Raw genomic sequence first — 72,089 nt, 5'->3', positions numbered from 1 at the left:
TGGAGGAAAGCCCACATTTGCCGACTGGCTACATACCAGCTGCTCTGAACACCTTCCCACATGAAGACAATCCAAGACCATCCCACATATCAGGGTAGTTTCAGGTAGTTGCCAAAGAGTCTCAAAATTTTGTTCCTCTTAAGCTATTTTTATTTTATTTTTTAAAATTCTATTTTTATTTATTTATTTTTAAAAGATTTTTACTTATTTGACAGAGAAAGACACAGCGAGAGAAGGAACACAAGCAGGGGGAGTGGGAAAGGGACAAGCAGGCTTCTCACTGAGCAGAGAGCCCGATGCGGGGCTCCATCCCAGGACCCTGGGATCATGACCGGAGCCAAAGGCAGAGACTTAATGACTGAGCCCCCAAGGGGCCCCAAGCTATTTTTATTTTTAAAAGCACATGATTTTTCAGCCTTTTGGTCAAAACACCTAAAAAGATGTTTTATGCTCAAAGGAATTTCATGCTCTTGCAGAATGACAGAAAACCATGTGAGCTCCAGCTGGACCACAGTAAGACACGCTGCTCAAGTGGGATGAAACAGGGCCACTTGGGAAAACCTAAGTGCTACCAGCATGGAGAGTAATGGAGAGCAACCCTCAGAACTCAATTTATCTCTGTATGCAACTCAAATCCACCAACAAAACTGCTTATTGAGATGCAGAAAAAAAATCTCTTCTATCAGAAACAGTCCTATTTTTTTTTCTCCTTGGTGATCAGAAACATGAAGGTGGAGGGACTGAACGGTTAGTGGATAATAGGTTCAGAGAGATTAATTGGATAGTCACAGTTCAGCCTGATATCTCAGTCTCTCCGAGGTCTGGGAGGTCACCTGAAGGCCCAGGATGGACTGCCTCACGTTTCCAGGTATCAGCCCCTGTTCTTCCTTTGTTCTTAGTTTTGTACCAGATGTTAATAAAATACATTTTCAAGACTGCAAGATAATAGTTTGAAGAGTTTTGTAGGAAATTATTTAGGATTTTTGCATGGAGTGGAACAAGGGAAGTCTCGGTGGCATTGCCTGGGAAGCAGATAAATGACAGGGGTATGAGTCACTTTCTCATGAACTGATCTTGCTGAGGAGAAAGAGAAGATGGTTCATTGACAAACACTTTGGACAAGCGTCTATGGGATGGAAGTCAGTTTCTGGTAAGCAGAACTGTTGATTCAAACTCACTAAGAAGTTTCCATAATGGTCTTTGTTTCCAGGTTTTCCTTTTCTCTTTTTCCAAAACCACTTCCACATCTTTTTCACTATCTGATATTTTCTATATTTAAGTCAGGATTATTCAACCATTTAGAAACAGTTGTGTCAGGAACAACGTGTCAGGGGACAGTTTTCAGGGGATGGCAGGAAAATCCTAGCGTGTGAACTCTCTTGTGGTAAGGATGAAATTGTTTCATACTTTGGCTTGTAAATTAAAGATGGTTACAATTAGTCAAATACTAAATTGTACAACTTAAAAAACAGCCAATATTTATCCAAGATTTCGTGGTTGTCTGAGAAACTATGTGTAGGGGCCTGGTTAGCCAGAGGGAGCTGTTTGGTTGTAAACCTAGAAAGACCCCACCCCTCCCAGAGGAACTTACTTGCAGGCCCCGGATATAGGGGTGGGCCATCCGGATGGAGACATCCATTCAGTGGGGCGTGCATATATTACTGTGGTGAATTGAAATTCAATTGGTCACCCATATTGCCAACCAATCATGACTGTGCAGTTTTCCCTGTGTGTTGCAATCTCATTGGCCACCTGTGTGTGGGCTGGGCTCAACCACCTCTATAAAGGTTAGTCTGTGAGGCTGGGTGAGGGGAGTAGTAGTCGGAGTAATAGTCGTCAGGGAACATCATTGTCTAGGGAGCAGCCTCCTTGGGGGAGTGGCATTGTCGGGAGCGGTGTCCTCATCATCGTCGTCGCCTCTTCATAAGAGACAGCCCCGACCGGTCGGTTTGATTTTCGATGCTTGGTGCGAAATAAAGCTTTGCTTGACTTTTGCTTTGCATCAGTCTCGTTCCTTTGATCACGGACCCTAACATATGTATCACATTCGAGGCATATTTTATCACATTCTCCCACTTTTATGCTCCAGGGAAATGGAGAGAAACACAGGACAGGCATGGGGTGACTGCAGCTGGTGGGTGCTGGAGGTAGATGGGCTGGTCACTGCTTCAGGAGCAACCCACACCAGGCACTGACCACTCTAACCCCCTCCCGGGCTTGTCATGTGCCCCACACAGAGAAGGGGCTGAGGAAATAAACACATATTCAGGTCTAAAACTCCCACCTTTTCAGGTACATCTTCCTTATTTAACTTAATGCAGATAGTTCAGGAGAGCATAAATTACACATTCTCTAGGTTCTAGAATAATATAAGATTCCAAAACGTTATTTAGAATTTTATTTTCCAGAAACATCGGTGACCCTCCCATTTATTTACTCCAATGACTGAGCGCTGTTCCCACCAAGACGGAGGAAGTGCCTGACTTCCCATCAGGGTGTGGCCCTCCGGGCGGTCTCTTTCTATTCTCCTCTTTGTCACAAACTAGAGATTTCTGACTCTGATATCTGAAAACCTGTGATGTTCAACTCCACCATCTTTCCAACCTATGCCGCTGTTCTCCAGCATCCCCTTGCTAGGTTAGTCCTTATCTTTCCCAAGCACTATGCCCTCATCTGAAATACCCTGGCTCCTCTCCTTTACCTGGCCCCATCCCTCCTCCTGGACCACAAGGTCCCCTGCAAGCCCTCCCCCACCACCCGTGTCCCACTGGTTCCCCACGATATGCCCACTGCACCTGTTGTTTGTCTTGCTTATTTTTGCTATTAGTCAGGTGTCACTTTGCTTATCCTAATGCTTTTGAAAAACAGCTTTACTGAAGTGTAATTGACACATATTTTAAGTGTACAATCTGATACACATTGACACATGTGTGCACCTGTGAAAGCATCACCAGAGTCAAGACCGTAAACATATCCATCAACCCCCAGAGCTCCCCCGTTCCTCTTTGTCTTCTCCTGTCACTCCCTCCATCCCCAGGCAATCACAGATGTTTTCTATCAAAGATGAGTTTGAATTTTCTAGAATTTTGTATAAATGGCAATATCCATCATAGATCCCATTTTCTCTGGTCTGTTTGACTCAGTAAAATTATTCAGATTCGTGTTACTGTTACTTTGACTGCAGAGAAGTGCTGTATGGCTATCTACTACTTGTTTGTCCTGGCTCACGTTTGCAGTCACTACTCCAGAGAGGAGGACGCTTGTCAGCATGGTTCACAGGAGGGGTGTTAGCTGGCCTTCGGCCCAATGGCACTTAACAGTGGGATGAGCTGTTTTAATGACACAAACCAAAAACCCAAGCCAAAAACTGAAAATTCTCTTAATTCTAGGCTGCATTAATGGATCCACAGACAGGTGTCCTAGTCTGCACACCACGTTTTAATGTCTCCATATCCGTGAGGTGGAATGACTGATGAGAGGCCCAGGGGGCTGCCACCTGTGGACACATTAGTAGAATCGGTGTCACAGCCACATCCAGTGGGGAAAGACACAGGAATGCCCAGCTCAGCTGCCCATGTGGCCCAGAAGCAGGTGAGGAATGTTCAAGCTTATTCCTTACTGCTCCAGTCATGGAAATAGGACTATGAATGGCATGGAGGGCAGGCAATGTTGGTTCAGTTCAAGGAGTATGCGTGGTGTTTCTGGTCTGTGGTCATTTTGAGGATGGTTCTCACCTGAAGCAACCAGCAGTCCATTGACCTCCTATCAGTCTCGGACATTCCTTGACCTGTGACCTGTTGCTCCTGATGAATACTGCCTGAGAAGTGGTCATTTATTGAAGAGATGTGGGTCAAGTTATTTACCAAGAAATAACATCTTTGCCTTTGCTGGTTTCCTTCTTTCCAGTTTTATGCACTCTTCATTCTCTGTGCCACATCTGTCTTTGGCCAAGATTTTGCCTGAAGCTTTGGGCCAATTCTGTCTTGAGCTAGCAAGAGACAAGCAAGTAAGCGAGTCTGGGAGGGCATTAAACCCATAGTAGGATTTGCTGAGGGAAAACAAACAGCCACCAACAGAAAAAGAAAATACAGGCTACTGGGATGAATGTCTTGCCATGGCATGAGACGGTTTGTGTATCTGAGCCAGGACCCAGCAGGGCCCAGCGCTGGGCAGGAAGGTGACTGAGTGCACATGTGTTTGCACAACAGGTGATCAGTGAGTTCCACAGCCCCTCATATGTACAGTTACAAACTAATTAGAAAATCGCATTGGTGAGTGCTGACTGAGCCTAAGATACGTCCAAGTCTGGGGTCGGGAGTTTCAGAGGGAACTCCTGAAGGGACCGGGAGAAGTAAGACTGGGCGGGGAGCCATCGGACCCTATTGCGCCCCTGACGAACTGTCTGCCTGGCTCAGGGTCAGCCCTGGAGCACTGTTCTCCAATTTGTGAAGTTCCCAGGAGTGTGGAAATGGCTAGGTCTTGGTACCCCTGCTTTGCTGTCAAAGAGCACACCTGACTCCCAGCCCTTCACTGAGTCAAGAAGAGCATGACCCCAGCTCAAAAGTTGAGGGGGACCCTCCAGAAGCCATCACAGTCCTCGGGAGAATATTTCCGGGGACAAGTTCTCAGCAGGACACTTGCACCATCCTCCTTGGTGATCAATGGTCCTGGTCTGCCAAGGACAGCCCCAGCCCAACACCAAAATTCCTGTGTCCTGGGAAGACCCAAGCCAGGCAATGAGGCTGTTGGTCAGCCTGCAGTCATGGTTAAGAAGCAAATTTACTGGGAGGCTGGGAGGCTCAGTTGGTTATGCAACTGTCTTCAGCCCAGGTCATGTTCTTGGGGTTCTGAGATCAAGCCCCAGTTTGGGTTCCCTGCTCAGCGGGAAGTCTGCTTCTCCCTCTCCCTCTGCTTCTTCCCCTGCTTGTGATCTCTTTCTCGCTCTTTCTCAAATAAATAAATAAAATCTTAAAAAAAACCACAAAACAAGAACCAGCTGATGCTTTACATTTATTGTCTCACTTATCTTGAGAGCTGCTCTTGACATAGTGGTGCACTTTGTTTTATGAACGGTGAGACTGGGCCTCAGAGCAGAGGGTGCCTTGCCTGAGTGATCTGGGGTACACACCGATGAGATCCAAGGTGATCAGACCTAGTTGCAGGCATGATTCAAACCTTTCTCAGGCAAATTTGACAATGTGCCGTGTAATTTGTCAGGTGCCTGGCACCTAAAGCCCTTTGACTATCATAAATTATTTTCATTTCAGGGCTCCTTAAATTTGCAAGGATGAGGAAAGCCAAGTAAGAGTGGAGCGCTGGCAGGGCAGCTAAGATGAGCATCTCATGTACTGTTGGTGGGAACGTAGACTGTTGCAATTCTGGAAAGCCATCTGAGATTAAGTTGCATGTGCCTGCTGGCCCGGAAATGCTGTTTCTGAGGGTATATTCTAGAAAATGGTTTTCTGAGCAGGTCCACAGGGGACATGGGCAGGTACAAGTATGGTGTGCATGGTTGTAGGGAAGCGAGTGTCCCCTGTTGCTCTCACCCACAGTTTAGGAAAATACAACATGAAGGCCGGACACTCCAGAATGCCCTATAGCAGTTAAAGCCATCATTAGAAATGTAGCAACAGGATGGAGCTTAAAGACACAGTGTTGGAAAAGGCTGTGTGCAAAGAAGGGAGAGGGAGAAGAACACAAAACAGGCAGGTGATATTTATGCAAATTCCTAATCCTACACATGAGACACGTTATATATTTAATGGCAGTTGGTTTGCATTCAAGAATATCTATCAAACTTCTATCAAGTGTTTGCTGTGGGTGGGACGGAGGGGAATGGAGATAAGCAACTGGATAGACTGGCAGACAGAAGACAGACAGACGCCAAGGCAGGTGATAGCAGTGGGCTCTTAAAGTCATGCCTGATAACCTAAGATTGCACCTGGGTCAGAGAAAGGAAAGAGCCCAGGAGAGATGTACTATTTGGATGAAAATTAGTCTTTATGAGTAAAATGAATTCCATTGTCATCATTCGCCTGCAGCTGAGAGGTGAGTGGGCTGCTGTGCTTGTTGTGAAGAGGGACTGACAGGCAACAAGGCTCGTACAGGAAAGGGAACTTTGAGACTCTGAGTTTGTCGAGGGGGAATATGAGCAGATCACATGGGGCAAAAACTACCCTTGTCATGGGTAGTTTGCCCAGTTTTCCCGAAGAAGTGAGGGGCTCCCTGAGGATAGAGGAATAAAGCGTAAGAGCAGGACATTTAGATTTTAGCTTACTACATCTACAAGGAACAAGTAGGAGTTCATATATTTCTATTTTGTGTAAATGCCATGTAGAAGGTGGAAATTTGTGAGGCTTCGCTCTTCTTCCCCCTGAGAATGTTGCTGTATATTCTGTAAGTGCATCTTACCGGAGTCAGCGATCATGGGGACCATAACTTCAAATGCCTGATGTCCTAAACATTCCAAGGGGGACATTCGTGAATGTAATACATTTCTTGTAGTCTCCAAATTTATTTTTACATCATCTTCACATTTTTATGTTTCCATATGGCCAATAATTTTTCAGGTGTTTCTGCTTTCCTATTACATGCTAAATTAACAATTATAAAAATTTGACCCTTAAAATTGTGCTTTATAACTCAATGCTTTCAGTTATTTTGTATTCAAGGTTAAAAAAATAGTAAATGTTGTACAAAAATTTAACTGGGACCAGAAAGATTGTTAATTTCTTCCCTAAGTGATCAATTGATCGAGCAATACCAGCAATTTAAAACTCCAGCCTTGTAGGGAAAGTGCAAAATTATTTTCGGTCCTTAAAATGGAAAACATTTAAAGAGAACCAATCTGACTAATGGCAGATAGACCTGCTTCCTGAGTGGGTGTGCAGCCCCAAGATGGAAAACTTCCTCTGGAACCACAGGGAAGCAGGTACCATTGGGGCCGTCCACGCAGTGGAGAAGAGAAGAGAGCATGCAGAATGGCCTGGTGAAAATTCCATTGTTCTTGAAAGTGTAAGAAAGGGGTGCTAAAGAGCTATTCTGGTAAGTTTAGCTTAAAACAGCATTTTAAAATTTCCTACCAAAGAATTTGTGACTATGTCACAGTCGTGTAGAAGAAAGCGCAGCTCGGGGTTAGAAGACCAGCTCACAGGGTTAGAAGACCAGCTCACGGCAGAGCTGAGCCAGCAGATGGATCTGAGCCCTTGGCAAGTCAAGCTGTCTTGCCAGCCTCGTCCTCAGCTGTCAAACGAGAGGGTTGACCACATGCTCTGACGTACCCTCCACTCCTAATAAGGTGGGGCTAGTTTAGGGCTGATGTCACCTTTATATTATATTTTTAAAAAATATGGAGTGGTCCAACCAAGGGTGATGGTGAGGGAAGGTCCTGGAAGAAAAGTCCCCGAAGCTCCTTTCTGAAGTGCTGAGTGAGGAGGACGGCACAGAGGAGAGAGGGAGGCCACCCTGGGAAGCCTGGCTTTGTCAGGAGGAGTTGTGGAAGGCTTCCTGAGATGTTGGTTTGGAACAGAAGCAAGTATGTTCTCTTCCTTTCTGTGGGTCCAGAATCTGTGAGGGAATGGGATGAGCTCCATGCTTCTGGCGAGGGTCTCTCTGGTGGCTTCAGTAGGAAGCCTGCTGGGCTGGAACTGCACAATCTCTGGCGGGCTGGCGGGGCACTAGCTCTCTCTCCACAAGCAGCCCCAGAGTGTCCTCTTGGAACACTCTCTATGGGGTCCCATGCTGGCTCCCTCACTGCATGGTGGCCATGGGGTGGTTGGATGGCTTATATGGGAGCTCCGGCCCCCGACATGAGTGTTGTGATGAGTAAGTCAAAACTTGCCTGAGACGTTCTATCTTTGAGAACCAGAACTCTATCCAGAGTCACCCCCTGAAATTACAACGAAGAAAGACGAACTTCCAGATTCAAGGGGGAGAGTTAAGCCAGGGGCACATGGGCAGCTCAGCTGGTTAAGCAACCAACTCTTGGTTTTGGCTCAGTTCACGATCTCCAGGTCTTGGCATTGAGCTCTACATTGGGCTCCCCCTCAGTGGGGAGTCTGTCTGAGAATTCTCTCTCCCCTCCTCCACCCTACCGCCTGCTCATGCATGAGTGAATAAATAAGTAACTCTTGTTAATAAATGGGGAATAGATAGAAGACATACAGCAGCCACTGGGTAGTCCTGAAACCCATCTGAGAACATCTTGCCAGCTCTTTGATAGAGCCTTAATTCTTACTCCCTGGGAGATATTATTTTTAAGATTTTATTTATTTGAGAGAAAAATAGAGTGAGCACAAGCAGGGGGAGTGGCAAAGGTAGAGGGAAAACCTCCCTACTGAGCAGGAAGCCAGATGTGGAGCTCTATCCTGGGACACCAGGATCATGACCTGAGCCAAAGGCAGATGCTTAACAGACTGAGCCCTCCATTGCTCCCCCAAGAGTCATTTTAATGGCTCTCTGCTCTCTGGGCACTAGGTGTTACTAGGTGAGTCATCCCTCCTTTTCTAAGAAAAGGGTTCATGTTTGCAACTGAGTAGGTTTCTCAGGGTATTTTCTGGCTCTAAAAGTTTAAGTCCAGAGACTTTTTCCAGTTTTATTGTCTCTGTCCCTTGGAGAGCAAGTTTGTAATGCTTTCCCAAAAACAAATTTCTTAGAACTTTGTGGGTTACCTATGAACCACACTTAGGTTCACTTCATTAGACAAGTACAGCATCAGTCTCTTTGAGACAAGCTCTTCCCTGACTGAGCTCTCCACTGAGGAAACATGTCTGTAAGACGTCTAGAAGCTCTCATGGCCAGTGGATTGAATCTGTGTGGTTTATCCTCAAAAGTCTTAGGGGAATCTTTTGTTTGTCTGAAAGCATCTGTGAGTCACTGTCTTCAGTTTCTGAGACCTCAGTGTTTTAACTTCCCACCCCGATTTGAGCATGGGTTTGAGGTCCTCTTCTATTTTGAAATCTTTCTGATTTCCAAGAAGGAAAAAAATGTGCTGAGCCCTTTATAGTTCCTCTAAATTCCACTCAAAGTTAAATAATTGTTTTTTTAGCATACATCCGTCTTGTTTGATTTATCCTCAGCAGAAACAGAAACAAAAGATGATGAACTTTCACATACGGGGATAGTGGAAGAGACCTCGAGAGAGAAGGGAATCATTATGCTTTGGGCTAATCAGGACTCAGCTACTGGGCGTGAAATTACAAAAGGGAAATGATGTGTGTGTGTGTGTGTGTGTGTGTGTGTGTGTGTGTGTGTGTGTGCGCGCGCGCGCGCGCGCACGCATGCTATAAGTTAATTTAGACCTTTTTTTATTCCTATAAAGTTTCTGTGCTTGTCTGAAGTAGAAATGTCTTTACAGGCAAGAATTTGGAATAATGTAGGGAACGATTAAGATACCCTGATTACTGAGGCGGCTGGCGGCTCCGTTGCTTAAGTGTCCTCTAAATTTCAGCTCGGGTCATGATCTCAGGGTTGTGAGATCAAGCCCATATGGGCTGGGAACAGAGCAAGGAGCCTGCTTACCATCCCCTCTCTCCTTCTGCTGCTCCACCGCACTTGCTCTCTCTCTCTAAAATAAATAAATGAATCTTAAAAAAAGATACCATGATTATTGTTGATTACAGTTAATTCATAACCACATAAATTGTTTCTCCTTATTCTTTACGTATTTTCTGGTTCTGTGTTGACATTAGTGTATGTCAACCACAGAGCCCTGACCAACTGTGTTTTTCTTAGGAAACGTAGGTCCATGGGAGAGTTACTCTGTCAGTGAAGGGGTAAGTGCCAGCTGCCCCCTTCTTTTCCCTCCTCTGATGGTTACAGCCGGAGCAGCCTTGCTGTAATCTCGTCTTTGACTTCTACTCCCGGCTTGTGCTGTGAGGACGTGAGGTCATGCCTTGGTGTCCCAGAGGCTGCTGCTCTTTACAACCAGAGAAAGCTATAACCTGAATTCTGATAATGCTGATGAATACACAACCCCAAATGGGCTGGTTCATGGAATGGGACATCTCACTTTGATTTAACCGTGTGCTGTTTCAGAGTGTGTTGTTTTTAACTCTCCTGCTAGTTTGAAAGGAAGACGTTGTAGAACATGAGGAAATAGGAAAGTTACGGATCACTATGAGTAAATGTAAATGTCTTAATGAATAGTCACATGCTATAAATAGATGAACCATAGAATGGCTTCTGCTTAAAGTCATTTCCCCGTATTTGGCCCATTTAAAAAACAGGCCAGTATTCTACATAAAATCTTTATAATTAACATCTTTTTAAAGCGAAGAAAATTCTTTGACTCAAAACACTGGAGCCTGGTACAGAGGGTAGAGTTTTAATCGTCTCTACAAATCAAAATCATTTATTTTTACTGTTGCAATTTTGGGAGAAGACAGTTCTGAGCCAATGTAGACTGCGCCACAGAATTTTCTTTCCTCGGTTGTATAAATCTATTCAGAAGATCAAAAGGCTGGTATTATCTTTTATGCTTCTCTGTATTCCAAATGGAAAGTTAGAGTAAAAGTTCAGAATTTGTTTTGCAACCATGTTACTCAAAAAGTAGAATATGCTTTGGGCCGCCATGGAGACACAGACCAATTTTTTTTTCATTTTTTTAAATTTAATTTCTTTTCAGTGTAACAGAATTCATTGTTTATGCACCACACCCAGTGCTCCATGCAATACGTGTCCTCCTTAATACCCACCACCTGGCTCCCCCAACCTCCCACCCCCGCCCCTTCAAAATCCTGTTTGTTTCTCAGAGTCCATAGTCTCTCATGGTTCGTCTCCCCCACCAATTTCCCTCAACTCCCTTCTCCTCTCCATCTCCCCATGTCTTCCGTGTTATTTCTTATGCTCCACAAGTAAGTGAAACCATATGATAATTGACTCTCTCTGCTTGACTTATTTCACTCAGCATAATCTCCCCCAGTCCCATCCATGTTGCTACAAAAGTTGGGGATTCATCCTTTCTGATGGAGGCATCATACTCCATAGTGTATACGGACCACATCTTCCTTATCCATTTGTCCATTGAAGGGCATCTTGGTTCTTTCCACAGTTTGGTGAACGTGGCCATTGCTGCTATAAACATTGGGGTACAGATGGCCCTTCTTTTCACTACATCTGTATCTTTGGGGTCAATACCCAGTAGTGCAATTGCAGGGTCATAGGGAAGCTCTATTTTTAATTTCTTGAGGAATCTCCACACTGTTCTCCAAAGTGGCTGCACCAACTTGCATTCCCACCAACAGTGTAAGAGGGTTCCCCTTTCTCCACATCCTCTCCAACACACGTTGTTTCCTGTCTTGCTAATTTTGGCCATTCTAACTGGTGTAAGGTGGTATCTCAATGTGATTTTGATTTGAGTCTCCCTGATGGCTAGTGATGATGAACATTTTTTCATGTGAGACACAGACCAAATATTAATAAAAATAAATAAATGCATGCTTTTGTTGCCTGCCTTTGGTCTGTTCCTTTCAAAATAAATGAAGTAAGACTCTCTTTAAACATTTCGAGTTTCCATCAGAGCTCAGGATTGAACGTTGAAAATGAATATGCATTTGCCTCACACGGGAGTAGTTTTAGCTCCCAAACTTTGGAGTAATCATCCTAATCTTGCAAGATGATGATAAAATATGCCACTGACTGTTGTTTGTGAAACAAGGTCATCAAATGTGCTGTTCGCTCTGCTCCAAGCAACAGAGCATTTCTGAGCAAATGAACAGGCGATGGCACATATGCAAAGCCATAACTTGGATTGTTTTCTGTTCCGGCACATTAAAGATAAAATATTGGCTCAATAACCATGTTCAGCTACTCAAATGCTAGCCAGTGTTAAGCTTAGTGTGGCGGTTAAAATACAGTGAATAAAGCAGGGATCCTAGGACAAGTCGGTATAGGCCACGGCATGACCATATTCAAACACCGAGTCTCTAGGACATAAAGAATGAGCTTCAGTCCTTACCAGGCTAAGATCCAGGATGCTCGCAGAGCCAGTAGCCCCCACACCTTCTATCTTTGGGCTCACTGACTCCCATCTGGAAGCCCCTTCCCTTCCTGCCCTGTGGACCCGAAGACTAAACACTGTCTAAGCCCAAGAAATGAGGGTTTCTGCCCTCTCCCAATGCAGTTTCCAACCCCTCAGCTCCCTTCCCTTCAGGATTCACCCCTCCATCCACTCATCACAATGCGGCATCTCCAAGAGTCAGCTCTGCCAGGACAAGCCTTGCTCCACTTGCTGTAAACTGTCCTAGGGATTCTTTTCATTTTCCTTTCTTTTTTCTTCTTTTTTTTTTTTTTTTCACCTTTCTGTTCCATAACCAGTTAACACTGCCTGGAACATAGTAAGTCTCCAAAACATTTCCTTTCCAGTTGAAGGAAATTTTAAAAAAATGCATGGAGATGGCACAGATGTATACTTAGAATCATAGCTTTAGAAATGATCCATGTTAATCAAGGAAGATAGAGTGAGGGCTGAGTCCCCAGGGAGAGGCAGCTCACCCTGGGAAGGGACATGGGGGCATTCCAAACCCCACATGTCCGCAAGCCAGGCTGGAGCCTATCTAGAATTTTTCTTTTTCTTTTTTTTTTAAAAGATTTTATTTATTTATTTGACAGAAAGAGAGATCACAAGTAGGCAGAGAGGAAGGCAGAGAGAGAGAGGGAGAAGCAGGCTTCCCGCTGAGCAGAGAGCCCTATGTGGGGCTCAATCCCAGGACCCTGAGACCATGACCTGAGCCGAAGGCAGAGGCTTAACCCACTGAGCCACCCAGGTGCTCCTAGAATTTTTAAGCTAATTTTTCAAAGCTATTCAAATTTCCTTCTAATCTCAATTTTTTTGTGTGTTTTGTGAAATTCGGGGGGAAATGTATATTTAAAAAGTTTAACAACAAAGGGCAATTCACACTTAATAATAAGTAAAAGTACTATTTTGTAGATTATATGATCTAAAGAAAGAAAAACAAAATTAAAAACCTAACCCCATACCTGTGTCTACACAAAAGCAAACACATGTTTTAGCAGAGGGGAAGTCAGTTTATGTGACATTTCTGAAGAGTGGAGTTAAATTTGGATAACAACAATACTCATGTACATTCTAAGGTCCTAAAGTAGGCTAGACATTCAAAGAAATAATTGAATACGTTGGTTAAACCAAGAGGCTTTTTTAGAATTATCGTGATGCTTATGTGTAAAGTTAAAAAAAAAAAGGGTGAACCTATGGCAGGGAAACCAAAGGGACCACCCAGAAAAAGCTGGTTTGTTGTTGTTGTTTTAACTTTGCTTCATTTCGGCTTCTGTTCTTGCTAGGATCTGCACCCCTCACCCTACACATGCCTTCATGTATGTCACCTTTGTAAGGGACAAAGAATGAATGGTATCTTTGGAGTCTTCCAACACAGTAGATATCTCAACACCAAGTGTCCTGGCTTCAAGGAGTGAGTGACTTACGATGGACACCTGGACCCTGTCCTTGTTCTAACTGGTGCTTGGATGCCTGAAAATACACAGGTGCCAGGCTACAGCCATCCGTAAAAACCCCCAGACCCATGGGCATCTGGGTGGCTCAGTCAGCTAAGCGTCCTCCTTCAGCTCAGGTCGTGATGTCAGGGTCCTGGGATCAAGTCCCGCATGGGGCTCCCTGCTCAGCAGGGAGTCTGCTTCCCCCCTCCACCAGCTGCTCCCCCTACTAGTGCTCTCTCTCTGTTTCAAAAATAAATAGATAAAAACCTTTTAAAAATAAAAATAAAATAATTGAAAAAAAAAAAAAAGACCACCAGCCAAGATCAGGCCCTCTCTTTCCCTTTCTGAGTCTCCCGGATGCACCATCTGCATCTCTCCTGTATTTTCTATAAACTCTGTTTTCACCTCCTGCCATCGCCTGCTGACTTCCATCCTGGCTGAAGCCAAGGACCCTCTTGGCTGGTCCTGTGGGAAACCCTCTGGGTCCTCGGACATGGCCTCCTTGCATCAGGCTTCACCAAATAAAAACTAGGGCTGAATAGGAAACTGATAAAAACAGAGTTTATTCAGGATTATTGTGATAGGGAAAAAGAAACTTCTATGTAGAACTGGGCTCAGCTCAGAATGTAGAAGGGGCAAGTGGGAATTTACAGGCAAGGAGTGGGGTGGGGATCGGTGTATGGGAAATCACTAAGAGTGAATTCAGGTTGGGGTGGGGGTCACGGCTAAACAGACCTAACGGGATTCTGGCAGGCAGGCCAGGCGGGGGGCACCTGAAGGAGGATGGCTGATGAGGAATCTGGTACTAAGGGTCATCACATATGGTGGATGGGAGACTCCTCCTAAACTGACTCAGCAAGGTTCTTGCTGAAACTGGGTTGTACAAGGCTGTGTAAGATGGAGCAAGAGAAGTTTCGGGAGCCTGGTCAAAGTTTGGTCAAGCAAAGAATCTTTGATAGCCTCAGCCTGCCTCATCCAATTGAGAGGGAATTGTTGGAATCCAGCGCTATATTCTTTCTTGTACTGACAGCCACCGCCTTGCTGCCCACCTGGATTGCAGTGGGCTGCAACCTCACATGCTGGGGAAGCTTTGGGGTGTGCAAGGGGACAGCTGATTGGAAGTCAGAGATAAGAAGGGTATGGCATTTCATCGGGCAGCACCAAACAAAAAGGGATGTGCCCGGCCCCGAGGCCAGAACCATGCCGGTGGGTCCAAGCCGTCAGGAATGCTGCCCAAAAAGTTCCCAGGGGAGGGCTATGATCTTTGTAGATGCAAGCAAAGAGTGTCATTTTCAAAGTATGCTGGGTATAGGAAATGCATGAGCACCATCTGTCCAGTTGGGAAAATGTATTGACAGCTGACACTACTGTCTTCACACAATGGATTTATCTCTCTACTAATCTATCTTGCTGCTGAGCTGTGACCTTTTCCTATCTTTTCAGTGAATGTCAGGGATCAGTTAGCAATCAAACAACCAAAGTGATAGTGTGGTCTGGAAAGTAGCCATTGAAAGCAAGGTGCCTGGGATCAGTGAGTGGAACTTCCTTCATCATACTTGTGCTGGTGTTGGGAGGAAATTTTTTCCTCCACTCCATTATGGTTTCTTGATCATGAGCTTGTGTGTTAACTGACAGCAGAGAGCATCGGGGAGAAAATGCAAAGTTTCTTCCTCAGTGAAAGGAGGAGTGGCTAAGTAATGAGAGCCTTTTCAACTACCCAGAAGCAAAGATTTATATACCAATTTCACAAGAAGGGAGGGATTTTAGGGCTTCAGTGGGAAAGCTCAGAAGGCTCTGTGAGCTTTTTGATGCTAATAGCAATAAGCAATCTGTCTCTATGACAACTGAGTTCACAGAAAACACCCTGGAGGCAAGTTAATGGCAGCTGTATTTTCAGAAGGCTCTACTTTAGTAGATAGGGAAAGTCCAGACAAGATTTCTTTCTGCAGAAATGTTTTCACTTTAAAATAATTTTAGTGTCCATATGTGATCCCTTACATTGTTAAATGGCACATATCCATCCAGTGCTTACTGTGTGCACACCGCCCTGCTGGTCCAGGGAGGGTTTAGAGTTGAATAAACATAGTGCTGGCCTTCCCAGCATTTCTGCTCCAATTAGAGTCAGACAAACAGTCCAAGCAGGCTGGGAAGAGCCCTGTCCAATCTTTACTCAGAAGTATCTGCTGTGTTGCCTGGATGGCTCAGTTGGTTAAGCAGCTGATTCTTGATTTTGGCTCAGTCATGATTTCAGGGTCATGGGATCAAGCCCCACGTTGGGCTCCATGCTCAGCACTTTTTTTTTTTTAATTTATTTTCTGCATAACAGTATTCATTGTTTTTGCACCACACCCAGTGCTCCATGCAATCCGTGCCCTCCCTAATACCCACCACCTGGTTCCCCCAACCTCCCACCCCCCACCACTTCAAACCCCTCAGATTGTTTTTCAGAGTCCACAGTCTCCCATGGTTCACCTCCCCCTCCAATTTCCCCCAACTACCTTCTCCTCTCTAACTCCCCTTGTCCTCCATGCTATTTGTTATGCTCCACAAATAAGTGAAACCATATGATAATTGACTCTCTCTGCTTGACTTATTTCACTCAGCATAATTTCTTCCAGCCCCATCCATGTTGCTACAAAAGTTGGGTATTCATCCTTTCTGATGGACGCATAATACTCCATAGTGTATATGGACCACATCTTCCTTATCCATTCGTCCACTGAAGCACTGAGTTTGCTTGAGATTCTCTCTCTCCCTCCCCCAGCTCATGCTTGCTCCCTCACTCTCTCTCAAATACATAAATAAATAAATATAATCTTTAAGAAAAAAGAAAGAAATATCTGCTGAGGACTTCCTAAGTGCTAGGCACTGCTGGAGGCAACAAGGAAGGAGCCAGGAACAGGTCAGATGAAAACCTTCAGCCCATGGGTTTTGCAGAAATCCAGTACTAGGGGTACTGAGACAAAGAAGGGGCAGGGACTGTGAAGACCAGGGATAAACCATCTAAGACAGGGGACCTCTACACTGAAGTCTAGGTAGACTTAAGGAAACATTGAGGAGGAAGAGAGGCTATACACAGAACTTGGAAAACTTTAACTTGGTGCTTCCATATCAGCTCTAAAATTTGTACGATCTTTCTTTACCTTGGACACAAGATGGTAGGATGTATTTTCCTGCGTTTACAACCTCTAGTTTTATGGCATCTACATGGCACTTCCTTGAGAAATGAGGTAACACATTTGAATGTTTTGACATAATGTTTGACACATAGTGGAATCTCAATGATTTCTTTTTTGAATCTGATTTTTAAAAATGCTACTTGCATGTTTGGCCTGGGTTTTATCAAACAAGGATGGATAACCTATAGAATAGCAGATTTGTTTTTACTAAATATGGTTTAAAAGCTGGATCCAAAAGATTTTGCCCAATTATTTGATTTGCCTGAGATGAATGTATTGTCAGATGTTCTAGAGTTCCATGGGCACACATGGGACCGGCTTATACCCTCAGGCTCACTGAGGCTCCAGGAGGGGACAGCCACGTCTAGCTGCTTGTCCTGGAACCCTTCTTAGAATGACTTGCAGTCACAGCAGCAACAAGGTCTAGTGCTCACATGCCCCAATATTGGCTGATTTTCTCCCACTTTAAACATTCAGCTTTAACTTAGGATAGTGAGTGTTCATCTGCTGGGAATGGAGCCAGACTCTGTCCGGAGCTGATTCCTGAACACCAGGAACCTAGGACGTCTCTTGGGGATGCACAGGGGAGACCCACTCTTTCAACAGTCAGGACTCTTTTCTGAATTCTCCAATAGGGTGAAGATAGCACATATATGTGGACATGTCCAGGCCTCCACACACTCCCTGTTGAACTATGGGCAGGCCCTTTGGTACCCTGGGGGTTTTTCTTTCTTTCTTTGTTTTTATTTATTTATTTATTTATTTATTTATTTATTTATTTATTTATTTTTAAGGCAAAAGAGAACACACATATTTAAATGCAAGATGTTTGGTGTTCCTCTTTTTGCATGGAATTGAATTGAGCTGAATTCAATTGTATATGATAATCAGGACGTTTTACAAAATCATGCAAATATTGTTCCATTTAGAAACGAAAGAATTCCAAGCTTGCCAGCACTAATGAGAATTTTAATTTTAAATACTGTCAGAAATGGGGCCCAGATGCATAAACTCCATCTCGTCAATCACATCTCATCTAGAATTACTTGTCTTAGTGGAGGGAGAAGCATCTAAAATCCTTTGTCCTCTGGGGTGGGGAGTTGGGGGTGGTTTATCAATGTGAATCCCTTGATCCTTCCATGATGGTAAATTTACTGTAAGTAAAAACTATAAAATGATCTCTGTTCTAATCAGAAACATTTAGGAATATTTGCAGTTATCTGTAAACATTAGCTAAGATTTTGTGTGACCCCCAACTCAACTTGAACACTAAAAAAAGCACCAGAAACTGGTGGGACTGGACAAAGGAGCTGTCCTTTTCAGAAGTGTTGTTTCTTTAACAGGTTCCTTTTGAGTTCCTATGCTTCACGATCATTTGAACTTTATTTTCAGTTTCCCAAAGTGTAAACCAGACTAAGTGAAGTGGTTCCTAGGAGAGGAGGTATTTAGTGAACCTAAGAATTTAGCTGAGTGAAGAACAGAAATTTTTCCTTACTGAAAGTTAACATAATGATATAAAGTACAGTAAGTTAGCCTTTCTCTGTGCTGGTTTGACAAAGTCTTAGGTTTCCAAAATAATCCAAGTAGGGCAGGAATACACTATTATTTTCTTCATAGTGTATATTGTAGACAGAATAATGGTCCCCTAAATATGTCCACGCCCTACTCCCTGTAACCTGTAAATGTTACCTATGGGGACTTAAAGATCTTGACATGGGGGAGTTACCCTTGATTATTTGGATTTGCTCAATGTCATCAAAAGGGTCCAAGTGGAAGGAAGGCAGGAGGATTAGGTCAGAGAGACATTTGAAGGGGCTGCACTGCTGCCTTTGAAGATGGAGGAAGGGGTTTGGGCCAATGACGACAGATGACCCGTAGAAGCTGGAAAAGGCAAAAAAAAAAAAGGCATTCTCCCTCTCGAGCCTCCAGAAAGAATGTAATCCTGTAGAGACACCTTGGCTTGAACCCATTGGGAACCATTTTATATTTCTCACCTTCAGAACTAGAAGATAGTTCATTTGTGTGGTTTTAAGCCAACAAGTTTGTGGTCACTGATTACAACAGCAAAAGGAAACTTGTCTAGCTTGTATCTGATTATCCTATGACCTTTGGTAACATGAGGTACACAGTCCCCACCCATCAGCACTGCCTTCTCTGTTGTATCCATGCAGAGGAAGTGTTTGTCTTCGGTAGCAAAAACAAATTTCCAAGACTTCCGAATCATTAACGACTTAGAATTCAGTGCAGGGCAGAATCTGAGTGAATACTTAATGAAATACTGAATACTTAATGAAAATACTTAATGATTACAGAGTTTCTGATTAGGAGGGTGGCCTATTTGTTAGGTGTCAACTGTGACACCACCGTCTGTCCAATCCCTTTCTCCAAGTGACATTGTCTGCTAAACATCCACACTGTGCTGTCATGTATGAAGTCCTAATGAGATGGTGTGTTTCCAAATGACTATGAAAATGTCACAGGTTTATCCTCTGTGGCCAAGCTTCTAGTCTTATCTCATATGAATAATTGGGAAAACATTCTTAGTGCTACATGAAGTGAACATCAGGGTTTGAAGAGTGAATTTCATTAATTACTATAAATGGATATGTTTATTTGAAGTTTTTGAAATCAAAATAAAAATCAATGCAGATTAAGTCAATATACAAAATAATTATGTGAGTTAAGGCATAGCTAGCAGAGATGGAAATTTCTACCAGCATCACATCCGTTTGTAAAGTGAAGTTCAATTCCTCTGTAGTCTTTAATTTTTGTTTCCAAAGCAAAGTAAGTCAGCTGCTTATTCTTGTTTCATTTTTAAAGACTTATTTTTATCATTAAAAAAATATTCACTGTCTCTATTCAAAGGACAAATGATCATTTGATAAGTTATCAAGCAGTACTCTTTCAGGGTTTATATTCTAAAATACTTTTATACCAAAAAAAGAAAAAAAGTAAAACACATCCTTTCATAGTGCTGTTTTATGGAAATGGAGAGACCCTTCTGGGTATTATTATCAAGTATGCCAAAGAGTAGCAGATTACTGAGTCTTTAACAGCATTGTGGAGTTACAAGAGCAAAATGCCCAGGCGCTGGCTGGATCTCATACAGCTTAGCCACCTGTGGTACTGTGAATTATAATAAGAAATTTGTGTTTGGTCTTCTCCTGTTTCTGGCACAGTCCTAAAACTCTTAGAATGTCCTAAGCAATAACAACATAAGGGTGCCTTTTGTTCTGCTAACTAGGGGACTTTTGGAAAACACCTGAAGATGGGGACCAGTTGCCATTGGAGCCAACCATGACCTTAGAGGGTTGGAACTTTCCATCCCACCTCTGATCTCCGGAGAAAGGAAAAGAGCTGGAGGTTGGATCATTTGCCAGTAGCCAGTTGTCTATGTGATGAAGACTCCATAAAAACCTAAAAGAAGAGGATTGGATCTGAAGAGCTTTAAGGTTGATGAACCCATGGAGATTCAGGGAGAGTGGTGTGCACAGAGAAGGCAGGGAAGCTACACCCCCTCTTCTCATACTTACCCTTGGACATCTCTTCCATCTGGCCCTTACTGAGTTCTGTTCTTTTGTAAATAAAAATAAACAGGTGACCCAGTAAGTACAACGTTTCTCTGAGCTCTGCAAGCAGCTCTAGCAAATTAATCAAACCTAAAGAAAGGTTCAAGGTAACCTCTGATTTATAGCCAGTCTGTCAGAAGCACATTAACAACTGGGATTTTGACTGGTGTCTGAAGGATGGCGGGCATCTGGTAAGACAGAGCCCTTAACATGTAGAATCTGATGCCATCTCTGGGTAGATAGTGTCACAATTGTGTTTAATTGAGTTGACTTATAGAACACCCAGCTGGTGTTGGAGCATCACTCTTATGCGGTGTGGGGAACCCCATTTCCCCCACACACTTACCCTTTAAAATTGGGTCTAGGAACCTAATTAATTACCCCAAATCATTTTTAAATGTTGCTAGAGCTTAATGTGCTTGCTGCTGTGAAGGGCACAGGAAACCCAGCAGAGCAGATCACATAGCCCAGGATTAAGGCAGACTTGCTGCTCCCCAGAAGTATGTTGCTGGCAATTCCAGGGCTGGAGCCTTACCTAATTATAACTGCATCTCCAACACCATCATGCTGCCCAGCACACACACATGCACACACATGCATATACATGTACACAGACATATGCACACACTAGATACACAGAGCAAAGGTTGTGCCACAATAGCTAGCAATATGAGTGAACATAATATCTTGAAATTATTTTTAGCATATATTGAAATTCTATTTACCTTACATAATAATCAAAACTTTGGCCATATTATATAAGAAGAAATAAAACTCAAGAGAAAGAAAAGACAAGTCACAGGCTGGGAGGAAATATTTATAAAAGATACATCAGATCAAGGACTGCTATCCAAAATACACAAAAAGCCCTTACAAATCAACAATAAGTAAACAGACATCCTGATTGAAAAATGGGCCAATGACCTTAACAAATACCTCACTAGGCAAGGTATAGAGATGGCAAATAAGCATATGAAAGGATGCTTCATACCATAAGTCATCGAGAAATGCAAATTAAAACAAGATACCAACACCCACCTACAAGAATGGCCCAAGTCTAGAACACAAATCTCACAAATGCTGACAGGACTGTGGAGCAAGAGCAACTCTCATTCATTGCTGACGAGAATACAAAAGGACACAGCCACTTCCAAGGACACTTTGTCTCTTATAAAATTAAACATACTCTTACCGTACAACCTAGCAACTGTGCTTCTTAATATTTACCCAAAGGAGTTAAGAGCTCCTTCAAAAAGCCTTCATGAGGAGGTTTAAAGCAGCTTTACTCATAATTATCCAAACTTGAAAGCAACCAGGATGCTCTTCAGTAAGTGAATAGGCAAATTGTAGAACATGAAGACAATGGAATATTACTCAGCACGGAAAATAAATGAGCTGTCAAGTCAGAACAAGATGTGGGGGAACCTTAAATGCGTATCACTAAGTGAAAGAAGCCAGTCTGCAAAGGCTATGTACTGTGTGACTCCAGCTCTGTGACGTTCTGGAAAAAGCAAGACTATGGAGATAGTAAAGAGATCTGTGGCTGCCAGGAGTTCTGGGGGAGGGAAGGAAGAACAGGTGGAGCCCAGAGGATTTTTAGGACAGTGAAAGTACTCTGTATATTACATAATGGGGTATATTACATTATGTATATTACATAGTATACTCTGTATATTACATAATGTAATTACATAATTACAGTGCCTAGATGGCTCAGTTGGTTAAGTGTCTGACTGCTGATCTCAGCTCACATCTTGATCTCAGGGTCATGGGTTCAAGCTCTACACTGGGCTCCATGCTGAGCATGGATCCTACTTAAAAAGAAAAAAATAGGGACACCTGGGTGGCTCAGTTGGTTAAGCAACTGCCTTCGGCTCAGATCATGATCCTGGAGTCCTGGGATCGAGTCCCACATCCGACTCCCTGCTCGGCAGGGAGTCTGCTTTGCCCACTGACCTCTCCTCTCATGCTTGCTCTCTCTCTCTCAAATAAATAAATAAAATCATTAAAAAAATTAAAAAAAAAGAAAAATAATTATAATGACGAATATGTGTCCTTACACATTCATCCAAGCCCACAGAACATACAAGAATGAACTCTAATGTAAACCATGGATCTGGGGTGATTATCATGTGTCAGTGTAGGCCCATCAATTACAACAAAGACACCACTCTGGTGGGGCATCTGATAACCAGGGGAGACTGTGCATGTGGGTGGGGGGATCGCTCCACTGTCCCCTCAATTTTGATGTGAACCTAAAACTACTCTAAAAAAAATAAAGTATGATTTGGAAAAGAGAAAGAAATGTGTTCCTGACATGAAGCAAATAAATGGCCTTTCTGGAAAAAAGACTACTGAGATCATATTTCCCATCCCAACTGAGGCAAGAGGACAACCATGTTGGCAGCGAGTACTGGGGCTCTGTGCTACCTGAACTCTGCCCTGGGCTTGGGTACAGTAATTAAAATAACAATGCTATGCAGTAGGTGGTATAGTTATTATTTTACAGCTGAAGAAAGGAGGGTCAGAGGAATTAAGTTCTTTGGTCAACATTATACAACTGGCAAGGAGTCCAGTGACCATGATGCTCTAGTCCATCTGATTCCAAAGCCTGGGCTCTTTCAGCACTTGGAGAGACTTTCATTAACTTTCCCGATCCTCATCTCCATTCCTTTTTATTTCCTGCCCAGCTAAGATGAGGTCTTGTTCGATTGCTGCTGTGAACTTATTACTTTAGAATAGAACAAAATAAGGTGCCAGAAATGATTTGCAGAACCCACTCTCCTTGCTTTTCTCCTTGTAATGTATGAGTAGTACAATAAAATAGTCTCAGTGCTTCTAGGGCCAGAGAAGATTTGGGAGCTTTGTGAAGGGGGGCAGAAAGTTACAGAGCCATGTCTGAATAGAGAGGCCACCACCTGGGGTTGGGGGCAAGGGACTTCAATTCATTATACTCTCCTTCTCCCAAGTCGGACTCTGTGATCAATCCTCATAACTCAAAGCCTGAGCCAAGCTACACCACCTTAGAGGGATAATGGGGTCCTTCCATCTCCCCATCCCCACCCCTTAGCCCCTTGTCTGATGGGCTGCTCTCACTGAGCCTCTTCCCAGTATTCTTCATAGAGACCAGGTCTAGTATGACCTTCCAAAAAATAGTTTCTTCCCATTCTACTTGAAGAGGTTCAACACAAAGTTAAGCTTGATGGGAATGGGGCTAGCCAGAGTCAGAGGTTTTAAGTCATTCTGAGATTAGAGTTCCTAGAAAGGGCTCAGTCAGTCATCTGACCCTTCTTTGGGACAGCTGGTTTTCACTTTGAGAAGATGTATTTTAAATCATAATTGGGAAATCTGTGGTCTTGGTCTGAAGTAACCCCTCCCCCAACCCCATGAGATAACAATTCAGACACCAGGGGACATGACTTGGGAGCATCGTGGCAACTTTGATTTGGGAAAGAGAACAGTATTCCTTCTGAAATAACTAAATATTTTTTTTTTTATCTTTAATGCACCATCTTCTTATGACTGAGATGGAAAATAAATTTCCCATTAGTGCCATTGAGAAATTCTCCCTAGTCTGCCCCCTTTACTGGGGATGCCATGGGAGGCAGCCATATTGGGCAAGGAGCTGTGCTCCTGCCACTGGCAGGAACTGTAATTGGTGCTGACAGTGTGTGTTTGCAGATGAACACCTCCTTCACATCGTCCTGCTGCATGAAATTAAAGTGGCGACTCATATGCTCCTGGTCTTCACCTGTGGACCCACACCTACTCGGCAGCTCCATTAGTCTGATGTCTTGTGTGGTGAACGCCACCACTCCAGTCCTGTCTGCATGTTGCAGAGCCTACAGACTTCTCCAGATGAATGCCACACTCACGGAATACACTTCCTGTCACCCGAAAGTGTGCAGAGCTCACAGCAATCCACCCCTGAGAGGATGCACACTTCACTGCCACTGCACATGCCACACACACTCAGGTATGCAAGGACCTTCCTCAAGTTCCCCCTTGGTTTCCCCAGGGACCTCAGAAAGCACTCTTAAAACAGAATAAGAGAAGAGGAGGAGGGGCGTCTGGGTGGCTCAGTTCAGTGGGTTAAAGCCTCTGCCTTCAGCTCAGGTCATGATCTCAGGGTCCTGGGATCGAGCCCCAGATCGGGCTCTCTGCTCAGCAGGGAGCCTGCTTCCTCCTCTCTCTCTGCCTGCTTCTCTGCCTACTTGTGATCTCTGTCTGTCAAATAAATAAATAAAAATCTTAAAAAAAAAAAAAGAGAAGAGGAGGAGCAAGATGGCAGAGGAGGAGAACTAAATTTTATCGGGTCCCAGAAATTCAGCTAGATAGTTATCAAACCATCTGAACACCTACAAACTCAACAGGAGATCGAAGAGAAGAGCAGCAATTCTAGGAACAGAAAATGGACCACTTTCTGGAAGGCAAGATGTGTGGAGAAGTGAATCCAAGAGGCAACATATGGGAAGATAGACTGTGGGGGGAGGGGCCAGCTCCCAGCAAGCGGCAGAGCAGTGGAGCACAGCATCAGAACTTTTAGAAGTCTGCTCCATGGAGGGACATCACTCCAGAGGCTAAGTGGTGGTGGAGCTCTCACGGGGATAGTGTGGTTTCAGGACCCACAGGGACACAGAAAGACCAGGGGTGTCTGAGGGTGGCAGAGCTCCCAGGTATAAATGTGGGGAAGCCAGCTGCAGAGATGGAGCTGAGGCATGTTCTCTCAGCTTGGGCTTACCTTAAACCTTGATCTGAGACACATTCAGGCCACTACTCTTTGGGCAGGGACCCCATAAGTGGCAGATCCAGAGAGACCCCCTCTTTCCTCTTCTGGGACAAGCAGTGCAGGAGCCTGGGGCAGGAATCTGATGGGTTTGGAGATTCCAAACAGGGCCATGCACCAGAGAGAGAAACAGTCAGTGGGTCACAGGCCAGGTGAGCTCAGAGCACAGACGGAGACCAGGGAGAGGGGAGGGATTGATAGCTTTTCTCTGAGGGCACACTGAGGGGCAGGCCGGGAGGGCTCAGCTCCTCCAGGTGGGAGACTGGGCAGCCACTATTTTCATTCCCGTCCTCCAAAGCGGTACAGAAAGTACTCAGGGAACAAAAGCTCCCAAGAGTGAACCGGAGCAGATTACTTAGCCCGGCCCCTGGCAAGGGTAGTGCAATTCCCCCTTGGGCAAAGACATTTGAGAATCACAGCAACAGGCCCTTCCCCAGAAGATTGGCAAGAATTTCCAGCCAAGACCAAGTTCACTGATCAAAACAAAAACTGCCGAACTCTGACCTGGGGGAATGCAACACATAGAATTCATGGCTTTTCCCCCCAAGATTCTTTAGTCTTTCAAAGATAAATTATTTAAATCTTCATTATTTTTTCTTTTCCTATTTTTTAATGTTTCCTCTTTCTATTTTAACTTATTTTAACTATTTTATCTTATCAATACTTTCTTTAAAATCTTTTTAAATTTTCATTTTTATAGTCATACTCTATCCCTTCATTGTATTTAACCTTATTTTTTTTTATATACATGTAAGTTTTTCTTTCTTTAAAATTTTGGGATACAGTTTCTTCTAACAGACCAAAATATACCCTAAATCTAACGTATGGCTTTGTTCTAGTCTCCAGCCTGATCTCATCTCTCTCTCTTTTCTTTCCTTTTTTTCAGCCAACATCTTAGATTATCAATTCCTTTTTTAGAATCTTTTAAAATTTTCATCTTTACAGTCATATTCCTTCCCTTCATCGTGTTTATTTGGGAGGCAATTTCTTCTAACAAACCAAAATACACCCAAAATCAAGTGTGTGGCTCCCTAATTAGATATATTTTCTTCTTCTTCTTCTTCTTCTTCTTCTTCTTCTTCTTCTTCTTCTTCTTCTTCCTTCTTCTCCTTCTCCTCTTCCTCCTCCTCCTCCTCTTCCTTCTTCTTCTTCTCCTTCTTCTTCTTCTTCTTTCTTCTTCGTCTTCTTTTCCTTTCTTCTCTACCTGGTTTTGGGTCTCTTCTGATTTGGTTAGTGTATATTTTTCTGGGGTTGTTGTTACCCTTTTAATATTTTGTTCTCTCATTCATCTATTCTTCCCTGGACAAAATGACAAGGCAGGAAAACTCACCTAAAAAAAAAAAAAAAAAGAAGAACAAGAGGCAGTACAAACTTCTAGGGACCTAATCAATATGGATATTAGTAAGATGTCAAAGCTGGAGTTGAGAATGACATTTGTAAAGGTGCCAGCTGGGCTTGAAAAAAGCATAGAAGATACTGGAGAATCCCTTTCTGGAGAAATAAAAGAACTAAAATCTAACCAAGTTGAAATTAAAAAAAAAGAAGCTATTAATGAGGTGCAACAAAAAAAGGAGGCTCTTACTGCAAGTATAAATGAGACAGAAGACAGAATTAGTGATATAGAAGACCAAATGACAGAGAATAAACAAGGTGAGCAAAAGAGAGACAGACAACTGCTGGATCATGAGGAGAGAATTCGAGAGATAAGTGATTCCATAAGACAAAACATTAGAATAATTGGGATCCCAGAAGAAGAAGAAGGGGGGAGGGCAGAAGGTATATTGGTACAAATTATGGCAGAGAATTTCCGTAATTTGGAGAAGGAAGCCAGCATCAAAATCCAGGAGACACAGAGAACACCCCTCAAAATCAATAAAAATAGGTCAACATCTCATCACCTAGTAGTAAAACTTATAGGTCTCAGAGACAAAGAGAAAATCCTGAAAGCAGCTTGGGACAAGATGTCTGTAATGTACAATGGTAGAAGTATTGGATTGGCAGCAGACCTTAGCCACAGAGACCTGGCAGGCCAGAAAGAACTGGCATGACATATTCAGAGCACTAAATGAGAAAAATATGCAGCCAAGAATACTATATCCAGCTAGGTTATCATTGAAAATATAAGGTGAGATAAAATCTTCCGGGACAAACAAAAACTAAAAGAATTTGAAAACACAAAACCAGCCCTACAGGAAATATTGAAAGGGGTCCTCTAAGCAAAGAGAAAACCTAAAAGTAGTAGATCAGAAAGGAACAGAAACAATATACAGTAACAGTCACTTTATGGGCAATATAATGGCACTAAATTCATATCTTTCAATAGTGAACCTGAATGTAAATGGGCTAAATGCCTCAATCAAAAGACACAGGGTATCAGAATGGATAAAAAAATAAGACCCATTGATATGCTGTCTGCAGGAAACTCATTTTAGACCCAAAGACACCTCCAGATTTAAAGTGAGGGGGTTGAAAACCATTTACTATTCTAATGGACATCAAAAAGAAAGCTGGGGTGGCAATCTGTATATCAGACAAATTAGATTTTAAGCCAAAGATTCTAATAAGAGATGAGGAAGGAGAGTATGTCATACTTAAAGGGTCTGTCCAACAAGAAGATCTAAAATTTTAAATATCTATGCCCCTAACATGGGAACAGCCAACTATATAAACCAATTAATAACAAAATCAAAGAAACACATCAACAATAAGACAATAATAGTAGGGGACTTTAACACCCCCCTCACTGAAATGGACAGATTATCTAAGCAAAAGATCAACAAAGAAATAAAAGCCTTAAATGACACACTGGACGAGATGGACATCACAGATATATTCAGAACATTCCATCCCAAAGCAATGGAATACAAAGTCTTCTCTGGTACATATGGAACATTCTCCAGAATAGATCACATCAGGTCTCAGCCAGTATCAAAACACTGGGATCATTCCCTGCATAATTTCAGACCACAGTGCTTTGAAACTAGAACTCAACCACAAGAGAAAAGTTGGAAAGAACCCAAATACATGGAGGCTAAAGAGCATCCTACTAAAGAATGAATGGGTCAATGAGGAAATTAAAGAAGAATTGAAAAAATTCATGGAAACAAATGAAAATGAAAACACAACTGTTCAAAAGCTTTGGGATGCAGCAAAGGCAGTCCTAAGAAGAGAGTATATAACAATACAACCCTGTCTCAAAAAACAAGAAAGTTCTCAAATATACACTCTTACTGTACACCTAAAGAAGCTGGAGAAAGAACAACAAAGAAAGCCTAAACCCAGTAGGAGAAAAGAAATCATAAAGATCAGAGCAGAAATCAATGAAATAGAAATGAAAAGAACATTATAACAAATCAATGAAACTAGAAGCTGGTTATTTGAAAGAATTAATAAGATTGGTAAACCTCCCAATCCCATCTTGTTTCATTTACTCTTCTCCTACCCCCTTAGCCCCCCATGTTGCTGTGAAGTGTGTAAACCTGGTGATTCACAGACCTGTACCCCTGGGGATAAAAATATATTATATGTATATAAAAAATAAAATTAAAAAAAAAAAAAGATTGGTAAACCTCTGGCCAGACTTATCAAAAAGAAAAAGAAAGGACCCAAATAAATAAAATCATGAATGAAATAGGAGAGATCACAACAAACACCAAAGAAATATAAACAATTATAAGAATATATTAAGAGAAACTTTATACCAGCAAATTTGACAATCTGGAAGAAATGGATGTGCGTATTCCTAGAGACATACAAACTACTAACACTGAACCAGGATGAAATAAAAACCTGAACAGACCCCTAACCAGTAAGGAGATTGAACCAGTCATCAAAAATCTCCCAACAAACAAGAGCCCAAGGCCAGAAAGCTTCCCAGGGGAATTCTACCACACATTTAAAGAAGAATTAATACCTATTCTCCTGAAACTGTTCTAAAAAAATAGAAGAGGAAGGAAAACATCCAAATTCATTTTATGAGGCCAGCATTACCTTGATCCCAAAACCAGACAAAGACCCCATCAAAATGGAGAATTACAGTCCAATAACCCTGATGAACATGGATGCAAAAATTCTCACCAACATACGAGCCAATAGTATCCAATAGTACATTAAAAGGATGATTCACCATGACCAAAACGAATTTATTCCTGGGCTGCAAGGGTGGTTTGACAACCACCAATCAATCTATGGAATTGCTGCCTTAACAGAAGAAAGAACAAGAACCATAGGATCTTCTCAATAGATGCAGAAAAAGCATTTGACAAAGTACAGCATCCTTTCCTGATTAAAACTCTTCAAAGTGTAGGGATAGAGGGTACATACCTCAATATCATCAAGGCCATCTATGAAAAATCCACAGTGAATATCATCCTCACTGGAAAAAAAAAATGAGAATTTTCGCCCTAAGTCAGGAACACAGCAGGGATGTTCACTATCACTACTGCTATTCAACATAGTACTAGAAGTCCTACCCTCAGCAATCAGACAACAAAAAGAAATAAAAGGCATCCAAATCAGTGAAGAAGAAGTCAAACTCTTACTCTTTGCAGAAGATATGATACTTCATGTGGAAACCCCAAAAGACTCTACTCCAAAACTGCTAGAACTCATACAGGAATTCAGTAAAGTGTCAGGATATAAAATCAATGCACAGAAATCAGTTGCATTTCTATACACCAACAACAAGATAGATGACAGAGGAATTAAGGAGTCAATCCCATTTACAACTGCACCGCAAATCATAAGATACCTAGGAATAAACCTAACCAAAGAGGCAAAGAATCTGTACTCAGAAAACTATAGAATACTCATGAAAGAAATTGAGGAAGACACAAAGAAATGGAAAAACATTCCATGCTCATGGATTGGAAGAAAAAAATACTGTGAAAATGTTTATGCTACCTAGCACAATCTACACATTTAATGCAATCCCTATCAAAATACCATCCATTTTTTTTAAAGAAATGGAACAAATAATCCTAAAATTTACATGGAACCAGAAAAAAGGAATGTTGAAAAAGAAAGCCATAGTTGGTGGCATCACAATTCCAGACTTCAAGCTCTATTACAAAGCTGTCATCATCAAGACAGTATGGTACTGGCACAAAAACAGACACATAGATCAATGGGACAGAATAGAGAGCCCAGAAATAGACCCTCAACTCTATGGTCAACTCATCTTCGACAAAGCAGGAAAGAATGTCCAATGGAAAAAAGACAGCCTCTTCAATAAATGGTGTTGGGAAAATTGGACAGCCACATGCAGAAAAATGAAATTGGATCATTTCCTTACACCACACACGAAAATAGACTCAAAATGGATGAAGGATCTCAATGTGAGAAAGGAATCCATCAAAATCCTTGAGGAGAATACAGGCAGCAAAGTTTTCAATCTCAGCCGCAGCAACTTCTTTCTAGGAACATCACCAAAGGCAAGGGAAGCAAGGGCAAAAATGAACTATTGGGATTTTATCAAGATCAAAAGCTTCTGCACAGCAAAGGAAACAGTGAACAAAACCAAAAGACAACTGACAGAATGGGAGAAGATATTTGCAAATGACATATCAGATAAAGGGCTAGTGTCCAAAATCTATCAAGAACTTAGCAAACTCAACACCCAAAGAACAAATAATCCAGTCAAGAAATGGGCAGAGGACATGAACAGACATTTCTGCAAAGAAGACATCCAGATGGCCAACAGACACATGAAAAAGTGCTCCACATCACTCAGCATCAGGGAAATACAAATCAAGACCACAATGAGATACCACCTCACACTAGTCGGAATGGCAAAAATCATCCAGTCAGGAAATGACAGATGCTGGCAAGGATGTGGAGAGTGGGGAACCTCCTACACTGTTGGTGGGAATGCAAGCTGGTACAGCCACTCTGGAAAACAGCATGGAGTTTCCTCAGAAAGTTGAAAACAGAGCTACCCTATGACCCAGCAATCACACTCACAATCACACAAAGATACCCGAAGGGGCACGTGCACCTGAATGTTTATAGCAGCGATGCCCACAATAGCCAAACTATGGAAAGAACCTAGATGTCCATCAACAGATGAATGGATAAAGAAGATGTGCTATATATACACAATGGAATACTATGCAGCCATCAAAAGAAATGAAATCTTGCCATTTGCAATGACATGGATGGAACTAGAGGGTATTATGCTTAGCGAAATAAGTCAATCAGAGAAAGACAATTATATGATCTCACTGATATGAAGTTGAGAAACAAGACAGAGAATCATAGGGGAAGGGAGAGAAGAATGAAACAAGATGAAACCAGAGTGGTAGACAAACCGTAAGAGACTCTTAATCTCAGGAAACAAACTGAGGTTTGCTGGAGGGGAGGGGAGGGCTGGGGTTACTGACTGATGGACATTGGGGAGGGTATGTGTTATGGTGAGAAAAATAATAATAAATTTAAAAAGAAAAGAGGAAAAAAACCAAAATGAGATGTCACATAAGCAGTTCCTCCGTATCTGACGTGCTTGTGTGTGCTCTCAAAGGAAAAATAAAGCAAATACATTATTTTGATAGAAAAACTACAGATTCCTCTAAAGAGGACTTAAAGCATGCAGCTTAAACAAAATGTTAGAATAAATCATAGTGTTTGGTGTTTCTCCAGAAGGAAACAAATATTACTTTTGGAGAGTGTTGGAAGGGCCTCCTTTTTGCATGTTGATTAGATCATAGCATGAATAGAAAAGTGCCCACACCTGGTTTCTGGTTAAATCACTCATAGATTGGGAACTGAGACGGTGAGCTCTTTGGATGATGTTTAAGAATGTGCGTAGTGAGGACATCGTGCATAAAGTATTTCTGCCTCCTGAGAAAAAGCTTTCTGTTCCTCCTGATGGAGAGCTGTGTTGATCAAAGTGTGTTCTGTGGAAAGCCTAAATGAAAAGTGATAGAGATTCTAAACCGCAGACTTCCCTGAGCCCGAGGGCCTGGAAGGGCCAGGTGGCTCTGGCGTGCCCACAGTGACAGTCACCATGGGAGACGCAGGCCTCCTCCATCAGTCTGTCTTCCTGACTCCTTCTCCATCCAGCTCTTAGGTGCACTTCTCAATTTTCTGCAGCACTTAAAGGATCTGACGTCAGGCTTGCGCTCAGAGGTGCTGTCCCCGTGAGCTCTGGATGAGGCCTTGGATCCTGGGATTTTATTTTTTGGAAGAAAGAACAGCTCCGGTTCTGAGGTGTCCTTGTCCTGCCATGCCGGCCTCAGAGCACAGGCTCCCGACCTCCAGCTTGCCTCTGCCAAGCCATGTTGCTGAGCCCCTGGAGCATTTGTTTCTTCAAGTGTGGAACAGGCGCAAACCTGCCTGCGCTGGCTCCCTCTGGCGAGGTCACCTGTGTGAAACCACTCTGTCCAGGGCCCGGTGTTACTATTCTAGAGCGTTCGGCTCAAGGCGTGGTCAGCCAACCTCAGGAGGGCCAGGAGCTGTCCTTGGTCCTGGAAGCAGGACAGACGAGATGCTTCTGCAGAAGGGAGCCTGGCTGGTGGGCCACTGGAGTTTGCGCTGTCACCTCGGGTTAGCCTTCTGGTCCCACTTCATCATGTCCCATCTTTACTCCCCTGCGTCCTCTCCCTGGAACGCCATCATCCGTTCATGTGCAGAAAGCAGTCTTCTCTCAGCGGTATTAAAGGCTGTTCTCAGACACCAAGTTCTTGCATCACTTTTGTCCTTGTTATTTGTGTTCTAAACCTATGCCTTTGAATTCTTCAAGCATTTTGTAGATCACAATGCATCCTCCTTTAGAAACTGAGCTTATCTTTCTATCAGTCATAAGGACTGGCAGAATTCTGGATAGCAAGGGATGAGGAGATGGCCATCGAACTCATTCCTACATGGAGTGCTCTGAGGGCAGACAAATTCGTCTTCTCTGTGCGTGGGACATGCAGGCACACACCCCACGATGACTGGGCAAGTAGCAAACGCAGGAAGAACAGTAGACCGGTGCCCATGTGTATTCAAGAAGCACCCATCCTGGAGTTTGGATATCATAAACATTTGGAGAGGAGATAGTTTTTTCCTTTTCTTATTCAAATGGACTAAACCACAGTCGCCGTGGACAAGGGACTCATGGTTCTTCAAAGGCTGGATGGGAGCGAGGCGAGTGAATGTGTTGGCATGGGTCGTAGCAGTTGGAAGAGAAAGCTGAAGGCAGGGCTTGCAGCCAAGGGACGGTAGCTGGCATCAAACACATTCCTTAAAATCTGTGTGTTGATCGATTCCCTCCTGCTTTCCCATTAATTCATATCTTGCTTTTAGAAGTGAAGTGTGATCTAACCAGAACTACCTGGTACCTCATACACAGGAGATAGGTTATCTGCCCCCCACCACCCCCTGCAAGTAGAGACTTAGCGACGACAGACCCGGAATGGGGTATGCACTGTGCCTGCAGTGGGGGCTGTGGCTATGATGTGCCATGTGACCCGTGGCCTGAAACTCCCCTCATCTCACTCTGGACACCGAAGAAGAGTCTAGAAGCCTGGAAATTAGATTTCCTGAGTCTTTGCCGTTTGCTGCAGTGCTGTAAGCAGAATCTTACAGTGTAAGCACTGTTTTTCTTCCGAAACATACATTGTTTTTAACTTTTTGAGCAGGGATGCTTACAATTTGTTCTTTCAGTGTCTGGATTATTTGTACACTAGTTTCGTTTCACAGTGGGATTGTGGAGATTTTAATGCATGGGTGCACAGGAAGGACTTAGGATTTCCAATTTTAATCTAAGGCCAGATAAGACGCAGTTTGGCAGCTACCAGACTGCCCAGACTTGGCTTGCTGAGAAATCTCTTTTTAATGGCCTAGTTCTTCACCCTGTAAATATATTCAGAATTAGATTCCAACCCCGGCTCACGTCTCTGCATCTTTTCTGATTTTGAGTTTTGGATGTTTGACCCTGCTGTCTCTCTCTTTGATTGTCAACACATCGATGAGTTATTTCAGCCCTGGGGTCCAAGCAGGGAGGGAGGGAGGCTGCCCAGAGGGTCCCTCATGCTGTTTTCAGTAATGGGGGCTGGCTTGGTCTGGAGCACAGGCATGGTCATGACCAGGACATTGCCAGGCAGGAGGGTCAGAATGTCCCACTGCAGCCAGTGATGCATCCTGGAGTCCCAGACGGGACTGGAGAAGGTGACCACTTAGATCACAGCCCAGGGCAGGTCAGAGATGGACACTCATGGGTCAGCACTGACCAAGGGGCAGGGAGAGAGAGGGCAGAGGAGGGGGAGAAAGAAAGGAAACAGTAAAGACGCTGAACTAGAACCAGTGAGCGATGACACAAAATCTCCAGGTGGTAGAGGCAGCTAGGGTAGGTCTCCAGGTGGGCCCCCATGATCAGGATTACAAAGCATCACAGGGAATGTGTTTATATTCTGAGCAGGGTGGGTGCCTGGAGGTCTGGGACTCCTGCTAGCAGCCCAGGTCTCCCCTCCTTGAGAGGGTGGGTCTGCATTGGGGCTGGTCCTCTAGTTGTATTCCCCTGGAGACAATGCCCAGGTCTTAACTCAGCAGGGAGACACATAGCCACCCTATACCTGAACATTTGACCTACGGGAGTTTGGGCCACCGGTCGGTCAGTCCTGGAGTGGTTTGCCCCACTGGCTTGCCACGATCCTGATGTCTGTAGAGTCCTCAGGGTCAGGATGACATAGAAAACACAGAGTGCCCAGTTAAACATGAATTTCAGATGGATAAGAAATATTGTTTTAGTCTAAGAATTTCCCACACAATATTCAAGATGTATCTGTACTGAAAAGTATATTCAATTGGGTGACCCAAATTTTTATGTGCTAAATCTGGCAACCTGCGCTGGGGACTTCTCAGCTGCCCTCCTTCACCTGTGGACCCACAGATTTGCTGGATGGTGGCCACGGGTCCCAGAGTTTCCAACCACTCCCCTGGGAAACCATGCCCCACTGTTGGATGACCTGTCCTGGTTTCGGTCTGGCAAATATGAGGCTGAATGGCAAGCAGCCACTTAGACACAGACTTTCAAAGGGACTCTCATGCGCCTGGTCCGTGCTCTCGCATCAATCCTGCTCTGAGATGCATTCAAGGGGACTCCCAGTGCACGTAAGGGGCTTGGAAAGCATTTCCAGCAGCCTTTCTCACGGTGGTGAAAGGCATGCCTTAAAACAAGGTGGAAGTGAGCCCATGTGAAACAAATAGACTTTTCTGAAAGAAGGAAACACCTATTGGCACTTTCTTTTTTTTTTTTTTTTAAAGATTTTATTTATTTGTCAGAGAGAGAGAGGAGAGAGAACGAGCACAGGCAGACAGAATGGCAGGCAGAGGCAGAGGGAGAAGCAGGCTCCCTGACGAGCAAGGAGCCCGATGTGGGACTCGATCCCAGGACGCTGGGATCAACCTGAGCCGAAGGCAGCCGCTTAACCAACTGAGCCACCCAGGCGTCCCTTGGCACTTTCTTTTTGCATGAGCAACGTGAACACAGCTAAGAGGGTGCGAGGGTTCACTGCACAGTGCAGTTCGGGGCTGGAGAAGCCGCAGGATTGTAATAACACTGTAAGTCACCACCGCCAGTGCTTCGTCCAGAGCTGTTACTGCTCCTGCTACTTTGTGGAGTTCTTGACGTTCTAGGCCATGTTTTACCACTCAGGTACCTCCTGATGTCTGCAGAAGGAGCTTGTGCAAGTGGTCCATGGGTTATTTTCTTTCCTCTTTTGGGAAAAACGAGAATAGTATATTCTTTCTAAAGGGCTTTCTTTACTTTTTTTTTTTTTTTAAGATTTTATTTGTTGGGGCGCCTGGGTGGCTCAGTGGGTTAAAGCCTCTGCCTTCGGCTCAGGTCATGATCCCAGGGTCCTGGGATCGAGCCCCGCATCGGGCTCTCTGCTCAGCGGGGAGCCTGCTTCCTCCTCTCTCTCTCTCTGCCTGCCTCTCAGCCTATCTCTATCTGTCAAATAAATAAATAAAATCTTAAAAAAAAATAAAGATTTTATTTGTTTATTCATGAGAGAGAGAAAGAAGCAGAGGGAGAAGCAGGCTCCCCACTGAGCAGGGAGCCCATTATAGGACTCCATCTGAAGACCCTGCAATCCTGACCTGAGCTGAAGGCAAACACTTCACCGACTGAGCCCACCAGTCACCCTCTAAAGGGCTTTCAATGTCTTCTTATCTTTTCAGGATTAAGTTCCATTTATTAGCACAGCCTGAGAAGCCCCTTTCCATTCTACGTTTTGGGTCCTTCTTTGATACTCCCCCCAGCCGAGGGTCCCCAAATGCCATGTCGTCCAATGCCTGACTGACTTGCATGCAAATCACGTCTGTCTGGGGAGACCCCGCCTCCCACGCACTGACAAGATACTCTGTGTTTGGTTCTCCCAACTTTCCCTCAATAAATAATCACCCATCGTTATTGGTATTATTTCTCATATTTTTAGATTACGTTCCTATTTGCCTTCCCCTCTGCATCATTTTAATTATCCAAAATAAAATAAAGACATAGAATCCACAAAAAAGAGACTCATCCCTTACTGAACTATGATGAAGGAGCACATTACATGAGCATTTTCTTGAGGGCAAACATCATCAGAAAATTAGCAATTATGAATTATGTCTCTTATTAAAGCCCCAGAAAACTTACGTTCTGCGTCCTTCACAGTCGTGTTCCATATGCTTTCTGTTTAGTCGGATTGATTGAAGTCTCACCCAGTTAGAGGTAAAGGGGACGGAGGCTCTCACATTTTCTCCATTCTTGTGGAGTGTTTGCTAGGGAGGTGGGCTCTCCCCTCAGGATGGCCCAGGCTGTACGAAGTCATGGGTCTGCAGGTGATAACACAAATCACTTACCTGTGTTTATGGCAGACTTGCTATCTTTGCTCAGGTCAGAAATGAGCAAGAGAAGAAAACAACCCAAGGACCAGAGTCACTGTGTTCCTTCACCGAAGTTGCAAAGGCGTCAGAACCAAATGTGAAATACACATTTGAAAAATGTATATTTCAGGCCTGAAATTCAGGCAAAATCCACGTTTTACTCGAGCAGATTACCTTCCATGGACAGGTAAGTTTCATTTTGCTTTTGCATTTTCAACAAGGTCCAAACTTTTTCTATTTTCTACATATCCTTGTTAATTAACCTTTTAAGGCTACCCCGTAATGTGATTTTGTTGTTCAACCACCATATACTTGATCATTCTGGTATACGTGAATCACTAAAATTTCAGCGTGGTAGGGAATACATAGAAATTAACATTCTACAGGAACCCTTTCTAAAAGTATTTTTCTGTGTGAAAGATTCATTTTATAGTTCTTCCCACACATATTGTCAATGGATTTCCTCCCAAAATATGTTCTAATTTAAAATGTCACCAGTAGGGCATGACTATTTCAGTTTCAGTTCTACACGGATGTCTTTGATTTGGCGGGGGGACTCATTGGTAGTTATACAGTGGTTTTGCATGGGTCAATCTGTTTAGTGATGATAAACATTACTTTGTTCGTTTAATATTTTAACATTTATCTTTGTGTAAGTTATCTATTCTTATCGTTCCTCTGTATTTTTTTTTATTGGTGAGCTTCCGCTTTCATTACAAACTTTCTTTTTCTTTCATTAGAAACTTGAAAGAGCACTTAACAAAGCCCGTGCCATTTTATTTCAGAGCTGACCCCCAAGAGAAAGGGTTAGCTGGAGGAAGAACATTCCAGGTTGTGGGAACAGAGAGTGCAAATGTCCTGAGGCAGCTGCATTCTGATTGAGTCAGAGGAGCAGCAAGGACACATGAGCGGTTTGCACTGAATGATCTGGGGAGCCAGTCCAGATGTGAAAGTGAAGAGAAAGCCAGGGGCAAGGTCATGCTCACTGCCTCACCAGCTTGGTTAATGAGTCAGGTTTTATTCTAAACATCTTTTTTTTTTTTTAAAGATTTTATTTATTTATTTGACAGAGAGAGATCACAAGCAGGCAGAGAGGCAGGCAGAGAGACAGGAGGAAGCAGGCTCCCCGCTGAGCAGAGAGCCCGATGCGGGACTCGATCCCAGGACTCCGAGATCATGACCTGAGCCGAAGGCAGCGGCTTAACCCACTGAGCCACCCAGGCGCCCCTATTCTAAACATCTTAGCAAGGCACTGCACTAGGCTCTTTCTAAAATCCTTCCACACAATCCATTTACTTTATCTTTCTCCTCTTCCTGCCTCCTCTTCCTCCTTCTTCTCTTTCTTTTTAAATAACAATGATCGGGGCTTCTAAGCAGGCCTGAAATTCGTAACTTGCTGACGCCAGCCATCGGTTAGCAGATCAACAATGACCTGGGTAAGAATTAGTGCTAGTATTTGAGGAAAAGAGAAAATACGGCATAGTCATCCAAGAGCATACCAGTGTTGGCCAAAAGGGTTCAGGGTCTGTGGGGCACCTTCCCTGCCATGCCACAGAATGGGTGTTGGCACCGCACAGAGGGAGATGTCGTCTTTCCGCAAACCCCTGGCAAGGCTTCCAGGAGCTGCACAAAAGACATTGCCTTACGCCCTGGTTCATAGTTTGTATTGATTTTTATTTGCTCTTTGTATCAAGTCATGAGACTAATTCTGCAGCGTTCACGCCAATGCTTCACAAACATACTTACTGCTGTACTTGTCAGATAAAATCCCAGTTGCTTTATATTCTTCTCAGACAACATACTTCCCAATGTGGGTCTGGTTCTCACTCTGGGAACAGGCTTTTAAACAATCATAATTGTTTACTTCGTGAAACACTCGGAACACTAAGACAAAACAATATTTTAGTAGCATCTGCTGTCACCAACAGAGTTAAGACTTTTGTCCCCAGGAGTTTATGATTGTTAAAGGATCACCATTGTGTTAAAACTTAGCCGAGAAGATGATTGCTTCAGAGCAATTTTCTCACTATGAAATACATTTTCCAAGTAACAATGGGTCACTTTTACAGTCATTTTGTTGTTGTTATTTCCTAACCTAAAACGGCTTCAATAAATAAGACGGAAACGGCCTCAGTGCTTTTGTCTATACGGGTGACTAATGTCTCGTGTTTATCGAAGCTCCTGGAAAACCCACAGGTGGTAGCCGGGGACACTGTGGCCGAGGCTCCCTCTCTGTGGAGTTGGCCTGACTGTAACCTTACTTATGGAATTATGGAATTTCTGATTGGCAGACTTGCCGCTCAACATCCACATTGTGCCTCTGGGATCCCAAACATTTCCACTCTAAAAAAAAGTTTCCTTTAGGTCTCATTGATTCAGTCAGAATATGTGCCTGAGAAGTCAAACAGTGGTAAAGAAAGGGAGAGACCCGAGTCACTCCTGTGAGGAAGCAAACCAAACACTGCAGTTCAAAGAGAACCTGTCTCTCCTTGGCAGGTGGAGAGGCTCCGTGGTCTGAGTTCATCAGACATGGGAGGACTTCTTCACTTTTCGTGGAAACGTAATCAGTCACAAGACCTGTCTGTATGGACCTTCATCCACACTGAGTGCCCCCAAGCACAGAAATGCCAGGGCACTGCTCTCACAGGATTGCAGTTTCCTCCTGGAGGGAAACAAACACCCAGAGAGAGTGAGGAAAGAATCATTCTAGCTGAACGGCAAGGGTCGGGCAGAAAGTGACCCTCTGTGCTGCAGAGTCGCCCCTCTTTTGAGGGAAGGCGTGGAGGCAAAGGCAGCTTTCTGGGGGTGGGTGATATTTCAAAGCAAATTGGAGTGGGGATTTGCTCTGCCTTCTCCTGACCTGGGTCATAGCCTAAATATCCTCTGCGCAGTGAGGTGTCCTGGTGCCTTCCCAGCCTTCCATCCTGCCTGCTTAGAACCCACCAGATTGGATGTGAGGCCTTTGTTGGTTCCTCGGTGACATTCCGTATGTGTCACATTATGACACTGAGCTCAGAACACCAAACTTGTGGCGGCGTGAGCTGTGGGAAGAGGATCCACGTCTGTTGTGCCCACCCCGCTATCTTCTTGCCTGTCACTGTTGCTAGAATACAGTAGGGGCCTAAACGATATTTGTCGGAGATGTGAATGAATGAGTGAATGAACACAGGGAAAGGAGAGTCCCCTAAGGGTTGAGAAGGGCACGAAAGAGTCAGATATTCCTCAGTGTCTGTCATCGAGCATCTTGGTTCTCCCAGCCGTATGTGCTAAGGAGGACCATTCTTCTGATGTCTGCATTTCCTTTCCACCACTTATGTTTGCCTTGTTATATCTAAGAATTTATTAGCCTTTTTTGGTGATGAGGGCACAGAGTTGGCGTCCCCGCCTTCTTCGTATCAGTTGTGTGAGATTCAGTTAACCTTAGTTGTTGCCTTATTTTGGAAGGATGAATGTGGGATTCGGGGAAGGACGACTGCGTCTCCATACAGTAGGTTTGGAGCAAAGGAGACAGAGCCAATTTCACTTTCGGCAAATCACGTCTGTGCCTCAGCAGCTTACCAACTACTTGAGGGAAAAAGTGAAGGATGAAGGACCAGATGCTTTAAAAGGCATTTGGTTCATGACTCGAGGAAAAAAAAATTGTACCCATGTATGGTGATGGAAATTAACTAAACTTGTGGTAATTATTTCACGATAATTCCAAATACCAAATCATTGTGTCCTGCGCCTAAAACTAATATAATGGTATACGTCAGTTACACTGCAATTTAAAAAAGGCATTTGTGGGATCCGCTGCACAAGGAGGAAACCAATATGGCAAAGAGGATGTGGACGGCGGTGGGATGTGGTACAGGCCGAGCAGCCCTAGACATTTGTCAAAAATCCCAAATCACTGTGGGTCAGAACCCTCTCTCATCTCCTCGGGCCTCGAACGGTTGGGGGAGCAGAGAGGAGGAGCGGCCTCAGGTCGGAGCGATGACATCACTGCACATGGTGGGGAAAGTCGGGCTCTGTCGAGGCTGAGCGGTGGGTGGACACTCTGAGCGACTGCAGCTGAGTAGGAAACGTGGATTTCTCCCGCGGAGGCAGAATTCAGCGATTTTGGAAAGTAGCATCCCGTAGCTCTGAAACAAGAGTCGAGGAGCCACAGAGGGGAGCCTTTACGGATTCTCGTGGTCTGGAGTTTTTGTGGACAGGGAGGCGTCTTGGTCATGGCGTTGCTCCGTGTATCTGTTAGAGCATCTTCAGGCGTCAGGGATGGCCGGGGAAAGCGGATTTGCCTCACTGTGTGGCTGGTGATCTGTCTTGGAGTTTCCTGTGGAACGCCTCCCTCGAGGGGTAAAGAAGTAGACACCTTCAGGTCTCAGAGTCACTTCGGCGTTGGAGACTCAGGCAGAGAACAGAGCCGGAGTCACGAGCTGAAAGTCGGGTTTCCGAAAGTGAGAACCCCTCGGAGCTTTGCTCTAAAGGGAGCGGAGGGATGTCAACTCCCCATAGTCCAAGAAATGCCGTCTTACTCCCCAGTGTATAGCTTACTTACTGCTCCTCAAAATAAATAAAATAAAATAAAATAAAATAAAATAAAATAAAATAAAATAAAAAATAATAGTATTTTGGATCTGAAGCAGTGTTGAAAATCAAGTCTATGATAATGTCTGCAAACGCCTGGGATGGAGAGTAAATGTGAGTCACACTTTCCTGCACTTTATGATTCCAACAGGGAAGCTGGCTGTAGGAATAGAAAAAAATTGGGAATTTTAAGCAAAAAGAAAAACAAAAGAAAACTTCCAAAATAAAATAATAAGTGCTTGTGAGTTGTTCTCAGAACTATAAAGAAACAACCTCTACCTATTTCTACCATAAAATGCAGCTCTAAATCCTGGACAGACAGGAGCCGCTGAAGACTCTAAGAGTAAGAACGATCTTTCACTAAAATTAAATCAAAACACAAAACATAAAACTGCAAGGCTTCTGGAGTTAAAAACAGGAGAAAATCTAGGTGACCTTGGGTTTGGTGATGAATTCTTTGGTACAACACCAACAGCATGATTCATGGAAGAAAAAAACTGGTAAGTTGGATTTCATTAAAGTAAAAATTTTTAAAAACCTGTGCTTTGTGAAAGTCAGTGTTAAGGGAACAGAGAAACCATAGGCTGGGAAGGGATATTTGCACAATGTTTATGTGGTCATGAACTTGCCTCTGAAACATACAAAGAGCTCCTAAAACTCTCAAAAAGGAAAGAAACAATGAGTTTAAAATGAGCAGAGTGCACGTCACTAATGGTGCTGCCAGTGAGCACGGGGGAAAGTGTTCAACACCGTTTGTCTCAAGAAGATGTGTGTGAAGATAAGGAGATACCCCTGCACACCTATTAGACAGGCTAGAAGAAAAAGTAATGATAAATAAGTGAGAAAACTACCCACCGGTGAGGACACAGAATGACAAAAACTTGCACGACCGCTGCTGGGACACAACATGATACAGCTTGTACGATGGAGGACAGACAGCCTGAACACATGGTCTGGCAGTCCTGTTGCAGGCGTTTGCCTAAATGTGGGGGAGAATTATGCCCACACCAAAGCCTGAGCACTGATGATCAGAGCAGCTGTATTTATGATGGCCAGAAATGAGGAGAAGCCAAGAAGCCCTTCAGGACGTGAAGATTGCTAAGCTGTGCTGTATCCATACAATGGTTTGCTTCTATAAATGCATGACCACGTGATTTTTAAAATCACCTTTATCTATAAAAAAAGGGTTAAACTACCAATCCACTTGAAGGCGTGCGTGCATACGTGAAGAGACCGGTCGGAAGCCCAGCACGGTTACCGACACATCCGTGTGGGGAAACAGACCCAGAGAGATGGTGAGAAACAGCCGTGCACTCCCCAGACACTTGCAGTGGGAGCGGACGTTTAAGCCAGTGAGGCCTGGGGACGTTTAGGGAAGTGGGACTTCTGTATCATATTGTGTTGGTGGAGACATGATCATAGCGTTTATCCATAGAACTTTATGTCACAGCAAATGAAACTTCATGTCTGCAAACTTTTTAATAAAATCACTTAAGAGGTCATGGGACCATAGGATGGAATGAGAATGACGCAAGAACCATTAGGAATGAATGAAACCACCTCAGGGGAGTGGGTGTGGGGGAAGGGGAAATGGACTCAGTTATGAACTCAAGGCGAAGGAACTATACTGAAGCCACCGTAGTTGAGGACAGTCTCTCCATGGGGCAGTGAGCGAACAATCCCAGAAACACTAGACATGCACGCTGAAGTTGAGCAGCAGATAACCGGGTGACACGGGGTAGGAGGCAGCTTCTCCACGGATGGAGATGGAGAGTATGTGTGAGCCAGAGAAATGGGTCCTACAGTGCAGGTGACAACAGGGTAGAGCTGGAGACATCCGGACGGATTCATGTGTAGCCCAGCACGGGGCTGGATAGCAGATATGGAGTGTGTACAAATCAGGCCAGTGTATATGCGTAGTTCCTCAGTCAGCTGAGAGGACCAGCGACACTGCCTTAGTGAGTCCTTTTAGCATCCAGACCTCGATTTCTTTTTTTTTTTTAATTTTTATTTGTTTGAGAGAGAGAGAGCACGTGAGCGAGCACAAGCTGGGAGGATGGTCCAAGGGAGAAGCAGGCTCCCTGCTAAGCAGGGAGCCCAATGTAGGACTCGATCCCAGGAACCTGGGATCATGACCTGAGCCGAACGCAGATGCTTGACTGACTGAGCCACCCAGGTGTCCCCAGACCTTGGTTTCTAATGTAATTCTCCACTGACAGAAACAGGACTCCTTAGAGAAATAGTGAGGCTAGGGCAAGACATAGAAAAGACACCCTTGGAGCATCTTGTAGTGACGGAAAGTAAGGAAGTTCTCCAAACAAAATGAAATGTCTCACAATAACGGGGAGTGTGACAAAGGGTCGCAGGACTGACTGGAAGAGCTTCTGATGGCCAGTGCTAGAGCAGTTGGGGCAATGCAGTCAATTATGCCGTATTGGACTCATAACTCCAAATAACAAATAAACACCCATGAGTCCACACAAACACAAAGAAATGGTTGAATGAATGAAGGGATCGTCTCTGGGCAGAAGGCCATCAACAACACATGTAGATACTCCCACTTGGGATGTGTGGGGAGCACGTGATTTGCTGCCAAAGAGTACAATATCGAGGGGAGGGAAGGCTGTTCTCTCACAGTTGAGAAATGCGGTGAAGCATATGTCAGCAAGACAAGGTGAAGGTGAACCATGGTGAGCTGTGTTGATAGTGCGGAGTACCGAGACTGGTGGGAAGGGCACTTTCCCCTGGTGGCCTTTCTCCCCTAGCCCCGCCAGCTACAGACTGATCACCAGGAAGCCACCAGACAAGCCCCAGCCAAGGGACATCCTACAAAACCCTAACCAGCCCTCCCCAGAATGGTCAAGGTCGTGTGAGAAACTGTCCCCTTCAATGGGTGACATGACAACTAGATATAACACCACATCTTGGATGGGAATCTGAAACAGAATAAAAAATTAGGAAAGATCAAGTAAATCTGAATATAAAATAAAATACCAATATTGTCTCACTAGCTGTGACAAACCCCCATGCTGATGTAAGATATGGCCTACGGGAAACCAGGTGCGGGAGATGTGGAGGCGCTGACAGTTTTTCTGTGCCTTTGAACCTAGATTCCATTTTTATGAGGATCTGAACTAGTTTAACTCACATAGGCCGAGAGGAGAATGGTGGTGGCCAGGGACTGGAAAGAAAGGGAACTAGGACTTGCTGTTCAATGGAAACATAGCTAAAGTTCGTAAAACAAGACAATGGGCCCGAAATGGAGTTGCTTATGCTAAGCCCCATGTTGCCAAACAGAGACTTAACCGTGACACCTTCAGCTCTTCCAGAAGGAGAATCTTAAGCAGTCAATCAGGAATTGCCCGGTCAGCACCAGCTGGAGAGTCTGCCGGATGCACCAGTACTGTCCCCGGAAGGAGAGTGACCTTGCAAGGACCAGCCCACATCTTTGCCTGCGACAACTCCCTTGTTCCCGGCTCCCTTCAGGCTATTCAAGTCTTTTATTTTGTCCAGCTCCTCAGTGCTGCTCCTTATCTGCTGGGCTGGATGCTGCCCAGCTCACGAGTCATTCATAAAGCCGACAGGGTCTTTAAGATGTATTCAGTTGAATCTTACTTTGTAGCAGTTACGCGAGTTGAGTGTTTTAGGGCTCTGCTGTGTATCATTGCTCCCCTGGTTAAAAAAGAAAAATGCTGTGATGTGTGCCCTTAACAAACCTGCCAAGAGGGAAGATCTCATGCCCAGGGTTCTAACCACAGTATGAAAAGATTTAAAAAAAAAAAAAAAGGCCTATAGTGTCTGAAAGAAGCAAATTTCGAAAGTTTGCGTTTGACTAGAAACCGTTTATGAGACATGCTCAGACAAACCGATTCTAGGCTCGCCAAAGACATGGATTAGGGAGGGAGGAGCAGGAGAAAACATCTTCGAGTCAAGAAAGTTGTTGAGGGACGCCTGAGTGGCTCAGTGGGTTAAGCCTCTGCCTTTTGCTCAGGTCATGATTTCGGTCCTGGGTTCGAGCCCCGCGTCAGGCCCTCTGCTCAGTGGGGAGCCTGCTTCTCCTCTCTCTCTCTGCCTCTCTGCCTACCTGTGATCTCTCTCAAATAAATAAATAAGATCTTTAAAAAAGTTGTTGAATGTAGAGCAACAATAAAAAGTCATTCTTACTGCACATTAATTTTAAAAATACAACAAAACCAAACTTTTATGCTAGTTTCTAGCTTCTTTGGAACAGTGCTCACGTGGAAGATTTGTTTGTCCTGTATACTTGCTAGAACATACATCTCACTCACTGTCCGTACACGTCCAACAATTATCAGTCAGGTCACACTGGGTTGTATATTAATGACCCATTGGTTCAACACCTGACCCTACCCTTCAGCTTAGCCCAAGTCCTTGCTCACTGGTGCTGGGTACGTAAAATCATACGGCCACTGTGGAGAGCAACATGGAAATTCCTCCAAAAAATCAGCACTAGAACTATCATATGATGTGGGAATCCTGTCTCGGAAATGCATTCAAAAGACTTGAAGTCAGCATCTTGAATAGAGAGCTACCCCACCCCCACGTTCATGTGCTCATTGCAACATCGTTCAAAGTAGTCAAGATGTGGAAACAACCCAGATGCCCACTGACAGATGAGTGGATACAGAAAATGTGTGTATGTGGCTCATATGTGTGGTCAAGTACCGTCAGACTTCGAAGAAGACCCTGCCAGCCGGGCCAATGTTGATGGGTCTTGAAGACTTTCTGCTAAGTGCAATAAGCCTGTTACAAAAGGACAAATACCGTTGAGTCCACTTCTGTGAGGTGCCTGAAACAGACTTGAAGAAGCAGAGGACAGGATGGTCATCAAGGGCTGGGGAGGAAGGAGTGGGGAGTTGTTTTTAAATATGCTTGAAGTTTCTGTAACGCTGTTGAGGGCTGTTGGACAACACGTGCCTGTGATCAACAATATGGTGTGATGAACTTTAAAACATGTCTAGAAGAGATCTCAAATTAAAGGTTATTAAAAAAAAACACGAAACCACACAAGGAAAGCTTTGAAAGTGGTGGGTAAGTTTAGTACCTTGGTTGTGGTGATGGTATCACGATGTACGTGTTGGTCCAAATTCATTAAGACGTGTACATTAAATGTGTGCTGTATTTTGTGTATCAAGCGTACTTCAGTAAAGCAAAAACACAACAAAACAACAATCTGTTGGTGACAGAAACCCCGTTTCCAGGGAGCTCTTATGACCCCAGATGATTTTACGTTAAAACCAACGGAAGCAGTTCAGCGTGACCTCCGTTGTAATTCTCTTCCTGGAGCGGCAGCTCTCAACTTCGAATGTACTTTTGAGTCATCCTGGTGGACCTTCAGAAAGTCAGTGCCTCATTCCAGGCCCCAGAACCTGAGATAACTAGTTTGAGGTCCAAACCTGGTTATTGGGATGGTAAGTGCAGCCACGTTTCAGAATCTGTGTCCTTGTGGATGCCACTGTGAGCCAGGGATGCAAGGAAGAGTATTCCACTCTTTATCAAGAAACCAGGCTTCCTGGGCCACATTTAGATATTTATTTCACTTGATTTAGAAAGATTTAACCTCTGGTTAATTTTTTGGACCAAGGATAATTTTCTATGAGCAATATTCTGTCACTTTATAAGCCACGTTTTCTTTTTCTCTTCTTTATTTCTCTTTTCTTTTCTTTTTCCTTTTATCTTTCTTTTTCTTTATTTTATTTATTTATTTGAAAGAGAGAGCACGAGCAGGGAGAGGGACAGAGGGAGAAGCAAACTCCCTGTGGTGAGTGCAGAGCCTGATGTCAGGCTCCATCCCAGGACCCTGAGACAATGACCTGAACACAAGCCAGATGCTCAATGGACTGAGCCCTGCAGGCGCCCTGTGCCACCTTCTCCATACACCTTCATCCTTCAGCAAGGATGGGTAGGATGTCAGAGGAGGGATCAGCCCTCTGAGACCATACATAGCGCACACTAACAACTTCCCTTGTTGGAGTCCAGGTCCATTTTCAATTCTCTAAGACTCAGCTCAAAACAAGGGAATGTAGCTAACTTTCTCCTTTGGAAAACACAATAACAAGGCAAAAAGTAAATAAAAAGCAAGAAGGATGTCTTTATTAACCCCCTTTTAATTTTCCTTCTGCTACTCTTGGATGGAAATCTACTTTACCACAGGTTGTCTGGTACGTATTACTCAAAGTTCCCTTTATTGTACGGAAATTCTGATGTTCCGTTGTGAGCTCCACACCGCACCAGGGGCAGAGTCCCAGACCCCAGCTCTCTGCTGTCACAACCTTGGCTAGGTTGTCTCATGCAGAAAAGCACAATTACCGCTACTAATGGGTGGCTAGGTAGGTGGCCTAGATCATTCAGGAAATCCTGCGGTAACCTCATGAGCCCTTAAAGGGGGCGAGAAAAGGCAGAGGAGGAAGTGAGGACATTGGAAACCTGGAGTATGGGGGCATCACCTGCATTGCTCTGTCCTTTGTTGGAGCAGTTCCAGGGAATTAAGTGAGTTCCTGTTTAGGAGTGCACCCGCGATGCCTGGCAGGGGTTATCCCTGTGCATGCTTATGAAGCAGAGGGAGGAAGGCGAGAGTTGGCTCTTCCCCGTCCTCAAGTCCTCCCACAGCCCAGCCCTCAGGGAGTCCCAGCCCCACTCTGGAGCTCGATGTGCCTGGCTCGTTGCCCACCTTGCCCCTAGCCCCACTGAGGCCTGTGACTCTTCAGCCGGCTCTGCTCCCGCATGACTCATGTGGAGCCCATGGCTGGGGAAGGATCACTCTGCTTTCAGTACAGCTGGTACATCTTGTCTTGTTGTATTTCATTTTCTATTTTATAAGAGCCTCTATGCAACAAATTGAATTAAAGGATTTGGAAGCTCAGAGAGAAGGATGTTTTAGAGCTGACATTTTTATCAGAACTGAGGAATTAATGTTGGGGAAAAAAGAAACCCTGTGATAATAATTTTGTTAAATGTTGCATTTTAGCATAGTGTCACCAGATTACATGTGTTGTTCATTATGTTTATTGCTTAGCGTGCACCCACCCCCCTAATTCTGGGTGTTAAATAAGTGTTTAAATCTTTAAACAGCTGCACTGTAAAATTTTAGATACTTGCCTGAAGACATGATGCATGCGGTTTTCCATCATCAAAGAGTCTGGGGCCGTTCAGAAGGTTGTGTCTGTTGGGGGGCCCTCTAATTAAGCTGGAAGCCTCTGTGGAAACTTCTCAGTGTTGCTGAGCCTGGATTCCTCATCACCCCAGGAGCTGCTAATGGTCTTTCCTGAAAATGGTACAGACACTTGAGATCAGGTAGATAAAACAAAAACCCTCGGGCCTCATCTCCCGTCCCACCAACAATGTGGAAGGAGAAAGAAGATGCTCTTGCTAAAATGACATAAGTATAAAAGCAGAGCCTCTGTCATGATGGCTTTTTCTTTGAGTCTTCAGGGATTTACTAGGACATTTTAGAGAAGGTCAAGGCACCTTGGCTCTGATGACATTTCATCATTACATCTCTTACTTTTTGTCACCACACCTTCTCTACAATCACAAATTAAATTTCCTTTTTACTTCCCTGTACTCCTTGCTTCTCGGTCTCTCCTTGTGACACCTCCTTCCCCGCCCGTCAGTGTATTCATGGAGGCAGCGTGGCCATATTGGGTCAGGACTGAGGCTGAAGAAGCCAGGAGCGACGACGTCTTTGGGTGAGAATCTTATCGCTGTGGGACATGTGCAGTCGTGTGTAGGATGCCTTGCTGCTGCCCCATGTGTGAGGTGGAGGGGAGCACCCTCCTTCACCTGAAGCTGAGAGGGGCTCCGAGGAGATGCTCTCTTTAACTCCAATCCTTTTATGTCCGAAGTCGTGGAGGATACCAGGTGAGCCAGATGCATCCGTCAGTGATGTGGAGTGAGAGACGACACACTCCCTCAGGGTGGAAAAGGAGCTTAATGAAGAGGGTGACGGAGTAAGTGGGAGGAAGACTATCATCGGAACCTGGGAAGGGCTGGGGCTTTGGGAAAAGGGGCAGCCCGACTGGGTGTGTGGGTACAGGTAGAAAAACACCCACGGCCCAAACCTCAGACTAGAAGGGAAAAGCCAGTGACTGCGCCCAGCAGGCTGCTGATGCAAGCCTGGTCCCACGGACCCGGGACCTTCACAGCTTTGGCTGAAGGATTGCCTCTAAGAAACGTCCTTACAGCTGAGACCAGGACTCTTCCGCCCAGCCTGGCTTCCTCTCCCTTCATCATAGGAGTGAAATTGGTGCCATGCTCTCATCTCCTTGATTCTTCAGGGTTAAAATAATGAAGACTCACCAGAGCTTTCAGCTGTAAATCTTAACAGTTTTTTTTTTTTTTTCCGAGAGAGAGAGAGAGAGAGAGAGAGAGCGAGCACCAGTGGGGAAGGGCAGAGGAAGAGGGAGAGAATCTCAAGCAGACCCTCTCCTGAGGGAGGAGCCTGATATGGGCCTTGATCTCAGGACCCTCGGACTGTGACCTGAGCTGAAACCAAGAGCGGACACTCAGCTGATGGAGCCCCTAGGTGCCGCAGTCCCTAAGTGTTTAAGGAGAGTGATCTGCACGTCCGAATGCAGAGTCTTCCAGCCCTGGCTCCCCTCCTCTCTACCCTGCAGGAGGGCGGCTCCATTCTCTCAGTCTCCATCCATTCGGGGGTGCTCTTCAGAATCACACACTTGTTCTCTACGCCCACCCTCACACTACAGGACCACACTCGCAGATCCCTCTCTGCACACAGAGCTGTGCCTGCAAGGCAAAAGGAGCTCAGTGTCTTCCTGTGTGTTCTGAGCTTATGGCTGAATGATGTCTGATGCAAACATAGGAGCTCCACTCTCAGGACTGGCTCCAGTCCCCTGTACCTGTCACCTTCTTGGGAGCCCTAGTGTGAATAAAATCTGACGTGCGGCCCCAGTCTGCCCGGGTCCCCCCTTTAAAATCTGAGTTGCCCCGGGGAGGGATGGAGTCAGAGGGGTGGGGACACAGGCAGATGTGCTTATTCACTTTTCCTTTCTGGTACGGTGGTGTTTTACAACAGCGTGCTAGTACTTATCACACTAGTACTTATCACACTAGTGCTTATCACACTAGTATTTATCACGCTAGTACTTATATCACGCCACTACTTATCACGCTAGTACTTATCACACCAGTATTTATCATACTAGTACTCATCACACTAGTACTCATCACACTAGTACTTATCACACTAGTACTCATCACACTAGTACTTATCACACCAGTACTCATCACACTTGTACTTATCGCACCAGTACTCATCACACTAGTACTCATCGCACCAGTACTCATCACACTAGTACTCATCACACCAGTACTTATCACACTAGTACTTATCACACCAGTACTTATCACGCCAGTACTTATCACACCAGTGCTTATTACACTAGTACTTATCACACTAGTATTTATCACACGAGCAACTCTCTCTAGAGCTCACACCTTGGGAAAGAGTCTACATAGTTTGAACATTATGCCTTCTGGTTTAATGCTTTAAAATTATCTCGGAGTTTTAAAATTGAACTATACTCTCTTTAAAACAAACAAACAAAAAAACCTTTGCTGATTTGAATAAAAAATATCTTATCAGGAAATTTCTTTTTTCTTTACATTTTTTATACCAGACGATGGTCACCTAAAAAGATTAGCATTTGATTAGAAAGATATGCGTCATGTTTAGTGCTTCTCACACTTCTTAGGACAGTGAAGGGGCTATCTACCTACTTTATGAAATGAAGCAAAAAACTGAAATGGAAAAACAGGACTTGAGAGGTCAAAGAGAACTTTATGACCCTCCTCACTCACTTGGGAGCTGAGGCACCAGAGATCGTGATGATGCAGACCACTGAGCTGGAATTTAGATCCCCCAGTGAGTGCCTTTCCTGTCCATGTGCCCAGGGGCTGGGGGGCAACTGTGGGAGCAGCGAGGTTGTACAGGGCAGAGCAGAAATGCCTCTGCCTGTTTTCTATAAAATGTTTCTGTGCATGACTTCACCTTAAGAATGTTTTCCACCTAACAAGTTACACTTGATCGTTCAAAGCCATAATGTTCTGAGATCAAGGCAAAACTCAATTATTGGCATAATCTACGTTGAAAAGTATGCATGGCTTGTTGATCTAGAAAGGAGACTTTACACCATTCCATGAAAAACTCAGGAGATAACTCAGGTTTCAGTGCAATTCTTGAAGCATAAACAGTGGAGAAGTTTGATCCTGTCCATCCTGATCAGGTTCTCCTGGTTGGCGAACCATCTGCCAACACCGAGACGGCCCGAGGAGAGAACCCGCTTCCTCACTGGCTCAGGCCAAGCCATTTCCCTCAACCAGAAACACGCTTCAGCTTTGCCCAGGTGCTTGAAATATGCCTTCTGTCTCTTATTGTGAGTCGTGAACAGGATCAGGAGACTAAGTGGGAGAACCCAACGGACGACCAAGTCGACTTCCTGAATCGCTCAGAAGCAGAACTTCTTCGGATTTCCCTAAGAGGAGATTTTTAGACTTTTCTTCTGGTTGATTCTTCCTTCTTTTCCTCCCTCCCTCCCTTCCTTTCATCTTTCCTTCCTCCCTTCCTTCCTTCCAATGGAATGCATGAATTCTCTGTTCTTACCTGATGCTTTGGTTCCTGCCTAAATAGAGAACGTTTTCATGGTGCCTGTGCGGAAGTGTTGTGTTATCACTTAAAAAATCCTTCAAAAGGTCTGAAAAGGGCAGATGGGGCCAGAAGGCCATGCCATCGACTCTAAGGGGTCAGAATGCATATGGAGAGGAAAACGATGCCAGAAGCTACAGAACATTGGGTGATCCAGGTTTACACACTAGTGAGGCACTGGGCACCCATTAAACCTCCCACAGTCTTAGAAACTTTCCTAATGTTGGTTAATATCTTCCCGAGTGGCGGGGGGACCCACCTTCCCATACTGAGAGACTCGTCCCTTACAGGTGTCTGACAGAACCTTAAAGAACGTAGGCAAAGTAAACTCACTTGGTTATGTGCCCCAGAAAGGCTGCTGTGTGCTGGGACAAATGGCCCAGCCTGAGCAGCAGCCATCACACAGAAGAGACAAAGGTTGGCACCAGAAGCAGCCTGAACTCTGAGTTAATGCTGCTTTCCCGGAGCCATAATGGTCCTGCGATGGCATTTTCCCAGTAGGCTGTGAGCCTCAGTGGGGACTTCCCTCCCAGGCTGGTTCCCTTTGCAGTTGGTAAGGTACTGCTTTTCCTTTGAGCGTGTCATTCCTATGGGAAAAGTCAAGTAGAAACTGCTCTCAGCAAAGGCCACTTGACTGGAAAATCAGAACCCAGGAAACACACAGAGGTGACACAGGAGTGGAACGGGCGCCGACTAGCATTTTCCTCCCGGGGTCGGGGCGCCGACTAGCATTTTCCTCCCGGGGTCGGGGCGCCGACTAGCATTTTCCTCCCGGGGTCGGGGCGCCGAGTAGCATTTTCCTCACGGGGTCGGGGCGCCGACTAGCATTTTCCTCACGGGGTCGGGGCGCCGACTAGCATTTTCCTCACGGGGTCGGGGCGCCGACTAGCATTTTCCTCACGGGGTCCTGGGGCACAGGACCTCCGAAAGGATGCCAGGCCCTGCCTTCCCCAGAAGGGTGGGCCCGTGTTGCTGCAGGAGGACAACCCAGCACGTTCTGCAGTGGGGTGCTGACTGCTTCTCCCAGGGCAAGTCCTGCAGGAGGGAGGGAGGGGCCCAGCTCACCAAGCCTCCTCGTCTCCTTCCCCGGGGTGAGGTCCATCCTAGGAGCAGCTGAGAGCCTCCCGTTGGTGCCAGAGGACTGCAGAGGAGCACTAAGAACCCCAGCAGAGGTCCAAGTCATGCACCAGGAGACTCGGCCAACACCTAGCGCTTGGCTCCTGCTCCCAAGGCCGCACCTGCTGGGGATGCCCATCTCTCCTTTGAGCTCCTGTTTGAAAAACCTCACAACTTAGAAGGACTGTACTGTTTGTTCTCGTCAACACCTGACTATAGACCCCTGAGAACCCTCATTTAGAACCGTTACTGAAAGCTTACAAGAGTGGGGGCACCTGGGTGGCTCAGTCGGTGAGACGTCTGCCTTCGGGTCCAGTGATGATCCAGGGACCCTGGGATTGAGTCCCGCATGGGGCTCCCTGCTCAGTGGGGAGACTGCTTCTCCCTCTTCCTGCCTCCTCCCTGCTTGTGCTCGCTGTCTCTCTCTGACAAATAAAGAAAGAGAAATTTTCAAGATTAAATCTTTCTGTGTTTCTTTGAGATAGAAATGCGTGTACCTCCCATAATCCAGGAGTGTCTTTATCAAGGACCTGAAAGCCTTTCCTCTGAAATAAACCATTGGAAGGCTGCAGCCCGGGTCTCCCAGTCTCTGGGTGGATAGAATTGTAACTTTTGTAGCTACTGACTAGCAGACTCGGCTGGCTCAGTGACCTATATGTTGACAGACCCAACCCTCCTTCCTGGTTTTTATGATTTTCACTCCCCTGACTCTATCTGACCTCGTGCTCACTCTGTCTCCTTCCTCCCTCACCCCCCCAGTCACTCTGGGCAAATGGGCACAGAGCCCAGCTCTTCCCTCGGCCGCCTGTAGCTACTGAAGCAAAAGCTGCCCATGACCAGGGCGGCCTCCGGGGACACCTCTTGTCCCAGAGTCACCTGTGACGCTTCTGAAACATTTGTGATGTTCTATGACTCAGCTCAAAACCAGGGAAAGTAGCAAACACGCCTGATGAATGTCTCTGCAGTTCTAAAAACAAAACAAAAAAAAAAGAAAGAAGTTATGTTTCCTAAGTTCAAAATAGTCCAAATACACACTGATATCCCAAACTGACAAATTCTTAACTACTGATTTCATTAATTCCGTTCTTTCCACAGCAGGAACGTGCCGTCTTGCTGCTACACACTGACAGCCACGGACAGGGGCTGAACTGACGTGATCTAAGTTGATCTGAAGATTTCATCTTATAAAAATATTTACACTTTCTGAAAATCATAAAACCACAAATAAAGCATCCAAAATTTTCTTGAATTTAATGAGAGTGTCGTATTTCAAAGCTGAACATTTTCCTGATTTTGCGGGGCATAGAGGAATAGCGAAGTCTTTCTTCAGCTTTCCCTCTTCATGCAGGAACGTCGAAGGAATTCTAGGATACTGATCAGTCAGTGTTCTGATTGTTCACACACAGGGAGGGCTCCTACCGGCTGCTTTTTTATTTAAGGATTTAAATTGATTTGCAAGTTACAAATGAGACCTTGTATCTCCAGACAAATATACTTGCATTAATTTTAAGAATGAGGTCACTTTCCCTAATGGGGATACAAATGTTGTTGTCCTAAGCAAATGGAAGAAATTCAGGAAGATGAAATCACGTGCACAAAGTCGTAGGGCAGGAGACTGAACCTAGACACTGCTGGCTACCTGTCCCGGGGCTGGGAGCCTGCCAGAGCACACCTGTTCAGGATTTCAGCGTGTGGTGCCAATGAACCGTGTGCGTGTGTGTGTGTGTGTGCGCGTGCGCGCGCGCGCCAGCTCATGCGCTTGGCCTCCCCTTTCCTTTTGTCATTGATCTCTTTTCATGAGGCTCCAAGCTGATGGGAGAATTTTAGCTGCTCTGATCAGGCAGAGAAAAGGCCAATGGCTGTGGCTCAGTACCGCAGTCACTCACCTGCCGACCAGGTTGTCCAGCACTGGCAGGCCTTTCGTGAACCCAGCTGCTGGGCTGCACAGTGGTCTGTGTAGCAAAAGTTTTAGCTTATTATGTGGTCCACAAGAGGGCCGTGTAGATTTTGCCTCGTGTTTTACGACCGAGAGAATGAGAGGAGGTTTGGCGGAAATTTAAAACCAACAACAGGGTGCACGGGTATTTCTGCAAGACTCTTGGGTGCCTTCCACTAGTCTGTGCACGAGCCAGTGATCCTCCAAGATCCAAGAACGAATCCCGAGTGCTCGCGAAGTTCAGGCATGTTGGTGAGACAAATCCCCCTGAAATAGGACAGAAATAGTACAACATAGGTGTGGCTTCTTTTGGAAAGATCAAGGAGCGACTGGATTTGTGACACGGATGAGGAAGGGGACTCATCGGTCAGTGGGGAGCCGTTATTCGCCTGCCTTGAGTTCGGTTCAGAAAAGAGGCCTGAGTCGAATCTCCAAGGGTGGGAAGATGGTCAACCCTTGAGGAGTCGAGAGCCCTACCCTCCTGTGCCACGCCCGGCCTGGGCCTGCATTTAGAAGCAGAGGACACGTGGCTGTCGGTTTGCAGCTTCGAGCTAGCCTGGCAGAAAGGCAGGATTTGAGTAGAAAAGGAAAGGATGAGTCAAATTCAGATAAAAAGAGAACCAGTCCTTCCCGCTATAAGGTGTGGTGCAGGCGAGGGTGAGGAGGACACATTTTAAGGTAGAATCAGGTTAGTGATTAATGAGAATAAAATCCATCAGGCTTAGTTTGTGACCTCTGCCTGAATTTGGAGCCTTTCCTGTGTGTTATGCCTCCTGTTCTAAGGGGCTTCAGGGTGCCTGGCACAGCACATGGCCTCCGCTCTCAATATGGACATGCCCTGGTGAGAATGACCCAGCTCGGCACAGGTGGGCCCCTCATCCTCACTGTGGAATAAGCATTGTCACTCGGCGACAACTTAATATTAATGGACTTACAGAGAAATTAGGAAATCAGACAGCAGAGAATGGAGATTTCTTTTTTTTTTAAGATTTTATTTATTTTTATGTGTGTGTGTGTGTGTGTGTGTGTGTGAGGGGGAGAGAGAGAGAGAGAGAGAATGAGCAGTGGGGAGGAGCAGGCGGGAGAGAGAGAGAGAGAGAATCAGATTCCCTGATGAGCAGGGAGCCCGATACGGGGCTGGATCCCAGAATCTGAAGATCATGACCTAAGCTGAAGGCAGCCACCCAACCTACTGAGCCACCCGGGGAAGCAAAATGGGGATTTCTTAAAATATGTATGTCTTAAGGAGACTTTTCTATTCAACTTTTTCATCTTTTTTTTTCTTCCCAATTAACTAAACTAAAAGCCAGACTGAACCCATGTTGTCTTATCTTTCTGACCCATGGGTTAGCTGAGATGAGATGTAGCCTGTCCACAGCAGGTCCAGGCCACAGGCTGGCCGGGCCCCTATTAAGGATACTGTCACTTCAGCATATGCCAAATGGCCCTAGATAATCCAGGGAAAGATGCCTAAAAATGACAAGACAAATCAAGTCACTGGTGTGTGGGATGTAGCCCTTGATTTTATTTTTATAGGTAATTAATGTGGGTTTAAAAGAATTCTCTGTTTGAAATTCTGGCTTTTCAGTGATACAGAAATAATTAAGGAACATTCTTCCCTTGATCCTGAGCTGTCCCATTTTTTGAACATTGAAGCCCTCTTTTCCCAACCTGGACTCCTGCTACAGATACCTCAGTAGCCACGTGGCCCTCTGGGGTGTGGGAAGAACTGCCCAGACCCCATTTCAATATGTCACACTCCAAGTTCTGGTTTTCCAGGGCATAAGGAAGTGAGAGTTTTATGATGCCCTTTTCTTTCCGCTAGCCACAATTTATCCTTTATTATAAAATATCCTGGTTTCCTGGAATGAAAAACCTTTGGCCCCACAGGAGCCAGACTGGTTTATGCTGTTGGAAGGACATTCAGCAGAGCTGAGTTCCATGTGTTAGGGCCCGTAGGATCTAAGTGGATGAACTAAGGCAGATGTTCCCCAGAACTCCTCCTCCTGGCAGGGCACCAGGGGTTGAGGGGCACAACCAACAGTGACAGTGTTCCATGGCGGCCATTCCAATGTGGGAGCTCCTGGATGGAAACTGGAGCCTCTCTCCTCTACACACTTCTTCCGCCCTTACCTACAGAACTTCCATCTAAACTCTTTAGTCCAAAATTCTGTCTGAATTTCTTACAGACAAAAGCCCTGGGGATCAGTCTTCTGCAATAGCAGCTCTTTTTTGAAACGGGGGATGACATCTTTCTCTGATGCAGATGCCCCATCCCTCTCTCATCACCCTTTTTCTGTTCTCTTGGGCTCTGTTGTCCTGTAGCTTTCTTGAGAGCCTATGGGCTCCTTTGGCTTAATTTTTGCTGATTATTCCAGTCATATTTGTCTTCAGGAAACTATAACAGAAAATACACCAGAGAAAGTAGTCTATCACAGTTGAGGAGAAAATGATCATTACAAGTAGGACAGGATTTGTTTTCGTCTTAGAATGAATTTGAGCCTAGGCGGGGGCGGGGGGATTGTTTCCAATTGTTTCCTAATAACAGAACAGAATTTCCATAATGACTTACTCTTTTTGTTTCAGCTATGTAAATGGCTTTATCAAGATTATCATACCAAGTATGACATTACACGGAGGGTATTACGGCTTCCACAACCCCTTGTCTGAAGCCTGGGCTTTCCTGAGTGAGACTAATGAGCTGCATTGTGAGGAGAAATCGTTACAGGGTATTATTACAGATGGCTGGCAGTTTGTTTTAAATTCTACCTTCACTTGTTCCTTCTTCAAAGCTCTTTCCCTCTCTCTAAAGGACTTTTTGGTAACATTTGTTGGCAACCAATTCCTTCAACTGTGTTTGTCTGGCAAACCATATCTCCCTCACTCCTGAAGGATGATTTCACAGGACAGGATTCAAGTGTTGTGTTTTTCTCTCTCTCTCAGCACAAATATTCAGCTCCACTCTTCTTGTTTGGCTGCCTTCTGAGACGTAGGATGTAATCCTTACCCGGTTTCTCTCTAGGTAAGGTGTTGTCTTCCTCTGGCTTTGTTCTGGATTTTTTCTTTATCTTTGATTTTCTGTAGTTGAAAATGATGTGCCTCAATGTCGTTTTTTGTTTGTCTTTTCATTTATCATGCTTGCCGTTTTCAGAGTTTCCCCCATCTGTGGTGGGTGTCTGACATTAATTTGGGGGAAATTCTCAGTCCTTATTGATTCAGATGCTTCTGCTCCTTTCTGTCTTTCTTCTGCTGGTATTTGCATTGAGTTACAACTTTTAGCGTTGTCCCCACTGGATATTCTGTTGTGCTTTTTTTTTCAGTTGCTCTCCTTGCTCTCCAGGCTTTGTGGGTCCTGTTGAGTTGTCCTCAAACTCTGTGATTCTTTTGCAGCCATGTCTGGCTTGCTCCTGAGCCCACTGTAGGGAGGAGGACTTTCCCCTCTACCTTCTTAGAATTTTCCAGCTGTGTCTGAAAATTCAGCTGACATAGGAAAGGTTAATGGGAGAAAACGCACACAAGTTCACTTAAGTTTCACAGGACACAGAGCCCTCATGAGGAAGAAGGACCCAAAGACATGGTGGATTCTGCATGCTTTTGTAGCAGGTTGAGTGAAAGGAGGCAATTGTGGGGAAGCCACTAAGCCCTGTGAGGAGGCCAAAGGAAGACAAGTTATCGGAACAAGGTCGTTCATGTAGAATTCTCCCAGTCTCAGCTTCTTGTGGTCGGTGATAACAAGGCTACTTCCTTATGGTTCAGAAAGGTCATCTATCACATGAGAATGTCCTCTCCTGCTTTTAAGAAAAAAATCACAGTGTTTTCCTTGCATTTGTTATTGTGTAAGCACCTTTAACTCAAAGTAATCCCTACACCAAAGTGCTGGAAGATTCTGTTACTCATCACTGTCAAGGGCATTCTTCATTTCTGTGACAATGTTCTTTTTCTTTGTTGTCTATTTACCACTAGCATTTCTTTTTGTTTTTTTATCTCATGATCATCTCTCTGCTTTATTTCAAAATGGTTCTTTTACACCCCCCCCCCCCCGCCCTTGCCAAAGGAGAATTTTACTTGATGTTTACACAGGAACTTGGTAGCATTCCTGGAGCTGAGTCTCACAATACGTTGGAGGCTCCCCAGTGAGGAGGCCCCTAGGAGTTTTTACTCTCAGAGTTGTCTGTGCTGATGCTCTAGAAACTCATCAACTGCAGCTCATGCTTTCCTACCTGTGCGTCGTTTCCACAGTGGTTTCACCTTGTGGGTTTCTGCTCCTGTCAGCCCACAAAGACTGCACTCACCTGTTTGTCTCTACCTTGGGGGCAATGGTCTTCCCCGTGTCCTCTCTTTTCCTACAGCTCTTGGAAGAGTTGTTGATTTTCCCAGTCTGTTCACATTTTTTCTTGTTAGGATGAGTGATGATTTCCAAGCTCCTTGTGTACAGAACCGGAAACCAGAAAATCAGTTTTTTAAAAAATATAAATAATTCTCTAGGCTATGTAGTAATTAGTAAAGACTTAAGAAGAATAAAGAGCCAGTGCAGCCTTACCAATGCTAAAGGTCACATTAACTGAGATCTTCATGTCTGGACATCTCAGGAAATAAAATGACCTCTAAAACAACATACACTCCACACTTCATTGAAAACTTCTGCTCTAATGTTAAAAAAAAAAGTAAAAAATCGAAAGGTTGCTATAATTTAAATGTATTCTTTCTTTTTAGATTTCTTCTACTGATTTACAAATATGCCTTATTCATCTTCTGAGATTATCAGAGTTACCAAAGATAAGACACAATGTTCATATGCAAATACACAGACTATTGTGGTAAAAATGTGTAAAAGACTGAGCAAAACAGGTTAAACATTTCCTCAACAGTGAGCCTTCTGTCAGTATCCCCTTATATTTTAGTGACTCCTAAATTCATTTATTCTGATAACATATTAGTCTGTGAGTACTCTCCGTGGCCTAAGACTCGCATTGTCTCTTTCCTCAGTAGGAAGTGGCATGTGTGGTTCATCAGTTGGCCACAGCTTCTATTTCAAGTTGTGTCATTAAGGTTGACATTCCTGAATTCTTTTGTTTATCTTTTCTTATTTTAAACTTTTTATAGCATTTTCTTATAAATAGGACTCTTAAAGGCCATATAGGGTATCATTTTGCTTTAAAACTCAGGAAATTCCTGTCTTTTACTAGTATTGCCTAAATAATTTACACTTGTAACATTTCACCAAGTAGCAAAATACGTTAGTGTTTTTACCACATCCCTGTTTTAACTGAGATAATTAAAGACAATGAAGAATAGCGACAAGGTTTGTCTTTCTAAGCATTTGCTATTAGATTCGAGGACTGGTAACAATAACCTGGGAAGCTTTTATGGACTACTAGCACTTGACTGTCACGTCCAGAAATGCTGATGAGACTGTCTAGGGTATCTCTGTGGACAGTTATAATATGTAGCATTTGAATTTTTGAGCTGGTCTCTCTTTTTTCCCCTGACAAAAAATCTGGGGAAAAATCCCCCCAAAAACCTGACATTCATACTGCAGATTTAGACAGGATGAATTTCAGTATATCCATTACAGAACTGCTAAGAAATGCTAAGAAATCAGAAGATTTTCCAGGTGTAGTAAAGATGCAAGCAATGTTGAGTTCCTCTCCATGCCCTTCTTCTTCATAGTGCTCTGAGGAATGGCAAGTGAGCTCAAGAATTCCCAAGTCAGGGGCGCCTGGGTGGCTCAGTGGGTTAAAGCCTCTGCCTTCGGGTCAGGTCATGATCCCAGGGTCCTATGATCGAGCCCTGCATCGGGCTCTCTGCTTAGCAGGGAGCCTGCTTCCTTCTCTCTCTCTGCCTGCCTCTCTGCCTACTTGTGATCTCTGTCTGTCAAATAAAAAAGAAAAAGAATTCCTTAGTCATTGAGATCTTACACGAATGAAGAGTGGAGACTCTCTTCATCTGATCTACTCGTGGGTCAGCCTACCTTGAAGCTACAGAGTTGCTTCTGTGAGTCGCCATGTCAGCTAACCATTGGGGTTTGGTGTTTACAACCACTTCCTTTACCGAGGGATACACATCCGCACCGCTGAGCTGCTGTCGGACTTACACTGAACATCGCTCTAACAAGTCTGATTTGACATGACATGAGAATTAGACTTGATAATCATGAGTCAGAAAGCGAAGATAAAGGATTGATTTGTAGAGAGCTGCTCCCATTCCAGGAGGATCACTTTCACTGCTGGGTCCGTTATCAAAGGAACGAGACTGAGACAAACTGAAAGTTATGCAAAGCCTTATTTTATGCCAAGCATTAGAAGTCAGACTGAGTGGCCAGGCCGCCTCTGAAGAGAGTGACCCCGCCTTGGTCTTACAGGTTAGTTTTATAGGGCGCAACCTCAGACCTCTACGTATGTGGCTTTGGCTGATTGGATGTCTCCTACCTGTGTGTTTTAGTAACAGTTACCCAAAACCGATACTAGTAACTGCTGAGGCATTCATTAAACAACAAAATGGCCTTGTTTTAGGTGTGTGTTTTAGCAACAGTTACCTGGAACTGATATCAGTAACTGTTGAGGCATTTATTAAACAACAAAATGTCTCTCTAGGCAACATGGAGTCACTATGGCTAATTAGGCCCAGGTAGGCCCTAGGGGTTTAACAGGTTTTAATGTGGAATCAGCTCCAACATTCACCATTTTCGACTAGTCATGCCAGTCCAAGAATCAATCAATTAATCCATCAAAATCATTGCTCTAGTACCAATTTGTGCAAGGTCCTCCACAGGGAAGGGTGGGGGATTTGAAGGCAATTACAAGTAAGAGTGCTGAAGAGTTCTGTGGTCAACCGGGGGTATTCATGAATCCAGAGAGACACAGCCAACAGCACTCATTAGATGTGCTGAATGAGCCACAGAGACAACAAATCTGTGTGTTATTTACTTATTTATATCTTATTTTCATTGTTTTTTTTTTGTTTTTTGTTTTTTGTTTTTTGTTTTTTTTTTTTTTTTTTTTTTTTTGGTGGGCTGCTTTGTTAAAAGTTCTGTAGAGACTTTAGTCTCAAAATAAATGAAACTTTTAAAACATCAAGAATGGGGGTGCCTGGGTGGCTCAGTCAGTTAAGTGTCTGCCTTCGGCTCAGATCACAATTCCGGAATGCAGGATTAAGCCCCAAATTGGGCTCCCTGCTCAGCGGACAGCCTGCTTCTCCAGCTCTTCCCCACTCATGCTCTCTCTCACCATCTCTGTCGCTATCTCTGTCTCTCAAATAAATAAATAAAATCTTAAAAAATAAACAGGGAGGAGTCAAGATGGCGGAAAGTAGCAGGCTGAGACTACTTCAGGTAGTGGGAGATCAGCTAGATAGCTTATCTAGTGATTGCAAACACCTACAAATCCAACGGGAGATTGAAGAGAAGAAGAACATCAATTCTAGAAACAGAAAATCAACCACTTTCTGAAAGGTAGGACTGGCGGAGAAGTGAATCCAAAGCGACAGGAAGATAGACCGAGGGGGGGGCCGGATCCCGGAAAGCGGTGGAGCAAAGGAGCACAAAATCAGGACTTTTAAAAGTCTGTTCTGCTGAGGGACATCGCTCCAGAGGCTTAACTGGGGTGAAGCCACACGGGGTCAGCGTGGCCTCAGGTCCCACAGGGTCACAGAAGGATCGGCAGTGTCTGAGTGTCACAGAGCTTACAGGTATTAGAACAGGGAAGCCGGCTACAGAGACAGAGCCGAGGAGTGAGCACTCAGCTCGGGCTTACCTTGAACCGGTCGCAGGCTCGGTCAGCTTGGAGCGCGGCCTGAGGCCAGGGTGACGGGAGTAATTGGGCACTGTTCTCTGAGGGCGCACTGAGGAGTGGGGCCCCGGGCTCTCGGCTCCTCCGGGCCGGAGACCGGGAGGCCGCCATCTTCATTCCTGTCTTCCAGAACTCTATGGAAAGCGCTCAGGGAACAAAAGCTCCCGAAAGCAAACCTGAGCGGATTACTCAGCCCGGCCCCTGGTAAGGGCAATGCAACTCTGCCTGGGGCAAAGACACTTGAGAATCACTACAACAGGCCCCTCCCCCAGAAGATTGACAAGAAACCCAGCCAGGACCAAGTTCACCTACAAAGGAGTGCAGATTCAATACCAAGGAGAGCGGCGGAATTCCAGAGGAGAAGAAAGCAAAGCACGGAACTCATGGTTTTCTCCCCATGATTCTTTAGCCTTGCAGTTAATTTAATTTTTTTTTCTTTTTCAAATTATTTTTCTCTTCTTCTGCTAAATTTTTTGTAACTTTTACCCTTTTCTTTTTTAATGTTTTTTAACTAGTTTATCTAATATATATATTTTTTCCTTTTTATATATTTTCTTTATTGGTTTTCTATTTAAAATTTTTTTTTCTTTCTGAAACTTTTTTTTTTTTTTTTAGGGTTAATACATGTTTTTATTCTATACAGTCAGACATTACCCTTTGATCTTTGGGCACCTTCATTGCCAAAGTGGGGGGGGATCTCTTAGTCTAAATTTTATTTTTCACTGGCTACTCTTTCTTCTCTCATAGTTTTTGGTTTTGTTTTGTTTTAAGATTTTATTTATTTACTTGACAGGTAGAGATCACAAGTAGGCAGAGAGGCTGGCAGAGAGAGATAGGAGGAAGCAGGCTCCCTGCTGAGCAGAGAGCCCAAAGTGGGGCTTGATCCCAGGACCCTGAGATCATGACCTGAGCTGAAGGCAGAGGCTTTAACCCACTGAGCCACCCAGGCTCCCCTCTCATAGTTTTTTTTACAGCTTTATTAACATATATTTTTATCCCCAGGGGTACAGGTCTGCGAATCGCCAGGTTTACACACTTCACAGCATCACCATAGCACATACCCTCCCCAATATCCATAACCCAACCCCCCTCTCCCAACCCCCTCCCCCCATCAACCCTCAGTTTGTTTTGTGAGATTAAGAGTCACTTATGGTTTGTCTCCCTCCCAATCCCATCTTGTTTCATTTACTCTTCTCCTACCCCCTCAACCCCCCATGTTGCATCTCCTCTCCCTCATATCAGGGAGATCATATGATAGTTGTCTTTCTCCGATTGACTTATTTCGCTAAGCATGATACCCTCTAGTTCCATCCACGTCGTCGCAAATGGCAAGATTTCATTTCTTTTGATGGCTGCATAGTATTCCATTGTGTATATATACCACATCTTCTTTATCCATTCGTCTGTTGATGGACATCTAGGTTCTTTCCATAGTTTGGCTATTGTAGACATTGCTGCTATAAACATTCGGGTGCATGTGCCCCTTCGGATCACTATGTTTGTAGCTTTAGGGTAAATGCCCAGCAGTGCAATTGCAGGGTCATAGGGTAGTTCTATTTTCAACATTTTGAGGAACCTCCATGCTGTTTTCCAGAGTGGTTGCACCAGCTTGCATTCCCACCAACAGTGTAGGAGGGTTCCCCTTTCTCCACATCCTCGCCAGCATCTGTCATTTCCTGACTGGATGATTTTTGCCATTCCGACTAGTGTGAGGTGATATCTCATGGTGGTTTTGATTTGTATTTCCCTGATGCCGAGTGATATGGAGCACTTTTTCATGTGTCCGTTGGCCATCTGGATGTCTTCTTTGCAGAAATGTCTGTTCATGTCCTCTGCCCATTTCTTGATTGGATTATTTGTTCTTTGGGTGTTGAGTTTGCTAAGTTCTTGATAGATTTTGGACACTAGCCCTTTATCTGATATGTCATTTGCAAGTATCTTCTCCCATTCTGTCGGTTGTCTTTTGGTTTTGTTCACTGTTTCCTTTGCTGTGCAAAAGCTTTTGATCTTGATAAAATCCCAAAAGTTCATTTTTGCCCTTGCTTCCCTTGCCTTTGGGGATGTTCCTAGGAAGATGTTGCTGCGGCTGACGTTGAAGAGGTAGCTGCCTGTGTTCTCCTCGAGGATTTTGATGGATTCCTTTCTCACATTGAGATCCTTCATCCATTTTGAGTCTATTTTCGTGTGTGGTGTAAGGAAATGATCCAATTTCATTTTTCTGCATGTGGCTGTCCAATTTTCCCAAACCATTTATTGAAGAGGCTGTCTTTGTTCCATTGGACATTCTTTCCTGCTTTGTCGAAGATGAGTTGACCATAGAGTTGAGGGTCCATTTCTGGGCTCTCTATTCTGTTCCATTGATCTATGTGTCTGTTTTTGTGCCAGTACCATGCTGTCTTGATGATGACAGCTTTGTAATAGAGCTTGAAGTCCGGAATTGTGATGCCACCAACTTTGGCTTTCTTTTTCAATATTGCTTTGGCTATTCGAGGTCTTTTCTGGTTCCATATAAATTTTAGGATTATTTGTTCCATTTCTTTGAAAAAAATGGATGGCACTTTGATAGGAATTGCATTAAATGTGTAGATTGCTTTAGGTAGCATAGACATTTTCACAATATTTATTCTTCCAATCCAGGAGCATGGAACAGTTTTCCATTTCTTTGTGTCTTCCTCAATTTCTTTCATGAGTACTTTATAGTTTTCTGAGTATAGATTCTTAGTCTCTTTGGTTAGGTTTATTCCTAGGTATCTTATAGTTTTGGGTGCAATTGTAAATGGGATGGACTCTTTAATTTCTCTTTCTTCTGTCTTGTTGTTGGTGTAGAGAAATGCAACTGATTTCTGTGCATTGATTTTATATCCTGACACTTTACTGAATTCCTGTACAAGTTCTAGCAGTTTTGGAGTGGAGTCTTTTGGGTTTTCCACATAGAGTATCATATCATCTGCGAAGAGTGATAGTTTGACTTCTTCTTTGCCGATTTGGATGCCTTTAATTTCCTTTTGTTGGCTAATTGCTGAGGCTAGGACTTCTAGTACTATGTTGAATAGCAGTGGTGATAACGGACATCCCTGCCGTGTTCCTGACCTTAGCGGAAAAGCTTTCAGTTTTTCTCCATTGAGAATGATATTTGCGGTGGGTTTTTCATAGATGGCTTTGATAATATTGAGGTATGTGCCCTCTATCCCTACACTTTGAAGAGTTTTGATCAGGAAGGGATGCTGTACTTTGTCAAATGCTTTTTCAGCATCTATGGAGAGTATCATATGGTTCTTGTTCTTTCTTTTATTAATGTGTTGTATCACATTGATTGATTTGCGGATGTTGAGCCAACCTTGCAGCCCTGGAATAAATCCCGCTTGGTCGTGGTGAATAATCCTTTTAACGTACTGTTGAATCCTATTGGCTAGTATTTTGGCGAGAATTTTGGCATCTGTGTTCATCAAGGATATGGGTCTGTAGTTCTCTTTTTTGATGAGATCCTTGTCTGGTTTTGGGATCAAGGTGATGCTGGCCTCATAAAATGAGTTTGGAAGTTTTCCTTCTATTGCTATTTTTTGGAACAGTTTCAGGAGAATAGGAATTAGTTCTTCTTTAAATGTTTGGTAGAATTCCCCCGGGAAGCCGTCTGGCCCTGGGCTTTTGTTTGTTTGGAGATTTTTGATGACTGTTTCAATCTCCTTACTGGTTATGGGTCTGTTGAGGCTTTCTATTTCTTCCTGGTTCAGTTGTGGTAGTTTATATGTCTCTAGGAATGCATCCATTTCTTCCAGATTGTCCAATTTGTTGGCGTAGTGTTGCTCATAGTATGTTCTTATAATTGTCTGTATTTCTTTGGTGTTCGTTGTGTTCTCTCCTCTTTCATTCATGATTTTATTTATTTGGGTCCTTTCTCTTTCCTTTTTGATAAGTCTGGCCAGGGGTTTATCAATCTTATTAATTCTTTCAAAGAACCAGCTCCTAGTTTTGTTGATTTGTTCTATTGTTTTTTTGGTTTCTATTTCATTGATTTCTGCTCTAATCTTTATGATTTCTCTTCTCCTGCTGGGTTTAGGGTTTCTTTCTTGTTCTTTCTCCAGCTCCTTTAGGTGTAGGGTTAGGTTGTGTACCTGAGACCTTTCTTGTTTCTTGAGAAAGGCTTGTACCGCTATATATTTTCCTCTCAGGACTGCCTTTGTTGTGTCCCACAGACTCTGAACTGTTGTGTTTTCATTATATTTTGTTTCCATGAATTTTTTCAATTCTTCTTTGATTTCCTGGATGACCCATTCATTCTTTAGAAGGATGCTGTTTAGTCTCCATGTATTTGGGTTCTTTCCAAATTTCCTCTTGTTATTGAGTTCTATCTTTAGAGCATTGTGGTCTGAAAATATGCAGGGAATGATCCCAATCTTTTGATACCGGTTGAGACTTGATTTAGGACCAAGAATGTGATCTGTTCTGGAGAATGTTCTATGTGCACTAGAGAAGAATGTGTATTCTGTTGCTTTGGGATGTAATGTTCTGAATATATCTGTGATGTCCATCTGGTCCAGTGTGTCATTTAAGGCCTTGATTTCCTTGTTGATCTTTTGCTTGGATGATCTGTCCATTTCAGTGAGGGGAGTGTTAAAATCCCCTACTATTATTGTATTCTTGTCGATGTGTTTCTTTGATTTTGTTATTAATTGGTTTATATAGTTGGCTGCTCCCACGTTAGGGGCATAGATATTTAAAATTGTTAGATCTTCTTGTTGGACAGTTCCTTTGAGTATGATATAGTGTCCTTCCTCATCTCTTATGATAGTCTTTGGCTTAAAATCTAATTGATCTGATCTAAGGATTGCCACTCCTGCTTTCTTCTGATGTCCATTAGCATGGTAAATTCTTTTCCACCCCCTCATTTAAACCTGGAGGTGTCTTCGGGTTTAAGATGAGTTTCTTGTAGGCAACACATAGATGGGTTTTGTTTTTTGATCCATTCTGATACCCTGTGTCTTTTGATTGGGGCATTTAGACCATTAACATTCAGGGTAAGTATTGAGAGATATGAATTTAGTGCCATTGTATTGCCTGTAAGGTGACTGTTACTGTTTATTTTCTCTGTTCCTTTCTGATCTACTACTTTTAGGGTCTCTCTTTGCTTAGAGGACCCCTTTCAATATTTCCTGTAGAGCTGGTTTGGTATTTGCAAATTCTTTCAGTTTTTGTTTGTCCTGGAAGATTTAATCTCTCCTTCTATTTTCAATGATAGCCTAGCTGGATATAGTATTCTTGGCTGCATGTTTTTCTCATTTATTACTCTGAATATATCATGCCAGCTCTTTCTGGCCTGCCAGGTCTCTGTGGATAAGTCTGCTGCCAATCTAATATTTTTACCATTGTACATTACAGACTTCTTTTCCCTGGCTGCTTTCAGCATCTTTTCTTTGTCACTAAGACTTGTCAATTTTACTATTAGGTGATGGGGTGTGGACCTATTCTTATTGATTTTGAGGGGGGTTCTCTGAACCTCCTGGATTTTGATGCTTGTTCCCTTTGCCATATTGGGGAAATTCTCTCCAATAATTCTCTCCAATATACCTTCTGCTCCCCTCTCTGTTTCCTCTTCTTCTGGAATCCCAATTATTCTAATGTTGTTTCGTCTTATGGTGTCACTTATCTCTCGAATTCTCCCCTCGTGGTCCAGTAGCTGTTTGTCCCTCTTTTGCTCAGCTTCTTTATTCTCTGTCATTTGGTCTTCTATATCGCTAATTCTTTCTTCTGCCTCATTTATCCTAGAAGTGAGAGCCTCCATTTTTGATTGCACCTCATTAATAGCTTTTTTGATTTCAACTTGGTTAGATTTTAGTTCTCTTATTTCTCCAGAAAGGGCTTTTATATCTCCCGAGAGGGTTGCTTTAATATCTTCCATGCCTTTTTCAAGCCCGGCTCGAACCTTGAGAATCGTAATTCTGAACTCTTATCTGACATATTACCAATGTCTGTATTGATTAGGTCCCTAGCCTTTGGTACTGCCTCTTGTTATTTTTTTTGTTGTAAAATTTTCCGCCTTGTCATTTTGTCCAGATAAGAGTTTATGAAGGAGCAAGTAAAATACTAAAAGGGTGGCAACAACCCCAGGAAAATATGCTTTAGCCAAATCAGAAGAGATCCCAAATCGTGAGGTGGGAGAAAGGGGATAAAATGGGTTCAAAAAGAAAAAAAAAAAAAAAAGAAACTATTTAAAAAAAGAAAGCTGATAAAGAAAAAATGTAAAAAGAGGAAAAAAATATATATATTAGATAAACTATTTAAAAAAACGTTAAAAAAGAAAACGGTAAAAGTTAAAAAAAATTTAGCAGAAGAAGAGAAAAAGAAAAAAAAAATTGAAAAAGAAAAAAAAAATTAAATTAACTGCAAGGCTAAAAAATCATGGGGAGAAAGCCTTGAGTTCCGTGCTTTGCTTTCTTCTCCTCTGGAATTCTGCCGCTCTCCTTGGTATTGAAACAGCACTCTTTGGTAGGTGAACTTGGTCCTGACTGGGTTTCCCGTTGATCTTCTGGGGGAGGGGCCTGTTGTAGTGATTCTCAAGCGTCTTTGCCCCACGCGGAGTTGCACCGCCCTTACCCGGGGCCACGCTGAGTAGCTGAGTAATCCGCTCGGGTTTACTTTCGGGAGCTTTTGTTCACTGAGCGCTTTCCATAGAGTTCCGGAAGACGGGAATGAAGATGGTGACCTCCCGGTCTCCGGGCTGAGGAGCCGATAGTCCGGGGCCCCACTCCTCAGTGCACCCTCAGAGAACAGCGCCCAATGACTCCCGCCACCCTGGCCTCTGGCCGCGCTCCAAGCTGACTGAGCCTGCGACTGGTCCAAGGCAACCCCGAGCTGTGAGTCACTCCTCGGCTCTGTCTCTGCAGCCGGCTTCCCCGTTCTAATACCGGTAAGCTCTGCGACACTCAGACACCCCCGATCCTTCTGCGACCCTGCGGGACCTGAGGCCGCGCTTACCCCGCCTGGGTTTCACCCCAGTTAAGCCTCTGGAGCGATGTCCCTCAGTGGAACAGACTTTTAAAGTCCTGATTTTGCTCGTTGCTCCGCCGCTCGCCGGGAGCCGGCCCCTCCCCCCGCCGTCTATCTTCCCGTCGCTTTGGATTCACTTCTCCGCCAGTCCTACCTTGCAGAAAGTGGTTGATTTTCTGTTTCTAGAATTGCTGTTCTTCTTCTCTTCAAACTCCCGTTGGATTTGTAGGTGTTTGCAATCTTTAGATAAGCTACTTAGCTGATCTCCCACTACCCGAAGTAGTCTCAGCCTGCTACTTCTCCGCCATCTTGACTCCTCCTCCTTTCTGAACCTTTTTATCCCCTTTCTCCCCCCTCACGATTTGGGATCTCTTCTGATTTGGCTAAAGCATATTTTCCTGGGTTGTTGCCACCCTCTTAGTATTTTACTTGCTTCTTCATAAACTCTTATCTGGACAAAATGACAAGACGGAAAAATTCACAACAAAAAAAATAACAAGAGGCAGTACCAAAGGATAGGGACCTAATCAATACAGACACTGGTAATATGTCAGATATAGAGTTCAGAATGACGATTCTCAAGATTCTAGCCGGGCTTGAAAAAGGCATGGAAGATATTAGAGCAACCCTCTTGGGAGATATAAAAGCCCTTTCTGGAGAAATAAAAGAACTAAAATCTGACCAAGTTGAAATCAAAAAAGCTATTAATGAGGTGCAATCAAAAATGGAGGCTCTCACTTCTAGGATAAATGAGGCAGAAGAAAGAATTAGCGATATAGAAGACCAAATGACAGAGAATAAAGAAGCTGAGCAAAAGAGGGACAAACAGCTATTGGACCACGAGGGGAGAATTCGAGAGATAAGTGACACCATAAGACGAAACAACATTAGAATAATTGGGATTCCAGAAGAGGAAGAGAGAGGGGAGCAGAAGGTATATTGCAGAGAATTATCAGAGAGAATTTCCCCAATATGGCAAAGGGAACAAGCATCAAAATCCAGGAGGTGCAGAGAACCCCCCTCAAAATCAATAAGAATAGGTCCACACCCCATCACCTAATAGTAAAATTTACAAGTCTTAGTGACAAAGAGAAGATCCTGAAAGCAGCCCGGGAAAAGAAGTCTGTAACATAGAATGGTAAAAATATTAGATTGGCAGCAGACTTATCCACAGAGACCTGGCAGGCCAGAAAGAGCTGGCATGATATATTCAGAGTAATAAACGAGAAAAACATGCAGCCAAGAATACTATATCCAGCTAGGCTATCATTGAAAATAGAAAGAGAGATTAAAAGCTTCCAGGACAAACAAAAACTGAATGAATTTGCAAACACCAAACCAGCTCTACAGGAAATATTGAAAGGGGTCCTCTAAGCAAAGAGAGACCCTAAAAGTAGTAGATCAGAAAGGAACAGAGAAAATATACAGTAACAGTCACCTTACAGGCAATACAATGGCAATAATTCATATCTCTCAATATTTACCCTGAATGTTAATGGGCTAAATGCCCCAATCAAAAGACACAGGGTATCAGAATGGATAAAAAAAAAAAATCTATATGTTGCCTACAAGAAACTCACTTTAGACCCGAAGACACCTCCAGATTTAAAGTGAGGGGGTGGAAAACAATTTACCATGCTAATGGACATCAGAAGAAAGCAGGGGTGGCAATCCTTATATGAGATCAATTAGACTTTAAGCAAAAGACTATAATAAGAGATGAGGAAGGACACTATATCATACTCAAAGTATCTGTCCAACAAGAAGATCTAACAATTTAAAATATCTATGCCCCTAATGTGGGAGCAGCCAACTACATAAACCAATTAATAACAAAATCAAAGAAACACATCAACAATCATACAATAATAGTAGGGGACTTTAACACTCCCCTCACTGAAATCGACAGATCATCCAAGCAAAAGATTAACAAGGAAATGAAGGCCTTAAATGACACACTGGACCAGATGGACATCACAGATATATTCAGAACGTTTCATCCCAAAGCAACAGAATACACATTCTTCTCTAGTGCACATAGAACATTCTCCAGAACAGATCACATCCTGGGTCACAAATCAGGTCTCAACTGGTATCAAAAGATTGGGATCATTCCCTGCATATTTTCAGACCACAATGCTTGAAGCTAGAACTCAATCACAAGAGGAAATTGAGAA

The sequence above is a fragment of the Lutra lutra genome, chromosome 11 (genome assembly GCF_902655055.1).
Source record: "Lutra lutra chromosome 11, mLutLut1.2, whole genome shotgun sequence".
Taxonomy (NCBI): domain Eukaryota; kingdom Metazoa; phylum Chordata; class Mammalia; order Carnivora; family Mustelidae; genus Lutra; species Lutra lutra.
This window is presented reverse-complemented; position numbering follows the sequence as displayed.